The sequence below is a fragment of the Myxocyprinus asiaticus genome, chromosome 16 (genome assembly GCF_019703515.2).
Source record: "Myxocyprinus asiaticus isolate MX2 ecotype Aquarium Trade chromosome 16, UBuf_Myxa_2, whole genome shotgun sequence".
In the NCBI taxonomy this organism is placed as follows: Eukaryota; Metazoa; Chordata; class Actinopteri; order Cypriniformes; family Catostomidae; genus Myxocyprinus; species Myxocyprinus asiaticus.
In genome coordinates, this window is record NC_059359.1 from 37,374,068 (window position 1) to 37,446,156 (window position 72,089).

Consider the following 72,089-nt stretch of genomic DNA (forward strand, 5'->3'; position numbering starts at 1 on the left):
AAACAAATCAATATGAGAAGAATTCTTGTGACTGTCCGCCAACTGAATCTGTTAGAGGGAATGCTAACGCAGACTGAGCCAAAAGCTTTTTGTCATGTTTTCCGAGCCAACAAGCGGTTTGATGGAGATTTACTCTACTGAAAAGATTTTCAAATATAAATAAAGAAAATAAAGAAAGAAATGATATGGGTTCAATGTGGAAACACCATCAGTCTTGATTTAGTAATCCATTTCTCTTTTTTTTCCAGGGCTTTTGGGTTCGGTATGAGAACACTGAATAATAGTATCCCAAAGATGTGTTACCATGGCTACTGTCTTGTATGGGAATGCCATTGCTGATAAACAATCTTGGAGAAAGCCATCCCAAATTATGGCTTAATCGAGGTGCAGTATACTAGGAGGCATAATTGTGCTGCCTACCTTGTAGAACAGTCCTCATGTTGGAAATGCACCCACTGTATGATGCTTTAAAATGCTGTTTCCTAAGGTAGCTCACTAGATTTGGAGCAGAGCTTCTGTGACCTTCCTGAAGTGATTTCTTTCTGAAGGAGTTGCTTACTGAGGGGTTGACATGCCACAGAGGAAGGCTTATTTTGGTAGGTCTCCACTTGTAGATTGGTCTCTATAGCGAGAGCACTGCTTGACCACAGTCTCGTTTTGGACTGCAAACACCATGTACAAAACATATATTCATTTAGACGCCCATGAAATGGAATAAAACAAACAGAAAACAAGAACTTCCCTTCATTTGTTTACTTTCTTCAACCATGAGTCTTTTACTCTTGGCGGTGAACTGTTAAACACATAAAATGACTGCTGTGATGTGACTTGGAGTTTATTTGAAATGCATATTTGTGAATTCCGGGCAAGAATCGCCCGGAAGCCATTTTGTTTAGGTGTCATTGATGATAGGACCTGCTACAACATTACTGTGTAAAGGAACTGATATTGACATAATCCTCATTTGAGATCATATGAATCATATGATCATATTAAGCTGGTATACAAGAAAGAATTTTGTCAGAATGTCAGCTTTAACAGACAGTGTTTTTGTATGAAGGTACCTTCTTAAGAAATTGGAGGAAATGTCATTCAAATGGGCTTTAGAGATAACCAAATAAATATATAATGACTACCGTGGTTATTTCCAATGTGATCTCAGTATGATGTCCTACATAATGTGTGGTTTGAGCACATACATTTGAGTACATTTGCATAGACACTGAAACGTACAATTGACGTATGGACAAATTTAAAGACTTACAAATGCTTAGTAATCCTTATATTGAATTCATGCAATTAACAGGTGGATTATATTGTATTATAATCAATAAGATTAATTAAATATATTAGATTCATCACACGTATTTAACACAGTTAACACATTTTCCTAATTTGAAATTATAACGGTTTCTGTTCTCTGTTATTTCTGGTGCCGTATTGAATTAGTTTAGAAGGATTCTATCACTTTAGCCAAGGCTTAACCTTTGCATTTTAAAATGAATGTAGGGGTCTTCCGGTTTGATTTTGCATGGAATAAACGTGTTTTCAAGGCTCTGCTCAAATCTCTACAAAATATTGTAACAACATCAGTTTAATTCATGTCACCTATTTATTGCAAAGGAATCACAGCTCACCATGACGAAACCAAACAAAGCCAAGAAAACGGAAGAAGGAGCAGAGGAAAATGAAAGTACTGCCAATGCTACGGATGAAGCCGAGGCTAAGTCTGTGCTGACAACAAACGAAGACATTATGTCTGTGATAAACACCTTAAACAAAACGGTGGAACAAAAACGTCATGGTTCCCGTTCCCTGATGGAGGGAATGAGACGTTGTGTCGATGTAGTGACACTAGGGGTCACTCTTGGGAGCCCCAAACACCTCTGATCTTTTGAAAAAAGGCCAATGGGAATTGGCGAGTGGAATTTTCATGCCACTCCCCCCCCCGGACATACGGGTATAAAAGGAGTTCAGCGTTGTGGCAAGAGGGACACAAATTCTCGTTCCCTGGTTACGAAAGTAACCATGACATTCCCTATCTGTCACTCACTCAACTTTGTGTCGATGTAGTGACACTAGGGGTCCCTATACAAAACGCCACAACTACCTCAACTGTGTTACGTGGACTGGCAGTGCGGGACGGGCAGAACACTGTGTGCCTCGTAGACAGCGCACCAGGCCGTCACGTAACCTCCCCCAACGCTCTTATGGGCATCAAATGGTCCTTCAGGAACAAGTCATCTGCCCAACAAATAGGGACAGGCTAGCCCAGCCCAGGCCTCTTTTCCTCTTTTTTATCCCAAAAGAGTGGAATTTGTTAACTGACTGGGAGCCATAAGTGTCCATGTCAGGGGGTGTCTCTCCCAAGGGGAAGACCGTGAGTGCCTTATCTACCTGGGGAATCACCGAATACCCCCTGGCCGCTCCACCATCGAGGGTAGTGAGCGTGGGGGAGCTGAAAGACCGGGACCGGGCAGTAAAAGGTACCTCCCATGATCTTGTCAGCTCCTCATGCACTTCCGGAAAGAAAGGAACCGGGGCGGGGCGTGGCCGTGGGCGGCGCCCTGAGCCCAGGAACCAATCGTCGAGCCGCGAGGGTTCAGGGAAAGTGGAGGGTTCCACTCTAGCCCAACGCTCGCGGCCGCCCGGGAAAGCATGTCCATCATTTCCGCATCGGCCTGAGACTGGGCGACCATTCCCGAAGGAGGAAGCCCAGCTGAAGCCTCTGCATCCGACTGGATGAGCCCGCTCTCCGATGCTGCGCTCGATAACTCATCGTCTTCCCGGGCTCCGAACAAGAGGTCGAACTCGCCCTGAGACGAGCCGGCGGTCTTGTCCGAGTGCCCGACCGGGGCAAGTGAGTGTGCTGGGGAATGGGAGGTCCGTGGCGTGATACCCGGCGGAGGTGGTCCATTGATGTCCCCAAATCGCCCCCAGTGCTAACCGATGCGGCCTCAAACCCGTAGGTAGAAGGACCGGTGCGGGGAGCTACTGGGGTGGTTCGCTTTCTTACGAAAGCAAGCCATGACCATAACATTGCCATGGTCATGTTCTCGCAATGAGGACATGACCCATCGTCTCCGTCAGAAGCGGAGAGATAACGACCGCAACCAGGAATAACACACAAATGGAAAGTCATCTTTAAAAAGATGTTCCATGTGTGCCGCTCTTTTTATGAATGAAAATATACTCTATAGAGGTGTTTGGGGCTCCCAAGAGTGACCCCTAGTGTCACTACATCGACACAACGTCGAGTGAGTGACAGATAGGGAACTCAATGAGCTCTCTTCTACACTTTCTAATTTGTCAATGGCACTGTCTGACATGACAACTCGAGTCAAGGAAACTGAAGAAGCAGTGCAGGTGACGAAAGCCATATCAAAGCGCTGGAGAGGCAAAATGCTAAATTGGCAGCCGAGGTGACTATAGTGCAGGCAAAGTTGGAGGATGTGGAAATACACTCTCACAGACATAATATTCACATCATGGGGATCAAAGAGAAGATGGAAGGTGGTAAGCCCTCAGAATTTGTTAGTAAGCTGCTCACAAAACTACTAGGGCATGATTGCTTCAAGAAGCCCATCCAAATTGACATTGCCAACAGGAGTGCGAAACCGGCTGTCGGCAACAGACCCAGGCCTATCATTGCCAGATTACATCATCTCCCTGTGAAAGAACTTGTGTTATGACTGGCAAGGCAAATGGCTCCACTTCGCTATGATGGAGACGTTGTACAGATATTTCCATATCTGACATCCAGAATGATGAAGAGGAGACAGGACTTTAACACCATCAGAAGTAAATGCAAGGCAAGGAATATAAGGTGCGGCTTCAAGTTTCCTGCGAAATTCAGCGTGACAGTTGGTGAAGAGATTAAGACATTTGAAAAGTCTACTGAAGCAGATAAGTACCTGGCAGCCAAAATTCCAGGCTGTAAGTCTACAGCAGAAGATCGCAGTAGAGACCAAGGAGACACTTCCCATGAGCCAGAATGAAAAGCAGCAGACTTAAAGGGGTGAAAAGCAGCAGATTTAATGTATGTATGAGGACTTAATTTGCTAAGGACTATATGTATGATAAGAGGGATCCATGTATAGAGACCCTTTGGGAAGCTTTGAGGTAAAGGGGAGGGGGGAGGGGGTTGTATGTTGTGGGGTACCGGTTGGTTGTGTTGAAGTTTACTAGTTCGGTGAAAGGTCCAAACGTTCATGTTCCTTAAACGGTACGGATATATATAATACATTTAATTTTTTTTTATTATATAAGATGTCAACAGATATCTGTTCCTGTGTTTTTCCCATCGGGGATGTTTCTTTTGTTCCTGTGTTTACCCTGTTAATCTGTACTTTGTTTATTTTATTAAATACTGTTTCGCTGCACTTAGATCCAGCTCTCGTGACTTCCTTCCAGACTTTACAGAACAACTGACCACAAAATGGATCTAGTGGCATACTTCACTGAACTAAGCCAGGCGGACTTGTCTATAAGGGAGTTTTCCCACTTTTTTCCCCCGTTGGTGTCCACACTGGATTTGATGATGCCACTCTCGAATACATTTACAAGATTGGACTCACTACACGCCAGTGGAGGGAACTGCCAGACTCCGGAGATTACACGTGGGAGGAATATGTGAGGCTAATACTCGACACACTCGCTACAGAGGATCCTCCTCTCTCAATCCCAGTTCCAGCTTCCAAGTCAACCACTTCTGAGTCTGCTCCACGCCATGTCACAGCCACGTCTGAGTCCGTTCCACGTCATGTCACATTAAAATCTGAGTCCGCTCCACACCATGTCACAGCCATGTCTGAGTCCGCTCCACGCCATGTCACAGCCATGTCTGAGTCCGCTCCACGCCATGTCACAGCCATGTCTGAGTCCGCTCCACGCCATGTCACAGTCATGTCTGAGTCCGCTCCATGCCATGTCACAGCCATGTCTGAGTCTGTTCCACGTCATGTCACAGTAAAATCTGAGTCCGCTCCATGCCATGTCACAGCCATGTCTGAGTCCTCTCCACGCCATGTCACAGCCATGTCTGAGTCCGCTCCATGCCATGTCACAGCCATGTCTGAGTCCGCTCCATGCCATGTCACAGCCATGTCTGAGTCCGCTCCACGCCATGTCACAGCCATGTCTGAGTCCGCTCCATGCCATGTCACAGCCATGTCTGAGTCCGCTCAATGCCATGTCACAGCCACTTCTGAGTCCGCTCCACACCATGTCACAGCCATGTCTGAGTCCGCTCCATGCCATGTCACAGCCACGTCTGAGTCCGCTCCACGCCATGTCACAGCCACGTCTGAGTCTGCTCCACGCCATGTCACAGCCACGTCTGAGTCTGCTCCACGCCATGTCACAGCCACGTCTGAGTCCGCTCCACGCCATGTCACAGCCACGTCTGAGTCCGCTCCACGCCATGTCACAGCCACGTCTGAGTCTGCTCCATGCCATGTCACAGCCACGTCTGAGTCTGCTCCACGCCATGTCACAGCCACGTCTGAGTCTGTCCCAGAGCCTGCGTTGCCAGCCTTGTCCGTCCCAGAGCCTGCGTTGCCAGCCTCGTCCGTCCCAAAGCCAGCATTGCCAGCCTCGTCTGTCCCAGAGCCAGCATTGCCAGCCTTGTCTGTCCCAGAGCCAGCATTGCCAGCCTTGTTCGTCCCAGAGCCCACGTTACCTACGTCGGCCTCCCGAAGGAGGAGGAGGAGAAAGGCTTCCATTTCCAAGTCTCTGCCCATGTACACGACCACAGAGGTCGTCTCCGAGTCTCTGCCCATGTACACGACCACAGAGGTCATTTCCGAGTCTCTGCCCATGTTCACAACCACAGAGGTCATCTCCGAGTCTCTGTCTATGCCCACGACCACAGAGGTCGTTCCTGAGTCTCTGCCCATGCCCATGACCATGGAGGTCGTTTCCAAGTCTCTGCACATGTTTACTACCATGGAGGTCATTCCTGAGTCTCTGCCAATGCCCACAACCACAGAGGTTGTCCCCGAGTCTCTGCCAGTGTTCACGACCACCGAGGTCATTCCCAAGTCGCTGCCCATTTTCCTGACAACAGAGGTCGTCCCCGAGTTTCTGCTAGTGTTCACGACCACGGAGGTCGTTCCCGAGTCTCTGCACGTTGCCTACGACCACAAAGGTCATTCCTGAGTCTCTGCCCATGTTCATGACCACAGAGGTCATTTCCCGTCATCCAGGACTCTTTCCCTCGAGCCTGCCACAGCTCCGCCTTCCATGGCTCTGTCCCTCAAGCCTCCTATGGCTCCACCTTCCACGGCTCCACCCCTCGAAACTCTCAAGGCTCCACCTGTCATGGCTCTGCCTTCCATGGCTTCGCCCCTCAAGCCTCCTATGGCTCCGCCTTCCACGGCTTCACCCCTCAAGCCTCTCAAGGCTCTGCCTGCCACGGCTCTGCCTTCCATGGCTTCGCCACTCGAGCCTCCCATGGCTCCGCCTGCCATGGCTCCACCCCTCGAGTCTTCCACGGCTCCAGTCTCTAGTCTGGGGTCACCACCCAGGCCTCCTGACCCTGTTTCAGCCCTGTGGCCATCTGCTTGATCTGCTCTGGTCTTCTGAGTCTCCTGGCCGTCCGCCTGATCTGCTCTGGTCTTCTGGGTCTCCTGGCCATCCGCCTAATATACTCTGGTCTCCTGGGTCTTTTGGCTGTCCACCTGATCTGCTTTGGTCTTCTGAGTCTCCTGGCCATCCGCCTGATCTGCTCTGGTCTGCCTGGTCTCAAGGCTTTCCGCCTGATCTGCCCTGGTCCCCTTGGTCTCTTGGCCATCTGCCTGATCTGCTCTGGTCTTCTGAGTCTCCTGGTCATCCGCCTGATTTGCTCTGGTCTCCTTGGTCTCCTGGCCGTCTGCCTAATCTGCTCTTGTCTCCTTGGTCTCCGGCTTCATCTTGGCCCTGCCTCCCTTACCAGCCTTCCTTGGGCATCAGGAGCCACCCATTAGAGGGGGTGTAAGTATATCAGTTTACATTTACTACTAAGGCCAGTGGGGTGGCTATTCTGATACGGTTCTATAAATTCAAAACAAATTACTTTAGTTAATTTGTATGCTCCTAATTTTGATGACTCAACCTTCTTTCAGAAAGTCTAAATTAATCCCTGACTGTCATGATTCACTGTTGTTTGCCTTGTGTTTCTCCCCTGTCAACTGTTCCTCCTGGACTACACTTCCCATAATTCCCTACCCTCATCACTGCCAGCTGTCCTTGATTGTCCTCACCTGTGTTTCATTAACTTATGAAGTCTTTGTGTATATAATGCCATGGTTTCTGTTCAGTCCTTGTCAGTTGTTATGTGTTTTGTCCTCCTGTGTAATCCAGTTGCAATCGTAGATGTTTTCTCTGTTCCTGTGTTTTTCCCATTGGGGATGTTTCTTTTGTTCCTGTGTTTACCCCGTTAATCTGTACTTCGTTTATTTTATTAAATACTGTTTCGCTGTACTTAGATCCAGCTCTCGTGACTTCCTTCCAGACGTTACACTGACATATCAGAAACAAGTATAATTTTTGGAGGGGATTTTAATTGTGTCTTGGATAACACTTTATATAGACAGCCAAGTCAATTAGCCAGTGCTGCATCCAAGTCGAGCACTATGATAAGACATTATATGCAGTCTTTAAACATTGTAGACATATGGAGAGTTCTTAACCTTTCTGGGAAAGATTTTTCGTTTTTCTCTCCGGTATATAACTCTTATTCACAGATTAATTTTTTTGTCTGTTGGACTCAAAGTTGTTATCATTTGTCAGTGAATCAAAATGTCACAATATAATAATATCGGACCATGCACTTCACTCATTAGATCTTAGACTAGACAATTCAAAAAGAGAATTTTTGTGCCGATTAGATAATGCGGTTTTAAAAGACAAGGTTTTTGTGATTGGCTGTTGGTGTCTTCATATAGACCAATATCCTTGTTGCCCACCGAAACAAAAATAATTGGGAAAATTCTTGCAAATAGGCTGAGGAAGCACATTTGTGACATTATCCACCCAGATCAAACAGGCATTATGCCTGGCAGGCAAATGTTTTTTAACCTGCGTCACCTGTGCAATATCTTATATTCAGAACACAAATCAGAAGTGGTGGTTAACTCTTTAGATGCTCAGCGCACATTCAACCAAGTCGAATAGGATTATATGATGTCAGCATTAAAGAAATTTGGATTTGGCCCTATATTCAGAGATTGGATCAAAGTGATATGTTAATTTCCAAAAGCCTTGGTTGTGACAAATCAAAATATCTCAGCCCCTTTCTCGATCCATAAGGGACACGACAAGGCTGTCCGCTTTCCCCATTCCTATTTGCAGTTACAGGTGAGCCTTTGGCATCATTTATCCAACAACAGATAGATATTCAGCCCATTGTGGTAGGAGACACACCACAGCATGTTTCTTTGTATGCAGATGATATACTGCTATTTGTTAAACATCCTAGCAAATCTATTCCACTGCTTCTTACATCTGTTAAAAGATTTAGCAATATATCTGGTTTTACCATTAATTGGGAGAAGTGTATATTAATGCCAATTACATCTAATATCTGCAAGCAGAATTTAAAGTCCACCCCATGCAAAACAGCAGATAACTCCTTTATGTACCTAGGCGTCACAATAACTAAAAACACAAAAGATCTGCTTATAGTTAATTGGCAGAAGAAGGTTAGTCAACTAAAAAGTAATATAGAATACTGGAGGACACTGCCATTGTCATTAGTAGGTAAAATTAATGCGTTCAAGATGGTAATATTACCAAGGTTCCTCCATTTATTTCAAAAGCCTTCATGTATACCACAGTTGCTATTTACACAACTAGATAAGATAATAACTCAATATTTGTGGAACTGTAAAACAGCGAGAATTAATAAAAAGCACCTAATTAAACCTAAAGAAGAAGGGGGATTTGGTTTACCTTTTTTTAAAGCATACTACTGGTCCACTCATTTAAGATGCTGGTCCAGAGGTATTATTCAGGTAACTCTAAGTAAAGTCCTTGAAATTAATTTTCAGGAAACTTTGAAGTGTTGTCCCACTTCAAAGTTTCTCATGTGCCAGGAAATGATAAAAAAGACATAATGAGAGGTCTGGAAGACCACAAGTTTTTGAGAGAGAGAGAGAGAACACGAGAAGGTCACATACATCATCAAAGATCTCTTAAGGCCTGGCCAACTAAAGTCTGGCAGACCATAGTATCTGCTAGAGCTTTTTTTTTTATCAATTCCACTCTGACTTAACTCTGGCCAACCCCATCCTTCCAGCAGACTGGACAATCATTCCAGCATTGCTCTTCATTGTCACTAAACCTGCAATTAACAGCAAGTTGCATCTGTGTCACAATACCCCAGGACTTTTGAGACGCTGGCTTAGATCACTGCTGACAACTTAAAGGGATTGTTCACCAAAAATGAAAATTATCTTTTCATGTACTCACCCTCATGCCATCCCAGATGAGCATGATTTTCTTTTTTCTGCGGAACACAAACAAAGATTTTTAGAAGAATATTTCAGCACTGTAGATTCAAACAATGCAAGTGAATGGTGATCAGACTTCGAATCTTCAAAAATCACATAAAGTTAGCATGAAAGTAATACATAAGACTCCAGTGGTTAAATCCATATCTTCAGAAGCGATATGATAGGTGTGTGTATGAGAAACAGATCAATATTTAGGTCATTTTTTTTTGTTTTTATTTTTTTACTATAAATTTCATCTTTCACTTTCATTTCCATTCTTTTTTTCTTTTTCTTTTTTTTTTTTTGGTGATACGCATTCTTTGTGAATATCGCCACCCACTGGGCAGAGAGAAGAATTTAGAGTAAAAAGGGAACTAAAAATTATTCTGTTTCTCACCCACACCTATCATATCTCTTTTGAAGATATGGATTAAACCACTGGAGTGTGATATTTGCAGCTGGCCACCATTCAATTGCATTGTATGGACCTACAGAGCTGAGATATTCTTCTAAAAATCTTTGTTTACGTTCAGCAGAAGAAAGAAAGTCATACACATCTGGGATGGCATGACTTTTCATTTTTGGGTGAACTATCCCTTTAAAATTTGTTTTCATTAGCTTTGAATTAAATCTGCTCAGATTTTGTTCTGTTTGGCATAAATGCCCTCAGAACATCCAACACTATCAATACAACTTGTAATTATGTTTTTACATAAAATACACTGTCCTCCTTAGGTCCAACTTTGATGGAGTTCAATTACAGAGATATAACTGCATGTACATGAAAGGTTGATATTACCATTAGATTGATGGTATTATGCTTACGTTTGGGAATTCATTCCAGTAAGTCTGACAAAGAAGTGTGTTGTTGTCAGCCAAATTTCAGTTAAAGTTCCTGTTCTTTTCATTTATGGGATCAGTTATGGAAATCAATTGTTTTGAAGGCCACATTGTTATCAGTTGTATCAGGTGCATTCAATACAGGGGGACCTCTATTATAATTCTACTATGTATGGAAATGAACTGGCTTTATGGACTCACAGCTTCCCCTGGTAAATCAGTTTATGTGTGACAAATTTGAAAAATGGGGATACTTTAAGGCTGACAACAGAAAGCTCTGAGTGTTTTGCATGTAAATGGTAGAACACATTTGGGTGTTTTCACCTTCACCACAAGGAACATGTTTTAGTCATTCAATAGATGCTATTCTCTTAAAAGGGGAATAGATCAGTCATCCAGAAGCATTTTTGGAAAACTGTTTGCAGTTGCAATTTAGGAATCAAACTGCCATCATAGAAACAACCACATAATGCCTAAGGATGGTCCACACATACTTTTCTGTACATTTGGATAGCTTTTAAAACGTAAACTCTTTTCACATATGAATAACTTAAGAGATGTACAAATGTCCTTTGTATGAGTCCTTTGAAGTTCATTTAATTTTTAATGTATTCATAATAAATGAGATTATTTCAATATGCTTAACATACAACATAGTCTATATTCCCAAAATATGATGAAATAGCAAAAAGGTACGACTTCTATTCTCATAGAGACCAACAAATCAACAAGTTGATTTTCAAATCGATTCAATAAAGACATCAAATTTAGCATCCTCGTTTATTTTTATTTTCCAACACCTTATTTAAAAGAGGAAACGTCTGCGAATACATTTTGTTACTCATTCCATATTTATTTATACAATTCAAATGACTGATGAATGTCAATAACCTGTGATAAGGTTCAAAACCATAAAAAAAATTCATTTCAAAACCATAATTCTTCCGTGGTACACATCAGTGATTTTCCTTTTACAGTCATGAATAGGTCTAGGGGTTGATGTTACAAATTGTGAAAAATATGAATATTAATTAGGTTATGTGCAGATAATGTAAAAAAATATTTTAATGTTCTAAGAAATAGTCATTCTTAATGACAAATTCAAGCGCTCCTATAAATATTTAACATAATTAATTTGATAACTTGATCTGTAAATCTTACACTGTCTGTACTATGATTTTGTTTGTCCTTGGATAAAAACATGGCTCAGCTAAGGCTTCAAACAGAATTACTTATTGGTTTCATTGAAAGTTTTAGCCTCTAGTACAAGGAGTTCCAGGATCTAAACCGCCCTAATATAACTTTATAATTTAATATACAAAGATATGAAGAAGCATCTGTATGCATTTTGCTTTGCGATTTAACTGAAAAGGAGCATGAGCTGCGGAACAGCAGAGTGAGCAGAATTCGTGTCTGGATACGAGAGATCATCGCCGCCCGCTGTCCCTCAGCATCACTGCCACAAAGAGCACTCATAACATTAAAAATAACACATTTCAGTGCCCAATCACCACTTATAACACACACAAACTAAATGGAATCTCCTGCTTAAGAACTAGTGATGTTTCTTGTGCATTAGACACTTACCTAATGAAAGCTATTTCAAAAAGTCATGAGGACAAAATTAATAAGGTAATAAGTGATAAGGAGATGTCCCATCCATACCACCCATAAATGACACCAGTGCATTTAACACATTTACTTAATTTGACATTAAAACTATGTCATTCTGTTGTGTAATTTATTAAAAAAAAAAGTAGTTGGATCCATTGTGGGAGCTCGCATACGTTCATATTACTTTGTAACATCAATGGTGTTTCATCTATTTTTTTACATTGGTTAAATCGTAAATTGATAAATAGTTAAATCCATTGATACAAGAGGGAAAATGTATTTACTTGTATTAGTCCTATCTGGGTTACATTAAAAATATTATTTTTTTCATTGATGAATTATGCATGTGCTGAATCAATAAATAAATTTGCCATTCAAATAATTTTTTTTTTTTTAAATTATTATTTATTGATAAATTAGATTCCTGCTATGGGGTTTTGTCATCTCTGATTTAGGTCATCTGTGGCCATACTCTCGCAAATGTTCCAACAATTACAAATCTGAACAGTCATCAGAGAATTTGTAAAGATATTGAATGTCACAGAAGTTGTACATATGTAAAAGCCTATTTATAATAACGCAATTTATCATGCACATGGACCATAATAGGGGTTGTTCACCATGTTTTTACGAGTCTCAATCAGCAAGGGTCAGTAAGCACAACTCCAGCAAGCAACATGCAGCTGTACAGGCAACAAACCACACTGTATGACAAGATAAGACCACGTTCTTGCATTCAAACACAGCTAGACTCTCGAGACATGTTTTTCACTGCTTATGACGCAACACAACCAAAGTGAGATGCTCCAGTAGCGTCTGTCTGACGCATGTGTGCAAAGAAGCGTCCTTAGAAAAGCCCTTATAATAAGTGTATCAGACACATTCAATTGAAAAATGGATTGCTGTTGACTGTGGGCCAATGATAGGCTAATATTCGATGATATGGAAATAAACAATGTTGCCTTCTTAAGTCACTTTTTGTATTGTTAATCAATGCATTACTTGTCTGCATGACTGTGTATTTTAATTATATGAATTATTATCTGTGTTATATTTTTAACTATTTTAATATAAATATTTAGCATTATTTTATCATTATTTATTAAATTATTTTTATTTGGGAGCGTCTCTTGCCAAATATTGATATATGCGATACATTTTCATTAATGCAATTAACTAATCAGCACATCATACAATTAATTAAAAAAAATTTTTTTAATGGATTGACAGCTCTAATTCGAACATTAACAAATGTACAAGAACACTTTACATATAAATAACAAGAATACAAATGGGATCACTCTGAACCATCAATTTATTTCTGTTGCATTTTTAATCAAACATTTTAGCTTTTGTGTCCTTGTCCTTTGTTTCACTGGCCTTTTTAATTTGTGTTGAGAGTAGTACAAAGAAAGAAAATACAGTAGCCTCCAATCATTCCAAAGTATTGTCATTTTATGATGAGTGTGTGGGTTAGGGCTTTGAGTTGGTTTGTAGACTAGCCACATGGCAACCCTGATGGTTGACCTCTTAACACCCACATCATGTCTGCACGTACATCAGTGAAAAAATCCACAATGCTTCACCACAGGTCGGCCAGCCGATCCACGCGTCACTGATGGCGTTGAGAGCTGCGTCTGTCTAAGACTTCCTAAATGTGCTGTGGTGTGTCTTCTCCCACAGCCTAACGAGAATTGGACTGTGTTGCTCCCACTGTTGAAGAAATGAAGCACCCAGTACGTCAGTAAAATTTGCAAAAAGACAGACAAGACTTCTTAGGGTCTTTTATGAGTCAAGGTCTGATGCAGCATTTGTCAGCAGATAAAGTGGGGTGATACGTGTTTTCTGGAAATGCTCTTAAAATTCAAAGACAATGTAACCCCATAAACCCTGAAACCCTAAAATGGCCTTAAAAACTACAATTTAAACAGATTAACAGCTCAAATAACACAGGTTTTGAAAGAATTAATGTAAGTGCTTTTATAAACTTATAAGGTTCACATTTCTTTAAACCCTTCAAAAATTGGTCCCATTCACTTCCATTGTAAGAGCTTCTTTCATGTCATTCTTATGTTTTCCCCCAAGAACTCTTATTTTGAAAGTTTTTTGTAATCATTGTCATGTCTGTTTTCCTGGTTTCCCTCCTGATTGTATCCCAAGTGTTCCTCATCTACTTGTTACTCCATGTGTATATATATGCTCTCGGATCCTCACGCCTATTCCCTTCACAGAACCCTGACAGAAGAACTGACCTTGTATTATGGATCCAGCAGAAAAGATCGAGCAACTTTTCCAAGGGTCCACTCCTGCAGCGGAGTACTGCTTGATTTTTTTGGAATGAGAGATCCCTCAAGACCATTTTTTGGATGGGACTTAATGACCCTGTGAGGGTTCTGGTCCCTTTAGACTGTGATCGTCTGCCTCTTAAGGATTTTATCGATAACATCATAAGGGCTGACCTTCTGCTCTCTATTCCAGTAGTCCCTTCCTCGGTGGTCCAAACCATGATGGTCCCAACCTCGGTGGTCCCGGTGGTCCCTACCTCTCTGTCATCAGAGACCCCATCCTCTTCAGGTATGCCTATTATGGAGCACAAACTTGTGTCTATGTCATCCTCATCCTTCAGGACTCCGTAACTTGAGTCTTCCGTGGCTCCGCCCTTCGAGTCTTACGTGGCTCCTCCCTCTGAGCCCTCTATGGCTCCACCCCTAAAGTCTCCCTCGGCTCTGCCCGCTCCACCTCCTGAGACTCCTGCGGCTCTGCACGCTCTGCATCCTGAGACTCCCGCAGCTCCGCCTGCTTCTCCTACTGTGGCTCCACCTGCTCCTTCTCCTGAGACTCCTACTGTGGCTCCACCCGCTCCGCCTCCTGACAATGCTGTGTCTCCGCCCGCTCCTCCTCCTGAGCCTCCTGTGGCTCCACCTCCTGCGACTTCATTCCCTAAGACTCCTGTGGCTTCGCCCACTCCTCCTCTTGAGCCTTCTGTGGCTCCTGAGCCTCCTGTGGCTCCGCCTCCTGCGGCTTCACCCCCTGAGCCCTTGCCTCCTGCAGCTCTGTCTCCTGATCCTCCATCCCTGGCAGCTCTGCCCTCAGAGTCTCTATCTTCAGCGGATCCGCCTATGGAGTTACTACCCGAGTCTCTGCCTCTAGTGGCTTTTCCCTGGTCTCCTGACCTTCTGCCAGTTCCGTCCTGGCCTCCTGACCCTCAGCCAGTTCCATCCTGGCCACCTGACCCTCTGCCAGTTCCATCCTGGCCTCCTGATCCTCCGTCATTTCCATCCTGATTCTCAGCCAGCTCCGCCCTGGCCTATGGATATTCCACCAACTCTGCCCAGACCTCCAGACGTCCACCAACTCCGCCTTGCCCTCTGGACCATCTGCCAGCTCCACTCTGGGCTGTGAATAGTCCGTCAGCTCCGCTATGGCCTCTGAATCAACCATCAGCTCCACCTTGGCCTCCAAACCATCCGTCGGCTCCCTTCCTGGAGCCGCTTCCCAGGCCGCCGGACCCCACTCCCTTGCTGGAGTGGCCACCCAAACCAGCAGACCCTGCTCCCTTGCTGGAGCCATTTCCCTGGCCACTGGCTCCGCCCTGGTCCCCTGGTCTATGCCAGACTCCGGGCCCTGCTACATTGTCTACTGTGTCTCCTACCATAACCCCCTATAGTTAATGTTTTCTTTCATTTAGACTGTTATTCCGGCTTCAGGAGATGCTCTTTTGGAGGGAGGATTGTGTCAAGTGTTTTGTAATCATTGTCATGTCTGTTTTCCTGGTTTCCCTCCTGATTGTATCCCAGGTGTTCTTCTTCATCTTTTTAGCCCATGTCTATATATACCTTCTTGTTCTTTGTTCCTGGTCAGTTCTTGTTTATAGTGCGTGATTAGTTAGCACACTGCTGTAGAGTTTTGTTACCTTCTTCGAATATTTTCCTTCATCGTTGTATCCCCTTCTTTTTTTCATAATTAAAGTTCTGCATTTGAATCCTCACTCTCTCGCCTCATCTCTTCACAGAACACTGACAGCTTCACTGTAACCTCGATTTTTGCTTTAAAATAAAAAAGTTCAAGAGTTGAAATAATTTTTCGTAGTAATCAACATTATGCTACAAATGCTGTCAATTGAGCTTAACTTGAATTGAACCTGGAATATTCCTTTAAATAGAGAAAGACAGATCATTGGTTTGATCAGTATTTTTAAATGACATTTACTCTTGGATATTAGTTATCGTTTCTTTAATATCCAAAAAAAATTAGACATAGTCCAAAACAAAGATGAACTCACATAGTGGAAGACAAATTTTGCCAACTCTGAGTTTTGTTACACAATTTTATAATAAAAAAATTAAGTGAAAACCCCAGAACAAGTGTACATTATGTTGCCAATAAATACAATAATAAATTAATTATTGATACATTGTTACATGTTACATAGTTTAAGTGAAGAGCAATGGACAACTGTATATTGCCAATAAAAGGTTAAATGAGTTCTTGTGGACTTGAGTCTTGAAGGCTGTTCACCTCTTATGGTTAGTGAGGAATTGATTATGAAAAAAAATATCTGTTGATACTAGATCTCTAAACTTATACATTTAGGAATGTGTAGGTAGGGTTGGGCTGTTTAAGCAAAAATGTATATTGTGTCATGGATTGCATCATCCATTGCTAAATTTTTAGTTGATGATACACTATATACAATTTTATAATGGAAAGTGATTCAAAAACACATTTTAATGCAACATAATACAAAACAAAAGTAGCTAATGAGTGATAAAAAAATATATATATATACAGGTAATGATTATAATATATAATGATTATATGTAGCACAAACTCTGATTGGAACACATTCCCTTTATACCATATGGCATCATTTTGCTTAACCGAGATAAAAGATGCATTTATTTAATCTGTATATCGGCCACCCCAGTTTGTATGCATACATTATTAAAGTTTAAATGCAGAGCCAATCAGATGAAGGCGTTTATAATCTGTGAAAGGGATGTGACACTGAAGACATCATGGGTGTGCTACATCTTCGGGTAAAATCTCTACGGACACTCTGGAATGATCGTGCAACCACACAAAATCGCAAACATGCTTTGTGGCTATGTCATAAAACCAGGACTGTTGAAGTACTTTACATGCAGCTGGTGTCCCTGCTGTCCCCCGTGACCTGGAGCATGTCACTTGGCAGGGCTCTTTAATCTCAGAGCTGGTTTAGACAAGCTAAAGTCATACTGTGACTTTGTATCGAGGGTCCAGCTTTAAGCCAAAAACCACAGTGAAAAAGGATCCTGGCACTAGTACCCTAAAAAAATAGAAAAGTGTATAATTGTGAAGTGCTTGTCAAAGTAAATTTACAACTGGTTTATTTCTTTTCCTCAAGTTAAGCCACCAGAGCAGTCTACTGTTATGGTTAGCATTTAAATATATTATACAGATTTTAAGGTCAGCACTATTTATTAATTATACGCATAATAAAACAATCTTTCTTGATTATGACTGTGACAATCAATCCTTCCTGATCAGTAGATGATAATGTTAGTATCAAGGAAATGTGTTATTGTTGCAATTTGGAAATGGCATGTCTTGTTACTGACTTAGTCTGAAATATCCACGTCATAGTTTGATTCATGAAGCCAGTCATCAAATTTCCGAATAATCTAAAAATACTCACTTATTTCATGCCTGCTCAAGAGAGCACTTGCCACAGGTATGATTTTCCCCTCAAGAGTCCAGACAGCAAGAGGATGGACAGCAGTGCCATAAAGTGGGTGGGCACATTCTGACTTTATCCCTTAAACTATAAGTGTGGAAACGAACTGATCCACTTTTTGCGAGACTTGTGCGTGTGCTGAATATGCCTCCACCGACAGCAGTGAAATTACAGATGTTGAGTATGATGATGGTGAGCGATTCTTCACTAGACCGGCTGGTCCATTTGTGTCTTTCTTGTCATTTTATGATGATGATTTACATATGAAAACGTTTGAAAACAGAGGATTGTAGCGGAATACTCAATTCAAACCTATGTTTTAAAAGTTTGTGACATAACGGACAGTTTCTGTGCAGTCGAGAAGCGCAGGTGAATGAAGCGGCTAATCGATTGATATTTTCATTCAAACTCATTAAAACGTTCGGATGTTTGAAAGACGGGCATTATAGGTGCGTTCGTAGTCAGAACGCGCCAAAAATCAAACATAAAAATGTTGTCTAGTTTGGTAACTCACTTGGTTTTGAGACGCAGCTTATTTATGATTTATATTGCCTTATTTTACTCAGAATAAGCCTAGGTAGCACAGTGAAGTTATTGTTGATTTGAGTGTGCAGTACCAAAAGCATTTGCATAGCTCCGGTTTCATTGGAAAAAAAAATCTTATTAACAGGACACGCTGTTACAAGGTTTAAATTAACAGTAATATTATAAAGCTTACCAAAAACAGACAGGTAAATCTCTACAGACATGTTCTTTTCATTACAGCCCATGTACATCCATTAGCCTACATGTATAATTAATAAGTGTGGCATAACAAAGTTATTACATAATAAGTACATGAAGCTCTGTGAACACTGTGACGCAAATGAGAATGATTACGTTTTAATTTTAAATATTAAATATATTTTTTTCTAAAGTTGGTTTAAATGAGTAGAAAAGATGAGGCTCTTATACAAATGAATGAACCGACTGATGAACCTCAATTTTCTATTGACCAAATTGGATTTCATTGTCTTGTAATATGTGTATGGTTGATGGTTTTGGTCTTTTTATCATGTACAGCTCTGTACTGCCCTTTGATGTGCTTTGCATATGTGACTACATGTGGTTCTGTAAATGTGTTTGCATGAATCCATGTTTTGGAGAATGGTCAAAGTTATCAAACACGATTCAGTCGACTTTCTATGTTTTTGTCTTTTTTCAGAAGACATTTGTTTATGTGGAGATGTGGATTCCCTTGGAAGTGCTCTTTAGAATAATGTAGGTTGAGCTATTTTAATATGGAAACAGTGGAGCTGTTATCTTACCGTTATCTGCAGAGGGCGAAAATGTCTGAACTTCCCTAAATTGTGTACTGTCTGTTTGGCTGTTGCTATTACCTTCAGAGGGCAGAAAGAGGTAGTCCTTCAAACCAGCATGATTTGTTTTCACCCATCTGCAATATTGCAGAGGTCATGGCTACATTAAACAAGATATGCACCCACAATGTTTATTCAGTCAGGAGCAAAATATCATGAAAGGAACTACAAAATATTAACTTCCTCTTTTATACCAGCGCTAGTTGTGCCAATTCCGAGGCAAAAAGCCAATTCTTTTTATTTTTTATTTTTTTTTATTGTCCCTCTCAAGTGGCATAAATGATGTCAGATCTCAAAGTGACATGTTTTTGTTTTTATATTGTTCAGACTATATTAGAAAATATAACCTTCACAGATAAAGATTATAATGGAGGAACTGTTTGTGCATTTCTGATGGCTTTAAATTATGGCTTTAAAGTTTATTGATTGTCCAGCCAAATGTGGATTACAAAGTAATCTCACTGTTTTTTTCTGAATCTGAGCTAAACTGAGCCAAACATGTCTGTTACAGGACAGAACTTGCCTTAAAGACTTGTTTTTGATTATAACTACATTTTAACAAAATGTGTAGTTACTGCATTTTGCCTCTGCAGGGCAGTATACTCCCATGCATTTTATGATAATAAATGGATGTCTGAATTATTCCATGAAATATACCATCAAATAAAGACTTTGGGAAATCATCAATTTATGCCGCAACTATACTGCTCTAAAGCCTCTCAATACAAAAAATACAGAAACCCAAGATGTGCTTTAAACCAGTGGCTCTCAACTTGTTTTGCTTCAAAACCAAGACTTTATATTGGACATAGAGTGGCGATCAACACAGTACCAAAATTGTTTATTGTAGAAAAGTAAGAACATTTTTTACCAGCTCTTCCATAGATTGACTGTATATCTGCGACATTCATAGTGCTAAATTGTTAATGAATGGAATAGTCCATTTACGGGAGTGTCTGGACAATCGCATACAAATTTGGGAAATTATCGTAATTTATGAGACAAATCTAATACTGCTCTAAAGAAACTCAATACAGCAAATACATGACTCAGTATGTGCTTTTCAAGTGGTTCACTACTGGTTTTAAAATGACAAAAGCTGAATAGGAAAATGGTTTGGTTTCTAAATGTTTCTTGAATTTTGCCGCAAAAATTCACAGCAGAAAACCAATTATGGTTGGTATACAAATCATGTTTATTCTTGCTGCAAGCAAACCAAGTCTAATGTAGTCAGGGTCATACTTACTTTTACCTTAGTTCTGTTCATGTTTTTTTTTTTTTTTTTTTAACTTTAATTTGTCTAGCTAGCTTCTACCAAGTGACAGATTAATTTGCAGCAAAATACTGCAGAGTTTGATTGGGTGTACAGCCTTTGACATCAACAACTAAAGATATGGAAGGTGTGTTCTCTTTCCTTTAAAGTGTTGATCAGCCTATTCACATCATATGCATCTATGTATTATGTGGATAGGCTTATTTTATTTCCGCAACCTTGTCTGAACAGACTGTAACCCATTTTTGGGTTGCAACCCACCAGTTCAAAACCACTGATGTAGATTAATTTGCCTTGAATTGAACATTTTCTGAGATATATGCATCACAAATACTGTAAGCAGAATAATTTTATTGGAAAAACTAATATGGTGCTGCCATCAATGAAGTTCCTCTTACTATTCCTCTTAACACTCTGGCTATTCATGAAATGTTTATTGTCTGCTTTTTTTGTCTGGTATAGTTCCTTTCTCTTAAATGCCAAACTGGACCACAGAGAGAGAGAGAGAGATTGTTGGTGGGCTAGGTAACTTGTGCTGTCCTGTCTCCAGTGTTGGGGCTCATTTGCATTAAATCCAGTATCTCTCTCATCTGTGCATTGTGTGCGAGGCTGATGGCTTTATGATGAGGATGTAAGGAGAACCACAGCCTTATTTGATGCCAGGCCTCCCAGACAGAGAACCGATAGCCCACAGGGGCCAGAGAGAGAGAGAGAGAGAGAACTAGGGAGCTTTACAGTCAGAGTTCAACAGTGATGTAGGTCTACAGTATATGATGTAACCCTGTAACCGTAATTAGTAAAGCCTTGCAGTATCCTTCTGCACTTTTCAGTTTAACTAAGTAACTTTTAACAAGCTTGTTACTCAGGAATTGGTAGTGATGATTTGAGAAATAGTCATTTTGTGGTTAAAATAGTGTATACACACTTTCTCATCCTTTAGGTATGTAGACGTTCCATGGTCTTCCATCATAGTGTTAGCCAATATTACTCCTGGTTCCTCTGGGATCCAAATGATCAATTCCAGTCTCATGTTTTAAGGTTCCATGACTGCTTTCTTAAAACACTGGGATGTCTTCCTAAATGTAGTATACCTTGAAATCAAGCATTTGAATTCACAGCTGGATCTGGGCCACTGGATTCATCTTTGTGAGTTTCTTTCAGATCATTTGAATGGTGTAATTACAACTGTCAGAGACTCTACAGTTGTATGTAATTTTGGGTTCGAATACTGTACACATCTGTCAAATGGCAACCTTGTTCACAGTGCCAAAAGGCTAAAAGTTCACCGGCTCTTCCACGGTTTGACTGTAAATCTGCAGCACTGACCATGGTAATTTTCATTTTACACTGTGCTTTTTATGGTAAAAACAGAATAGTCCATTTGATGGAATGTCTGGTTTAGTCTTAAAAATTGCATAAAGGTTTGGAAAAATTATTGTAATTTATGCTGCAGGTAAAGATACTGCTGTAAAGGAACTCAACGTGTGCTCTTAGAGGTTCACAACTGGTTTTACTTAAGGACACTGGTCATACGGTGAATTCAGCAACAGGAGGTTGAAAGTTCTGCTGCTGAAATCGATCTGTGCTTAGCGAAATTCGAACCACTGCCCCCAGTGGTTGAAGCTGGAAGTGTTGTAAATTTTGTTGTAAATTATTTATTACAGTCAATAGGAGTGCATATTTTATTAACCCTACTCCCTAACCCAAATCCCAACCCTGAACCTAACCGTCAATAGAGTAAAAATGTAATTTTACAGGGACAATGTAACCTCTGAATCACACTCATTATTGTTTGTGTCAAGGTGATTACTTCCTAGTTTCCACTGGACCAGAACCCGGATCTCAGGGCAAGGTGAACACATTTTAATTAATGCATAAAATGTCTGATTGGGAATGCTAATGTTAATAATTCAGCAGAATAGGTTCGATTTTAAAGTACATGACCATTTGGAAGCAGCATGTTGATTTGCTGTGTGAACATGTTTTTCAGGACCCAAATTACAATGGACCAATTGCTGAGTGGAACAGTACCAAAATTAATTTTCATACAAAAGTAAACAAAAATGTCCTTAAAATCAAACAGTGAAATGTGTTAATATTAACATGTACTTAATTGATCCAACAATATGCAAAATTATTAATATGACATAGGCTAAATATGAAAATTAAAAATTTTGGTTTCTAAATGTCTATTGAACTTTGCTGCAATAATTCACTGCACAAAACAAATTGTGATTGGCACAAACCTGGTTTATCCGCACTGTACGTGAACCCATATTTTAAGCTGAAGTTTATAATTTCTGCGCCAATAACCATCAAACGGAATTGCAAAAATAATTATTGTTTTCCAATACTCCCATCTGCCATTGAACCAACATAGTCTCATGACAACCTGTAATAATTTATACAAGGTGGCGAAATCATAGGGTATCGTACAGCTTGACTCTTTTGAGAAGGTATGACTTTTATTCCCATATGACCAACCAATAAAAAAACTGAATTTCAAATCGATACAATACAGGTACATCCAACACTTTATTTTAAGAAAGGAAATGTCAGTAAACAAATTAGGTTACTCATTCCATAATTATTTATACAATTCAAATGACTGATGAAAGTCAATAACCTGTAATATGCTTCACTTATCTCTTTTAAAACCCTGATGTTTTCTTTCTTCCATGGAACAAAACAGAGATTTTTCCTATTAAAATTATGGTTTAGGTTTAGGGTTTGGGTAAGATGTTAGACTTAATGGTAAGGTTTAGGTTTGGGTTAGGTGTTAAACTTGAAAAATAACATAGTTCGTTGGTTTGTCTATATTTTTCGATGGGAGCAAAAGTTGTACGTTTTTGTATGAGCCAGTCTCGTTCTAATTGTTACAACTTGTCATGCGACCTGGTTGGTTGAATGAAGAAATAAAGAGTCCTGCCCCAAACTCACACCATTGATTGAGTCAGTGTTGCTGTGTCAGGCGGGCCAGGATTCTTAAACAAACAGAGAAATTGTTATGGCGGCACAGAGATTTAATGTTTACAGTTTTTGAGGAAATCAACCTACAAATGGTTTACTTACAGTTGTCTCTGCATATTAAGCTGGGACAAGAGAAAGTATTTTAACATTGAGTTACAAACTTCAAACTATGAAATTACAAACTTAGGCTTCTATATACTCTGGGTCATATTTATTTTATCTTGCATAGTTTAGTTTATGTTTTTCGAGTGCCAAAAGGCTAAAAGTTCACTGGCCTTTCAACAGCTTGACTGTATATCTGTGGCATTCAACGTGCTAAAAAACGAGTTAAAGGACTTAATGATTTCCTTACCGAGTTCCACCACCTGCTGTGGAGAACACAATGTTTGGTCTGGAGACTCAGCCGAGAGGGATTTATGGGTATCTTGGTATCCTTCCTCTCTCTCACTCCGTCTCTTTCAGAGCTTGTGAATCCTGCTTATTTGACAAGAGCCAAGAGCAGTCACACCATGGCCTGTGCGATATCCGGAGTGTATTGTTTGTCATGGCAGCAGTGTGAGGGGGAAGTCCCCAGGGAAAATTACTCTCCACTGATGCTTTGCGGTGGAGATCTGAGCCTCATATGAGCTTCTACTGGCTGTCTGTCAATACATTGCTTAGCATAGCTTGAAAAACAAAGATTTTGGCATTTTGATGTTTCTGTATAGGACACACGACAGAAAAAAAGAGGTGTACATTTGTATAAGAAATGTATAAAAGTTTCAGTTTTGTTAAAAAATATGTTTGTTAAAAAAAAGTAAGACAACAGTTTGCATATATATATATATATATATATATATATATTAATTTACTTAATTCATTATATGCCAAGTTGCCAGGACTTGGGATTGTTCACCCAAAAAGGAACATTTTGTCATCATTTATTCTTCCTCCTGTTGCTCCAAACCCGTACAGCTTTCTTTCTTTGGAGTTTGGACCAATATGAGTGAGTAAATGATGACAACATTTTGAGTGAACTATCCCTTTACAATCCAGCCTGTTTTCATTAAAAATATGTGACTGTGGCAACATTTTTGCTAAATTAAATTACGTGGTTCATTACATGCATCACAGCAGTTCTGAGGTGAAAAGTCCTTTGAGTAGCGCTAAAAGCTTATTAAATGTTCTCCCAAAGGTGTCTAAACTCAGTTCCTGGAGGGCCACAGTCCAGCAAAGTTTAGCTCTAACCCTAATTAAACACACCTGAAGCAGCTAATTAAAGTCTTCAGGAGTGCTTGAAGATTACAAGGAGGCATGTTAGTACAAGGCTGGAGCTAAACTCTGCAGGGCTGTGGCCCACCAGGAACTGAGTTTGACACTCCTGTACCAAACAGATGAGGTTTAAGTTTAATGCTTTATTGGGGGCCTGGATAGCTCAGCAAGTAAAGACGCTGACAACCACACCTGGAGTCGCAAGTTCGAATCCAGGGTGTGCTGAGTGACTCCAATCAGGCTTCCTAAACACCCAATTGGCCCAGTTGCTATGGTGGGTAGATTCACATTGGGTTAACCTCCTCGTGGTCACTATAATGTGGTTCTCGCTCTCAGTGGGGTGCGTGGTGAGTTGTGCATGGATGCTGCGGAGAATAGCGTGAGCCTCCACACGCGATAGGTCTCCACAGTAACACGCTTAACAAGCCATGTGATAAGATGTGTGGATTGATGGTCTCAGACATGGAGGCAACTGAGATTTGTCCTCCAGATTGAGGCAAGTCACTATGCCATCACAAGGACCTAGAGTGCTATGGGAACTGGGCATGCCCCCCCCCCCAAAAAACAAACAAACAAACAAAAAAAACAAGCTTAATGCTCTATCAAGTTTTAAACCAACCAAACCCAGTTCCCTACCCTAAACCTTAAACCTAAACTTAACCAATAGTGCCATAAAAAGCAAATACCTGAAGCAACCACATAATTTTGTGGTACTTGTGTGCTCTTCAAGACTCATACCCTTGTCCTTTACATCGCAAGTAGGGTTGCTCTGATACCAAATTTTTAGCTTCGGTACGATCCCAGCCCTGGTACCTCGGTATCTATACTAAACTGATACTGTAATCAACAAATAAAAAGCCTCAGATTTTTTATTAAATTACACAGAAAATGACTTGATTCAAAGAACTGCATAAAGTCTTACAGATACAAATTTTGCATTTTCCGTTAAAAGCTTTCTGGATTCCATGTTAAATTTTTAATTAAATTTTATGATCAAATGGTGTTTAATCAAATTGATACATACAGTTTTAATCAAATAAAAATAGAATTATTTATTTATTTACAAACAAATTCAATTTTATTTTTGGTAAAATAAAATGCTGCATAACAGAGCTTCACAGTATTATTGAAAAAAAAATCTGATTACCTGTGGCACAAGGCTGCTTGCATTTGTGATATTGCTTACAGATAATATTATTATTATTATTATTATTATTTATATTATTATTATTAATAATAATACAACAGTTTAATACTACATAATTGTTATTATGAGTATTATTGCCACTTTGAATCCATTTGAATAGAGCTTTCACGGTAGCAGGACTTTTATTTTGACAGACCTTTGAGTTCTTCCTGTTTTTGACGGGTTAGTTATATCAAGCTTCCCATTAATGCTGGGGTACTCCTAGGGGTGTTTGATTTTAAGTTTTTTGGAGTCGACTCTGATTCCCGACTCCAGCTGTTGGAATCGATTGAATCGACTCCTTTTATTTTCAATCAGGATAGTTTCAAAATTCAGGGCCATCACCAGGGATGGCCATTAGTGGGTAGTGCAAAAATGTTCATTGAATAGTCGTTTGATCTCATTTAAAGTAACACAAGATCACATTCAACTCTAATGATGACGCACGAGAACAGAACAGCAGCTCGTGCTCACAGTCCAGATGCACTCTAAACCTACACAGCTTCAGGTGATGTAGATCGCAAAGTATGAGGGAATTATAAAAAAAAAAAAAAAAAAAATAAGTAAATACAGAAGCACTCTCGTTGTGGAATAAGCGGAGCCGGAGCTCTTTAAAGGAAACACCCCGGCGTTACATCTTAAATGCAGATATATTTAATGCATTATAGCTTTATTAAAGTTCAAATAATATGGAAGCAGATCAAGTAAATAACTACAAACTCTGAAACTGGCATTTCTGCCATTCTCTGTGTGGTCAGCGCCTCTTTTATGAGTTGTGCAAAGTGTCCTGATCTAAGAGGGAGAGATTGAAACTGCATCCGACTGATGTACACTCTGTCGCGATGACGCTCATCCCTTGAGCACGCACGCTTAATGCAGCTAGATTATAACGTGATGGCTCGCGACTTATTGAATCGTAATCTGTGTCACTGCGCATTTATTATCGTGAAGAAAATTGGCAATACGCAGTTTTATTAATAAGAGAGTTTATTTTTTTTGTGAGCTAAAGATGGATTGAAGTGAACAGAAAGGTGAGAGAGTGTAGTCTTCGCCCCTTTATACACTGCAAAAAAAAAAAAAAAATTGATTTCACGCCACTTTTTGCAACATAGTTTAGTGTGAAGAAAGTGAGGGTCATTATGATTAACATTGTTAATATTATTATTTGTGTTGTATTTTTTATTTTATTTATTTTTTACATTTTGATGTGTAGAAGGAGATCTAACAACGCAACAGTAATGGCAGCATTAAAGTTTAGCTTAGTAATGAATTTACCATTTGCATATAGAAGAAAATGCTAAAATAGCAGCCTTTTTCAATAAATGGAAACTGTTGCTTCATAGATATTGGTTATTTAATCATCTTCCTAAAAATCGAACGAAAATTCATTGTGAAAATTCATAATTGTATTTGTTAATGCATTTAATTAATGCTGTTATTATTGACCCAGCTAGTTAGTAGTGGTAGACTAACATAGAGTGGTTCAATTGAAACCCTACTTATAAACGTAATAAAATGTAAATGTGCTTATTTTGTTATTGTTATATGAGTCGTAAAAGTTCTTTGTTGACACTTGTGGACCGATAGCCTTGGGGCCGTGTGCTCAGCTCTGATACAACATGTCGCAGTTTTGAAATTTGCTATAACTTATATCTTTGTCTGTTTGGACATGTGTTTTAAAGGTAAAATCATAGGCGGTACAGTCGTGTAGGGTGGCAGCGTTCACGATTACTTAATAAAGTTTATGATTTAACTTAATTACATCATACAGTACAATAGCATGAGTGTAGTTCACAATAGTGTGAAACATTATTGCTTTTTGTCACATAATTGTAATGCGCAATGTGACCAGCAATGCATGTAAATAACGAACATGACACTGTAAAAATCTTAGGAAGATTTTGTTCTCCATTGCTTAACTTTAATTCCAAATGTTCCACAGTTGCTGCTGTGCTTGTTTCCTTAACTTTCCATTGTGCCAGCATTGCACTGCGATAGTGGGGTTTCCCTCTACGTCATTCTCCGGGTTTCCCCCAGTGCACTTGAGCGCACACGCGGACATGAGGGATAGTAGTCCATTTTTAAAATGATGTGTTCTGGTGATTTGTTTGGACATTTCATATAAATTAATCAGTTCAAATAAAAAATCACAGATTCACAAGTCCATTGAACCTTAATTCTTTTTTAATAAAAATATTTTGGTAATTGCAGCTGTTCATCAGTACGTTTTTGATTCAGTTATATACAGTTGTGTTTTATTACTTTTATTTATTATAAATTATTATTATAATTATTTTTTCAATTTAATGTTGCTACTCTAATCTATCATGTTTGATCTTGACAAAATGTGAGTTACCGCCACCACAATTAAATACGAATCCACTGACACAAGATGCAGGGCAGTCTGGTCTAAATAGATAGTGTGTACATTTATTTCGAGTTTTAATTTGTGTAAAAATTCCAGGTTTGTCCTGATCCAAAGATCCGGGTGAAAATCTAAACAAGTCTTCTACAATCTTTTGGAAACGGAATGCCACAACCCCCCCAACACAGCAGCTTTTTCACCTTAAAATTTTTTTAAAGTCCAAAATAATGCACTGAAATGTGTTGTTTAACAAGTGTCTCCACAAAACCCTTTAATATATTTGTTAATGTTTATTAAAAGAAAGTGTCTGTCTTTGCACGGGGGATGGGAAGAACATTGTGACCAATAGTAGATATTAGCCCTCATTTACAAGGCATTAGTTGGCCGTGTTTATTTATTTATTTGTAATTCATTTGGAAAAGTAAAATGTACCCAACAGACATGTCTTTATTGCATATATACAGATTTCTTCACATAAATATGATTTTATCTTATATTTCTATGTGTTAAAACAAGTTTCACACTTTTATCCACAAAACCCTTTAAAATATTTTATGCTAGTGTTTATTAAAAGAAAGAGTATGTCTTCACTGCTGACACGAAATGGGAAGAAAAGGAGGGTCAGGGAAATCCACATCACATGCAAAATCAACACCACAGACCGATACTCTACTGTTCACGGCATTTTTGTTAACAATACAGTGATTTTCCAGAACTGATCAAGACTACCACCCTCCCAGCCCTTACTTGAATCAAAGCCTTCTTTGTGTGACCTGATTTTCACTAAGCGCCTCCGATCACCATAAGAACAAAGTTTACTTTCCGTTATAACTCATTCCCTTTTTAGAAATTTTTTATTCCACATTTAAAATACATTGTTAATGTTTATTAAAATAAAGTGTATGTCTTCAGTGACATGAAATGGGGATGAACGAGTGGGATCGGAATAGAACGACTGAAATGGATCACTTGCAACTAAAGCCTGTCCTGACAGATCAAATAACAAATATTTTCCCCTCAAACAAATATTGTGATAGCCTATGATTTTATGCACCAAACACTATATTGATATTAAAGAAAACAAAATTGCTTAGTGGTTTAGAGCTGCTAATGACTAATCCATGCTGTGATTGCTGCAGTACTAAACCTATTCTGGTTGAGTACCTACTGTGGTTAGGTTAAATAACTCTTAAGATTTCTTAACTTTGGTAAATTGTAGTAAAACTACAATAAACAAGTAAATCTTAGGTTATTTTTTCATCATTATTTACCTGATCTAAGAATATTTTTTTGCAGTGCTGGCTTTCTCTAAACTGCTTATCCTATATGTTTCCTCAGCTCTTTGTCGTGTCTTTCGCCTGGGCCTACCACGAAATACCCAAGTATCAGCACCGAGACCCGGTGACATCTAAGGTGCTTCTTTGTGACCAGTGTCCACCCGGCACGGCTGTGGAGCGCCACTGCAGCGCAGAGGAACCTACTGTTTGTGCCCCCTGTCCAGAGAAACGCTTTGCAGAACAGTGGCACTGGGGAGACAGCTGTCAGCATTGTATGTCTGTCTGCAAGGAAAGACAGATTGTACAGAGGGAGTGTAACAGCACTCATGACAGGCTCTGCGAGTGTATTCACGGGTATCACCTGGTTGTGGAATTTTGCGTCCGACACACCACCTGCCCGCCTGGCTCTGGAGTCGTAGTACAGGGTAAGTACACTCATCACGTGTCAACTATACTACCTTGCCAATAGTATGTGGACACCCCCTTTTAATTAACAGGTTTTTCTAGGCCCCTTAAAGGGATAATTGTCCCAAAACTGAAAATTCTGCCATCATTTACTTAGCCTCAAAGAAGCCAGGCGCCATTTCCCAACATCAGTGCCTGACCTCACTGATGCTTCTGTGTCTGAATGGGAGCAAATACCCACAGCCATGTTTCAACATACTGTATAGTGAAAAGCCTTCCCAAAGGAGTGGAAGCTTTTATAGCAGCAAAGGAAGGACCAACTCCCTATTAATGCCCATGGTTTTGAAATTAAATGCTCAACAAGCCCAGTTGGGTGTGGTGTTTGGGTGTCCACATAGTTTGGGCCATATAGTGAATGTGCTTAAAGCTTATTCATGAATTTAAGAGCACCACTGTTCCAACCACTGTGTCTAAACACATCACTCAGCCATCTCACAGATTTGCCAGACATCTCAGTCATTTCTCACGGATCAATTTCAAACATCTCATTCACCAGTTTCACACATTGTGAGAATACCTCACTTCCTCAGATCACTTCATTCCATTTCAATTATAGTTATTGGGGAGCCACAGAGGTTTGAAACTCAAGCTGGTTTTCTGTGTCATTCAGCTGACCCTGAATTAAACCCACAATTTACTCATATTCCTTGTTTTTACCATTTTAAATCTGTTTCAAGGTTAAGATAACACTCTCATTTCGAAGGACCATACACTTGCAGTCGGCCAATATCTCCCCTAAGCTTTCCCTGGCAGTCGGAACATTTGGATGCATGTACGTGTTGCCAGAGCGCTTGTTAATCATGCTATTTGTTGTGTCAGTTGAGAAAGATTGACGTGGCTGAATTCCAAGAGAGCAAGTGGAAGTAATAACTTCTGCCGTTAGTAATGGAGTATTTAAGTGACAGTGCTATTCATTAAACGGATAACACTGCGGGTTGTTATCACATTGGCCACCCCACCCAAACGTTAGCTATAGAAGCTAACTGGGTTGATCTGTCACATTCTTAAATTTGTGCATAATCCCAGATGTTTTTTCTTTACCTTTTGTCACTCTTTTTAATTCTTTCTTTCTCTGTGAATTACTGGTTTCCTAGCCCACATATACCACATCTTTAAAGGGAATTAACAGACCAAAACCTCACAATATTAAGAAATCTGAGAATCACCAGTGAAGATGGCAAGGTTTCGTATCTGTTTGGGTGATGTTACATTAATTGCAGAATTCTCATGAAAAAATAAACATCTCATATTTATACATATGCATTGTGGGGTATAGTCACATATATTTTGTCAATATATGCTTTTGTTTTGTAAAATATGAACCACAAATATAAGTTGAGCAGAAAAACTTTGGTTCCACCATAAGATGGCGACAGAGCTCCTTGTGTGCATACAGTTTATTGAGGACCTGTGCAGCCCTCTTCTGGCTGATTTGATTCTGTGAAATAACTAATATGCAGACAGACAGACAGACAGACAGCCAGATGGACTGTGCTTGTTTTGCACAGGCAAGCACCTCTTACATAATCAAAAATATAGTTACTCTTTAAAATTGCCAAATTTACTTATTAAACTCCTACCCGATCACTTTATGCAAAGTCATTCAGAGATATGACTCATTTTTTACCTAAACACGTAAGTGACTGGTTCCTTGTAGTCATGTGTGACATTTGGGTGAATTACATTTAGTGACTGATCCTAAAAACATCTCGTCATTATAACTGTCATTTCCTTTGTGTTGCACACCAAACCGTGTGGGTGTTCAGATTGAATTAGATGATATGTCACGATGTCTGAATTCTTACAGCGCTTTTACAAGGGATAATTGTATTCAAACAATTTTACATCTTCAAAGATATGGGTGTTTAAAAGATGTTATATTCGATTAAAAAGTGGGAAATAACCTACCTGTGACTTGTTGAAAGTTCATGCTCATGCTTTGTCCTGTTTGCATTTGATCTTTTAATGTTAGTGATGGACCAGTAGGTCTGTTCCACTGAATAGATCTTTAGTCATATGCAAGAAAACTAGCATTTCCTAATTTGACTATATAAATATGACCTTTTATGCAGTTGGACACCATTAATAGATTTTGATAATAAATTATAATGTATAGGGGTGGGTTACTCCCTTTAGGAAGTTAAGTGTCCTATGGTGTGTCATACTATACTTCATCTTCAGCTGTTTTTTTTATAGCATTTTGACAATTATTTTATAATTATCATATATGCAGCTTTGATGCTCAATTGACTGTAATTGAGACATTACATGTAATGTACTGTGTTTCTTTAAAAATGCATTTCTCTCACCGCATCCATTTACAATGAATTAGTTAAGTCAAAATGTGATTAAAAAGGGGGAAGAAAGGACCTAAGATATACATTTACATTATATAAATATACATTTTAACCTAATTGACGTTAAAATATAAAAGTCCTTGGACATGTTAAGTCAACTACCCATGTACCTGCTTTGCATAAGAAGTAGAACTAGATTTTGCTATTAATTTGTATTATAATGTTACATATTGTAATTGTGCATTTTGATTGTGTGTTTTGTAGGCACACCAGAGAGGGACACGGTGTGTGAGAAGTGTCCTCAGGGTTATTTCTCCAGCACATCCTCATCTATAGAGCCCTGCTTGCCCCACAGGGACTGCACTCGAATGGGTCTGAAGACCCTCAGAGCAGGCACAGCAACCCAGGACACACTGTGTGAGACTGAGAGTAAAGACTTCACCTTTGACTGCTCCCATCAGCACACAGAGTGTCAAACTGGTAAGATAGATCGACAGAGTCAAGTCAAATCATTTTTATTTGTAGAGCGCCTTTCACAACACACATTGTTTCAAAGCAGCTGTACAGAAGATCAGGCATTAACAGAAGATAAAACTGTAATATCTATAATGTTTTAGAGTCATCATTGTTTAAGATAGATAGATAGATGCAAGGCATTAATACCTGTTGATACACATTGTACCCTCCCATGGGCCTGACGTCAGTGCTTATATTTACGATACAATTTACCATCCATAAATATTATTAATTGACAAATTAGCTATCTTTTAAAAGGTCTAAGGGTTCAACATCAATATCCGGTCTCTGTTTCACGATAGAAATGCTCCAGCAACAATAATATTGTTATTTGTGTCAGGAGTACAAATCAAAACATCTATTTTGTGAAGTGCACCAGTCCCTCCTACAGCAAAGCACCCCCACAACATGATGATGCCACCCCCATGTTTCACAGTTGGGATGATGTTCTTCGGCTTGCAAGTCTAACCCTTTTTCCTCTAAACATAACAATGGTCATTGTAGGCAAAATGTTCAAGTTTTGTTTCATCAGACCAGAGGAAATTTCTCCAAAAAGTAAGATCTTTGTCTCCATGTGCACTTGCAAACTGTAGTCTGGCTTTTTTATGGCGGTCTTGGAGCAGTGGCTTCTTTCTTGCTGAGCAGACTTTCAGGTGTATGAACAGTATGTGAGCTAGGAATATATTTAAACTGTCCTTATTCTACATGATTATTATGTAAGGAAATGTTGGGTAATTTGCAATCGGATTACCCAAAGTATTTAACTAATACACCAGCACTTTGAGCAAAAGTCTGGAGATGTACTTGCGTGTCGTTGCGTTTCCTTGTGTTGCTTGGTTCTTTGGCATTTGAAGAAAGTTCGTTCTGTCGATATCGTGGACTCTGTAATGATCATGGATAGTTATTGTCTGGATGGATGATGACTCCCGTTGGGTGTGTGAACAGTAGAGCAGAGAGAGAGAGGGTTTTCCTTGGATTCTACATGGCACGGAGGCTGTGGCGCTCAAGAGAGCCGAAGAAGAGTGGAAACCAAGAGATAGGACCAAGAGACGAGTTCAAAAAAGAGGATTCCTAAGAGACAGTTTTCCTTGGTAGGAAAGTTTTGAACTGAAATTGGCCGCACCCCAAAGGTGTCCTGAGCCAATCAGAAGTGGCTTTTCAGGGTCACATGGTGGACTGGTCTGTCCTTTTCAAAGTTGATTAAGATCCTTTGTGTGGAGGATTCTTACAATTTCCCACTCAAAATATTGCATGTTTAATCATGAACTTTTATATCTTGAAAACGGTGCAAGAGACATGACATTCGTTGTCATCAACATTCTCTACGTAAACAAGCAAGCATTTACATACTAAATGTGACATACTTTTTTATGACTATTATACATGTAAGTAACAAAACATGAAAATCCCTGATTACAAATCATACTGGATAATTCATTGGTTTTACAACATGGATAAAACTTTACACGTTATGAGAAACCTGATTGTCAGGGTATATTATCAGGTTAAGCCTTGAATAGTTATCATTCTTAGTAGAATGAGCTGAATAATACAAGATTAAAGATTATAATCATTGATTTGTCAGTTATAAGTGATTACAAATCACTACAAATATTTTAAAAGGTATATCGGCTATAATCATTAATTTGTCAGTTATAAAATTGATCACAGGTCATAGAGTCATTTTCAGAATTATCTAGCAAGTCTAGGTATGGTGTATATTTTGGATCCAAATGCATTTTGTATTTTGCATATTTTATAGGGTTAACTCAGCAAAGCACTGTGACTTTGTGTGAAATGTTCCTGGATTAAGATGAAATGTCCTAGTATTAGAATCGTGCAACCCTGAGGGTCTTTACAAGGAAACCTTTCAAACAGAACCTGCTTTAGCTCTGTGTGGAAGTTCAGAAGGTCATGCTGAGGGGCCTCTCTGACCAATGACCTGTTTTGCTTTAAATCATGCCGTTTCAGTCTCTTTGACCATTTTATTGTTCAGAGGCAGGCCTCCGCTAGATTTCTTGGTGCCTTAGTTAAACAGAGTCTTTTAATTTATGACGTTGAGGAATTCCAGGGTTAAAAGGTTGGCTTTTTCTAGATTCAAGTCATATTGCTGCAATTCTTCTGCATTTAATATCCTACACAGGTTATGTCAATATAGGACTTGTTTTACTGTGGATATAGATACTTGTCTACCTGATTCCTCCAGCATCTTCACAAGGTCCTTTGCTGTTGTTCTAGGATTGATTTGCACTTTTTGCACCAAACTATGTTCATCTATAGGAGACAGAATGCATCTCCTTCCTCAGCGGTATGATGGCTGCGTGGGCCCATGGTGTTTATATTTGCATACTATTGTTTGTACAGATGAACGTGGTACCTTCAGGCATTTGGAAATTGCTCCCAAGGATGAACCAGACATGTTGAGGACCACAATTTTTTTTTCTGAGGTTTTGGCTGATTTCTTTTGATTTTCCCATGATGTCAAGAAAAGAGGCACTGAGTTTGAAGGTAGGCCATAAAATACATCCACAGGTACACCTCCAATTCAGTACACTTCCAATTAGAAGCTAATTGGCTAATTGCCTAAAGGCTTGACCTAATTTTCTGGAATTTTACAAGCTGCTTAAAGGCACAGTTAACTTAGTGATTGTAAACTTCTGACCCACTGAAATTGTGATATAGTCAATTAAAAGTGAAACAATCTGTAAACAATTGTTGGCAAAATGACTCGTGTCATGCACAAAGTAGATGTCTTAAACGACTTGCCAAAACAATAGTTTGCCAATCTGAAAACTTTGGAGTGGTTAAAAAAAATGAGTTTTTATGACTTCAAGCTAAATGTATGTAAACTTCTGTCTTCAACTGTTTGTTGTAAAACCATATATGATCTATACATTTGAGTCTCACAAACAAAACGAGCTTGACTCTAAAGTCCAATTTATTTTTTTATCCCCTTTTCTCCCCTATTTGGAATGCCCAATTTCCACTACTTAGTAGGTCCTCGTGGTGGCGCAGTTACTCACCTCAATCCGGGTGGCGGAGGACAAGTCTCAGTTGCCTCCGCTTCTGAGACTGTCAATCCGCACATCCACTCGTTGTGCATGACACCGCTGAGACTCCGCACATGGAGGCTCATGCTATTCTCCGTGATCCACACACAACTTACCACGCGCCCCATTGAGAGCGAGAACCACTAATCGCGACCAAGAGGAGGTTACCCCATGTGTCTCTATCCTCCCTAGCAACAGGGCCAATTTGGTTGCTTAGGAGACCTGGCTGGAGTCACTCAGCACACCCTGGATTCAAACTTGCGACTCCAGGGGTGGTATCCAAAGTCTGTTTTTAAAAATGTAGTTTTATTCATTATAGCAAACAGTGCAGTTGGATTTTGTAATATCTTGTGAGGCACAGCCGATCATTTTCTCTGTACGCCGCCAGCCATTGGCCTTGTGGTAAATTGTTGACGGACAGAACGTTTAGCCAATGAGAAGACAATTCCAACGATGTGCATGATGTAAATATTGTGCCGGTAGGCTTGAGTTTATTTCTGTTCTGCAATGAGCTATCCTGTGATGCATTTTGTGACAACACGGAAGTTGCTTCTGTATCCCGCAGTATTGCTGTAGTATTATTATAAGAACTTATAACTATTATAAGTAACATTGTAAGATACAGGCAGTACAGGATGTAATCAAAATAATCTGTATGGCCTAAAGATTGTTTTTGGACGCTGATTGTTGTCTGTATGGCCAGCCATCAGTGTAATGTCTGTGTATGCATGGAGACAAAAGATTGTTTTTGGAGAAAAACTTGTGTGCACTATTTGATATTTACCCACAGTTTTAAAATAATAAAACAAATTTTTTACATCATGAAATTGTGGGGAGTCATGTGACGCCATGTGAGGAGCGGATGTGTGAGCGACGAGCTCTGCACACTTTGCTGTTTTTTTTGGGGGGGGTTTCCCAATTTGGAATGTCCAATTCCCAATGTGCTTTAAGTCCTCGTGGTGGCGTAGTGACCTCAATCTGGGTGGCGGAGGACGAATCTCAGTTGCCTCCGCGTCTGAGACCATCAACCCGCGCATCTTATCACATGGCTTGTTGAGCGTGTTACCGCGGAGACATAGCGTGTGTGGAGGCTTCACGCCATCCACCGCGGCATCCGCGCGCAACTCACCACACGCCCCACCGAGAGCGCACCACATTATAGCGGTCACGAGGAGGTTACCCCGTGTGACTCTACCCTCCCTAGCAACCAGGCCAATTTGGTTGCTTAGGAGACCCGGCTGGAGTCACTCAGCACACCCTGGGATTTGAACTTGCAAACTCCAGGTGTGGTAGCCAGCGTCTTTTCCACTGAGCTACCCAGGCCCTTTGAAGTCAATATGTCAAAAAATTCAAAATCCTTGGGCTCTGGAGATATTAAAAGACACTTTTTAAAAAGACACAGCTGAAACCACTGACAAGCCTGCAGACCGGGGACTCGATTTGCACGGTGCAGTGGGAGAAATTCAGCGTCAACTGTCCAACATGTTTGTGATGCTGACAAAAGTTGTTGCTGACTTTTAAGATCTCGCTGTAATATGTCGATCGATTATTGCGATGGAAACAAAATTCTCTGAGTTGGTTACAAGAGTGACAGATGTTGAGAAGTGGATCAATTATCTGGAGTTATCAGAGAGGGAATTATCTGATAATACGCCAGCGACCAAAATTGGTTTGGAACATGTTCTTGAAAAGCTTGAAGATCTTGAGAATAGGAGCTGCAGGAATAACATCTGAATTGTTGGAATTCCTGAGCATGAGGAGGGCAGATATATGGTGAAATTCCTAGATGAGCTCTCTCCGAGTCTGCTCGACATAACAGGCCATAAGCTGGAAAACGAGCGAGCTCACAGAGTCCCGGCTCACAGATCGGCTTAGGGAGACAGACCTCGCTCAATCCTGGACAAATTCCTGAGATCATCCAATAAAGATCTTGTGTTACGTGAGGCGAGGAGCAAAGGAAAGCTTTCTTGGAAGAATCACAACATTTTCTTGTTCCCAGAATTTGTGAGTTCGACAAGAGAGAAATGTGATCTAAGGAATTCAAGAAACTCTTACATCAACGGAAGATCGCTTTTGCACTGATGTTCCCGGCCAAACTGAGAATAGAGACTAAGGTTGGCTGCAAAGTATTTTTATGCCTCAAGCAAGCACTGTCCTTCATAAAAACATTGGAGTGAGTAAGCCATTTGGTGTTTCTCATGTGAGTGGATTGACTCGCTGTACATTGACTTGACTGTCTAAGGAAGCTGGGCTCCATTTTTGTTTCTTTTTGTGTTGGTTCCGACTAGCGGCTGGAGTTTGTTTTGTGGCATGACACTCCTTCAAGAAACTTTTGCACTGACGGAAGATCGCTTTTACACTGAAGCTCCCGGCCAATGATAAGGATGACCGCAAAATATCTACATGCCTACAACAAGCGATGTCTTTTATAGAGTTGATGGACTGAGGAAATCATGGTGTGTTTCTTATGTGGCCTCTGAGTCAACTTGACTCATTAAATATACAATTGACCATCCGAGGAACCGGGACGCCTGTTTTGTTTGTTTTTGTGCTGGTTCTGCCTAGCAGCTGGAGTTTGTTTTGTGGAGGAACATTCCTTGGGGACAGTTGTGGATGAATCTGCTTGTTCTTTGTGCTTATGCCTTCTATTGGCTGGAGTTTGTTTTATAGATTTTCTTCTGTTATGTAATTTTGCCTCACAAAATTTTTATAGAAGCACCAGGCTTGTGCAATCCAACGGAAAGTTGTCGCAGGGACACTCGTAGGTGTGCATGGACTCTGAGTTTTGAGGGGTCGACGCCGGATGGTGCTGTTATGTGCGGGGTTGATGCGCACGTTTTTTCTTTTTTCTGTTTGTTTTGTTCGGGGGGAAGTTCGGGGTTTTACTGTTGCACTAATGTTGAAATGTGGTCTTTATAATTTTGTTTTGACACAATTTATACTTCATATTATATCAAAATGTCAAATGTTAATATGAGTGGATTGTCTCTCTCCACATGGAATGTGAATGGGTTGGGGCACCCCATAAAAAGTGCCAAGGCAGAGCTGAAGTGCCAAATGTCGTCTAATGGCCTCAGAGAATTGACCCGATTGAAATACAGATATAATACAATTTTGTCGCGGAAGGTGGAGTTTTGGTTATTCAGGGCAAGACAGTCATACTTTAAATCGGGGGACAAAGGAAAACTTTTGACTAGCTATATAAAACAGAGAGTCTTTTTCTACCATTCCCTCAGTGAAATCTGCTGGTGGTGAAATATTTACCTCGGCCACTGATATTTACATTTATGCATTTGGCAGACGCTTTTATCCAAAGTGACTTACAGTGCACTTATTACAGGGACAATCCCCCTGGAGCAACCTGGAGTTAAGTGCCTTGCTCAAGGACACAATGGTGATGGCTGTGGGGATTGAACCAGCAACCTTTTATTACCAGTTATGTGCTTTAGCCCACTACACCACCACCACTCCTATAAAATATTATATAATGCCTTTAAAGATATTAATAATGCCTTTAAAGAGTTCTATCTTGATCTTTATAGTTCCACGTCTTCGTCTACTGATGAAGATATTAGAAACTTTGTGGAACCATTAGAACTCACTAAACTGACAACTGAGCAAAAATATTCTCTTTTTTCTGAGATAACCTTGGAGGAGCTTGGTGCGGCAAGGCTACAGGCAAGGCTCCGAGCCGGATGGCTTTGCCGCTGAATTTTTTAGATCTTATGCTGCAGAATTGGCTCCACTTTTGTTAGAAGTTTATATGGAATCATTAAAGAATGGAAAGCTTCCCCCAACCATGACACAAGTCCGGATCAGTCTGATTCTTAAAAAGGACAAAGAAACAAATGAGTGTAAAAGTTACCATCCAATTTCCTTGATCCAGCTAGATGTAAACATTTTGTCAAAAATTCTGGCTAACCGATTAAGTAAAGTTATGACATCTCTTATACATATAGATCAGGTGGGGTTTATTCGGGGCCATAGCTCTTCTGATAACTTTAGGCATTTCATCAATATAATGTGGTCAGTGGCGAATGGTCAGACTCCGGTTACTGCATCTCACTTGATGCCGAAAAGGCATTTGATATGGTAGAATGGGATTATCTTTTTAAGATTTTGGAAATATATGGGTTCAGAAATACTTTTATTGGATGGATTAAGCTACTTTATAGACACCCTGTAGCGGCGGTACAAACAAATGTATTATTTTTAGATTATTTTACTCTGGATAGGGGCACCCATCAGGGTTGCCCTCTTTCCCCATTATTGTTCTGTCTTGCCCTGGAACCACCAGCAGCCGCGATAAGAAAGGAGGATGATTTTCCAGGGCTGGTGGTGGGAGGTGTGGCGCATAAGCTTCTGCTTTATGCAGATGATATTTTATTATTCATCTCCGACCCTTCTAGATCTATGCATTGCCTCCACAGAATTATCTATTCCTTTTCTAATTTTTCGGGATACATAGTTCATTGGTCTAAATATGAAGCTTTGGCTCTGACAGCATACTGCCCAGTAACGGCTTTTCAGCAGGACACCTTTCAATGGCCCAAACAGGGCATGAAGTATTTGGGTATTTTATTACCAGCAAATGTATGTGAATTAGTTAGTTAATTTTGACCCTTTAATAAAAAGGTTTTCGAGCAATTTGGGCAGGTGGGCCTCATTACATTTATCTATGATTGGGAAGGTTAATGTTATAAAAATGAATTGTATTCCAAAATTTAACTACCTATTACAGTCTCTCCCCATTGAAGTTCCCCTCTTTTATTTTAAACAATTTGATAGTATAGCTAAATCCTTTATCTGGAATGGTAAACGCCCTTGAATGCATTCTAACAAGTTACACAGGCCAATTGACAAAGGTGGGTTGGGTCTCCCCAAGATTTTGTTTTACTATTATGCTTTTTCAGACATTTGGCACATTGGTCGGTTCCGCCTGAAAGAGCTCCTTCCTGGCTCTTTATTGAACAGGAGGTCCTTGCCCCTATCTTGCCATTGCAATGTATTTCTACCAAGCTGCCTGGAGAAGTAAAGACACATCCCGTTAACTCACATGCAGTTAGTGTGGACAGAAGTTTCCCAAGTGCTCAGTTCGGACATTTACCTGATCGTTGCCGCAAGTATTTGGTTAAACCCTAAATTGTGTATTAACAAGTCCCCCTTTTGCTTGACAGAATGGATTGAGAAGGGAGTTGCTACGCTGGGTGACCTGTATGAAAATGGAGCAAAAAATAAATACAAATTCTTACTGACCCCAAACTTTTCAACGGTAGCGTATAATGTTACAAAAGCTTTCTGTTTCAGATAAATGCTGTTATTTTGAACTTTCTATTGATCAAAGAATCCTGAAAAAAATTGTACACAACTGTTTTCAACATTGATAATCATAATAAATGTTTCTTGAGCAGCAAATCAGCATATTAGAATGATTTCTAAAGGATCATGTGACAGTGAAGACTGGAGTAATGATGCTGAAAATTCAGCTTTACATCACAGGAATAAATTGCATTAAAAAAATACATTATATTAATATAAATAAAACTTGCCTCTAGGGCGTTTATCATTTGCATTAATTGCCTCAGCACATTACTGTATCTTCTGCTGGTGGGTGTGATCACATTAGAGATAATTAGCTGAGCCAGGAGAAACTGTACATCGCTTTGTTTCATACAGATTACATTGCAGGAAAATATTTGTTTTAAATTTGAATTGTTTTATTTAAAAGTAGACATTTTAAGCTTTCTTTAGACATATGTTTCATGTTTGTCTGATAAGTATTCGCTGAGTTTGTTCATTTTTGTGACGTGTTTCAAAAAGGCATATTTTTATGAAAGTTGATTCCGTGTTTTCATGTGCTGATTGTGTTGATTTGAGTTTGGAATCAATAAAAATTGTTAATGACAAAAAAACATCATGAAATTGTGTGATATTAAAAAAAAAAAAAAAAAAAAAAAAAAAGATTGGTTTAGTAGATGTGGCATATGTAAAATTAACTATAATAGCTTCCTCTAGCTCTCAGATCATTTTGTTACCAAGTGGCCCAATGGAAACTCCAAGTGGCCATTTTAGGTTTTGTACCTAGTCAGATAAAAAAGCTTGCAGGAACCTAATTGTTCGTTAGATCATCCTCAAATTTGAAACATAATTCTTTAGACTTGTGGCTTTGAGTACATTGTATTTCTGGGTTGCTCTGGCACATTTATTATTATTTTGTTTAATGATAAAAAATGTTCTGCACAAAACATTTCCATTTCTATATAATTCAACTTCTCTGACTTTTTGTTTTTTAAACTTATATTAATTCTGAAACTTGGGAAATAAAGCCCCAAGTGTCTTCTTTCATGTGTTACCACAACTGTGCCCATACTCCAAAGGGTTCAGGAATGACAGCCATTGAAGTTCGGATATGTCATTTTCATGGTTTGTGCTCAGAAACGGAAGGTGTATCAACAGGATTTAAAAGGAATGTTTTGCAATGTAAAATACCCTCATACAAATCATGATATTTCATGGGAATAGGCTGTGTAAGAGTAAGTGGTTTAAACTTGTTTTAACACGTGTATTAAATAGTGTGTTTAAAGTTTAAGTTTAAAGTAAATATCTTTGGTGCTATTTTCACAAGTGGTACATTTTAAAAAAACTCATCTACCATATCATCAAAAAGGGACAGCACTGAAAATTACTGTGCAGTAAATAGCATTACAGTATTCAATAGTGCTTGTTTTACCATTCTTACCAAATAAATTACAGTACTGACAGAATGGCAGTGTCATATTCACTAGCAAATTATTTGATTACACACTGGACAGGTATTACTGGCATTTTGGATTTTGTTGATTGGGCAGGGTAATGTAAGTATATTGCCTTTTGTGACAACTTTATGGTAATATAAGATTTTCATCAGCACCTTTGGGCAATTTGTTAATGACATGTATCAAAACATTTATCTTGCATTTATTGGCATTGAATGAACTAGTAAAATGAATAAATTGTAATTTTAGGTGTTTATGTTGATGTTTTGGTGATTAACATAAATGTTCTCATTAGGGGCCTGGGTAGTTCAGCGAGTACTGACGCTGACTACCACCCCTGGAGTGCCGAGTGACTCCAGCCAGGTCACCTAAGCAACCAAAGTCACATGGGGTAACCTCCTCGTGGTCATGATTAGTGGTTCTCACTCTCAATGGGGCGCGTGATAAGTTGTGCGTGGATCGCGGAGTGTAGCATGAGTCTCCACCTGCTGTGAGTCTCCGCGGTGTCATGCACAGCAGCCACGTGATAAGATGCGCGGATTGACTGTCTCAGAAGCGGAGGCAACTGAGACTTGTCCTCCACCACCCAGATTGGGGTGAGTAACCACACCACCATGAGGACCTACTAAGTAGTGGGAATTGGGCATTCCAAATTGAGAGAAAAGGGGATAAAAAACATATATATATAAAAAAAACAATAAATGTTCTCATTGCCAGTGTTGGGTAAGTTACTTAAAATAACTATAACATTGTAATCATATTACTTTACAGATTACTTCATCAAAAGTAAACACATTACTAACTATTTCACTTTTAAGTTTAAGTTAACACTTAGGGTTAAAAAGGTTTTTGTTTTTTTGCTCATCGAATTTAAAATATTTTCTCCTTGTTCATTGTCACACACTCCGCATACATTCAGCACCACACGTTTCTCCCTTACAATGACTTATCAGGGGGCGTACGCCCTTCAGTTGTGTTTATACTGTGATTTTATATTATTGTCATTTATTTTGTCCCCAGTGTAACCACAAGTAATGTGCATGTTCTGACTCAGAAGGGGGATTGTATAATCATCATCAGTTTTGTTGGAAAAGCTAAGTCAAAATATTCTGAATTTCCTGAATTCTTAAGAAAAAAGAAATCACAGAGGATTTTAAACATGAAAGATGGTGTACATGTCTGGCAATCAGGCTATGTGGGAATGCTTGCAGGCATTCACTGATATGGAGAAAAAAAAAAAAAAAAAAAAACAAATGCAGGTATTTTGACTCATGGGAATCAAGTTTCTTGTTTTTCCAGTTTAACTACTAATCTTGTTAATAAAATTAACAGTTACTGTCAGCAGTTGTATTGACCCCATAAGTCTTTACTCCTATATTATGTTGACATAAATGTAAATGTAAACATTCATTCTTTTTATGTGATTTAATTGTTTCAGATATTGAATTTGTATAATTTGCCAAATTTGTCAAAAATAAAAAAAATTAATAACTGTCGTTATTTTTAATCTTCATCAGTATAGAAAGGGCTTGCTTCTGTCAACTTGTAACTTGTTTATTTAGGGCTTATGTAACAAAGCAGTTGTTATTGTAACATTATGTATACATCATTATACATCATGATGGCGCTGCAGATGGCCACCTCGGTGTGGAGCGCTTCTATTGTTTTGTTATTTTTGTTTGTTTGTCCTGTATTTAGTAATCTTTTTCAGTCAGTTTTAACATTCGACAGCATACACCAGTCAATATTTTCCCGGATTTTGAATATTTGGACGTTTTGTTTGACATTCTAGTCGGAGGCGCGGCTGTGTTGTTTAAACGCGCTATGAGACGCAGGCGAGGGAGACGAGCAGGCATGCTGGTCAGGCTCCGTTGGCGCGGCTTTCAAACAACACTGCCGAGCATTCATCTAGCAAATCTCCGATCTCCCTAACAAAACGGACGGACTACATCTCCTCACACGCACAAACAAGGACTTTTCAAACTCTGCTGCCTTGTGCTTCACAGAAACCTGGCTGAGTGAATCCATTCCGGACAGCGCGTTACATCTGCCGGGCTTTCAGCTGTTCAGAGTGGATTGCATCGTGGAGTTAACGGGGAAAACGAGAAGTGGTGGAACATGCTTTTACATCAGTGAAAGTTGGTGTACAGATGTAACAACATTAAAGAGGATGTGCTGTCCTAATTTGGAAGCGCTCTTTATTAATTGTAAGCCTTTCTACTCGTCGCGGGAGTTTTCCTCGTTTATTCTGGTGAGTGTGTATATCGCACCAAACGCATGTTTGAACACAGTGCTGCAACAGCTGGCTGATCAAATCACAGACATGGAACAACAATACCCGGACTCAGTTATTATTATTCTTGGGGATTTTAACAAAGCAAACCTCACAGGTGAACTGCCCAAATACAAACAGCATATCAGATGCCCAACCAGAGACAGAAATATACTGGATCACTGCTACACAACAATAAAGGATGCATATCGCTCTGTTCCTAGAGCAGCTTTGGGACTATCTGATCACTGTCTGGTTCATCTTCTTCCAACCTACAGACAGAAATTAAAATCTGCTAAACCTGTATTAAGGACTGTAAAGAGATGGATTAACAAAGCAGAGCTGGAACTACGAGCCTGCTTTGACTGCACTGATTGGAGTGTTTTTGAGGCTGCAGACACCAATCTGGACGAGCTCACGGATACTGTTACATCATATATCAGTTTTTGTGTGGATATGTGCATTCCTACTAGGACTAATTTAACATTTAACAACGACAAGCCATGGTTTACAGCAGAACTCAGGCAGCTTCGTCAGGCCAAAGAGGATGCTTACAGAGTTGGGGATAAAGTCTTGTACAATCAGGCCAGGAACACACTGAATAAGGGAATCAGAGTGGCTAAAAAAGATACTCTGAGAAGCTGAAAAACAAGTTTTCAGCTAACGACCCTGCATCAGTGTGGAGTGGCATGAAACAACTTACGAATTACAGGACTCCTGCCCCCAATCCTGTGGTGGACCAACAACTGGCTGACGACCTGAATGTGTTCTACTGTAGATTTGAAAGGCCCAATCTAACACCCCACACCCACTCTGACCTTCACTTCACACAAACACCAACACCTCCTGCAACCCCCCTCCTGCTACTCAACCTGCACTTGAGATCTGTGAAGATGATGTGAGCCACGTCTTTCGACTACAAAGGATAAGGAAAGCACAGGGCCCAGATGGCGTTTCACCTGCATGTCTTAGATCCTGTGCTAACCAGTTGGCCCCCATCTTCACACAGATCTTCAATAGATCACTGGAGCAGTGTGAAGTCCCATGCTGCTTCAAACATTCCACTATCATCCCCATCCCAAAGAAACCAAAAATCACAGGACTTAATGACTACAGACCTGTCGCCCTGACATCTGTGGTCATGAAATCATTTGAGAGACTGGTGTTGGCCCACCTGAAGAACATCACTGGACCCTTTCTAGATCCCCTTCAATTTGCTTATCGAGCAAACAGGTCTGTGGATGATGCAGTCAACATGGGATTGCATCATATCCTGCAACATCTGGACAGACCAGGGAGAACCCTTTTTGTGGACTTCAGTTCAGCTTTCAACACCATCATCCCAGCTATACTCCAGAATAAATTACACCAACTCTCTGTTCCCCCCAGGGATGTGTGCTCTCCCCACTACTGTTCTCCCTCTACACCAATGACTGCATTGCCAAGGACCCCTCTGTCAAGCTCCTGAAGTTTGCAGATGACACCACTGTCATCGGCCTCATCCAAGATAACGATGAGTCTGCATACTGAAGGGAGGTTGAACAGTTGGCTGTCTGGTGCAGTCAAAACAAACTTGAGCTGAATATGCTTAAAACGGTGGAGATGATTGTGGACTTTAGGAGGAACACCCCAACACTGACCCCCCTCACCATTCTAAACAGCACTGTGGTAGCAGTGGAGTCATTCAGGTTCCTGGGCACTACCATCTCACAGGACCTGAAGTGGGAGACACACATTGACTCCACTTTGAAAAAGGCCCAGCAAAGGTTGTACTTCCTTCGCCAGTTGAGGAAATTCAACCTGCCACAGGAGCTGCTGATACAGTTCTACTCAGCAGTCACTGAGTCTGTCCTCTGCACTTCAATAACTGTCTGGTTTGGTTCAGCTGCGAAATCAGATATCAGGAGACTACAAAGGACAGCTCGGACTGCTGAGAGGATTATTGGTTGCCCCCCCACTTCAAGAACTCTACACTTCCAGAGTGAGGAAAAAGGCTGGAAAAATCACTCTGGACCCCACTCACCCTGCCCACTACCTTTTTGAACTGTTGCCTTCTGGCCGACGCTTCAGAGCTCTGAGCACCAGAAACGTTCGGCACAGGAACAGTTTTTTCCCTCGGGCTATCCGTCTCATGAACAGTCAAATTGCCACATTGAGCAATAACTATGTGCAATACACAGTTTATTCTTTCTTATATTTATCCAACACATCCAATCTCCTCTGCCATTTCATTCCTCTGAGAAAAACAAAAAACATTTGCACTGTACATAACAGATTTGTATTTACACTGTACATAACAGATTGTACTAGATTTACACTACCCATGTGTATATGTGTATGTATGTATGTGTGTCTGTAAGTATGTGTATAATTATTATTTTTTATTATTATCTATGTCTTGTTGCTGTTTTTGTATTGTTTTTGTATGGTTGTACACTGGAAGCTCCTGTCGCCAAGACAAATTCCTTGTATGTGTAAGCATACTTGGCAATAAAGCTCATTCTGATTCTGATTCTGATGTGATATTTCATTTGGTAACAAAATACAACATTATAAATGTAAAAATATAGTACATACCTTTTAACCTAAATCTTAATCTAAACCTAACCCTAAAGCTTCTAAACAACACACCTGACAAGTTCTACAATCTTTGAGTATCCACATTTAGGATGGAAAAGTTAAACCCCTTTTTAAATCTTTACAAAGTCTCAACTGCTTTCAACATGTGGAGACATGTTACTTTTTCATATTAAAACTTGAGAACCTATGGACATAAAAACTAGAAAGCAGCTAAACCGTTAGCAGATATACTGATGTAGTATGTGTCATTGGAGTGTAGCTGTCTGGTTGGTATCTATTTTATTAAATTTTTTTTCATTTGTGCATAAACATGTGATGAGTATTTATGTGCTTAACATGCTTCCATTTTAATAACACTTCCCTGCACCTCTCTTTTATCTCTACAGACATCACTCTATGTGAGGAAGCCATTTTTCATTTCCTTGCATCTCCTCCTTTGGCCTCGGTCCCTGTGGAGCATCTGTCTGAGAGTCTTCCAGGACGCAAGGTGGACTGGAAGAGTGTAGAGAAGCTGAAGAAGAGCTGCAGCCCTCAGCAGCAGATGCTACACCTGCTCCGCCTTTGGAGAGAACAAAATAAAGACCAAGACAAATTCTTCAGCATCATTCAAGGTCAGCGAGTCACTGCGGCCCATACAGCGGGGCCGGATACTAAGAGAAAAACGGACTAAAGAAAACCTAAATTTAGCAACACAAAAGTCTTTTTCACATTTTAAAAACATTACATTGCCAACAGTATACTGGAGTTAAAAAAAAAAGGCCATATTGGTGGGGCAGATTCTTGCTCTGAGCACTATCTGTTATTTACAGTGCATTCAGAAAGTATTCAGACCCCTTAATTTTTTCAGATTTTATGTTGCAGCCTTATACTAAAATGCTTTAAATTATTAATATTTTTTTCACATCAATCTACACTCCATACCCCATAAAAAACTGATTTTTGATAACTTTGCAAAGTTATTAAAAAGAAAAAACTGAAATTTCACATTGACATAAGTATTCAGACCCTTTGCTGTGACACTTGAAATTTAGCTCAGGTGCATCCAATTTCTCTGGATCATCTTTGAGATGTTTCTACACTTTGACTGGAGTCCACCGGTGGAAAATTCAGTTGATTGGACATGATTTGGAAAGGCACACACCTGTCTATAAAAGATCTCACAGCTGAAAATGCATATCAGAGCAAAAACCAAGCCATGAGGTCAAATGAACTGCCTGCAGAGCTCAGAGACAGGATTGTGTCGAGGCACAGATCTGGGGAAGGCTACAAAAAAAATTCAGCTGCATTGAAGGTCCCCAAGAGAGCACACTGGCCTCCATAATTTTTTTTTTTTTTTTTTTTTCTCAATTTGGAATGCCCAATTCCCAATGTGCTTTTTTTTAAGTCCTCGTGGTCGCGTAGTGATTCGCCTCAATCCGGGTAGCGGAGGATGAATCCCAGTTGCCTCTGCGTCTGAGACCATCAACCCACGCATCTTACCATGTGGCTTGTTGAGCGCGTTGCCACGGAGACATAGTGCGTGTGGAGGCTTCACGCCATCCACCGCGGCATCCGCGCTCAACTCACCACGCGCCCCACCGAGAACGAACCACATTATAGCGACCACAAGGAGGTTACCCCATGTGAGTCTTCCCTCCCTAGCAACCGGGCCAATTTGGTTGCTTAGGAGACCTGGCTGGAGTCACTCAGCACGCCCTGGGATTCGAACTAGCGAACTCCAGGGGTGATAGCCAGCGTCTTTTACCACTGTGCTACCCAGGCCCCCTGAGATATTATTATTAAGTAAATTGTAGCATTTGGCTACATTATGTTTTGTGATTTCTCATACCTTCTTTAAATCCAACTCTTGCGCACTTTTGGCCTCTAGCAGGTGAGACAGAGCAGGTAAGTACAGTACAGCACCATGAGCGAGTGTGTTACCCGCCTAGGACAGTTTATTGTAAACAAGAGGGGTGAACGGTTATGGAATTTAATGCGGGAGAACAATACCAAACTGATGCGGATAGATAGAAGTAGAGAGCCCGTCTGTGCACACGATGGTGTGAGGAACCGGATGGTGGGGAAAAAATTATGTTCAGTGAAAAGACAAAAGAAGATTGCAATGTATGTAATTGTAACTATATCAGATATTATTAATAAAACACGGGAACTCGTTGTGTGGGCATTTTTTGCCTCCATATATTTAATTTCGGGTTTATTTTTGTCAGTTTCTGTGGCATTTTTCCCCATTCATTTCTGACACTATTGGCATTTAATCTTTCTAAGGTGTTTAAAAGATTCATATAGTAGCAAGCAAACAAAATATCCCCACATATATGTCAAACTACATTGTGTTAATGTTTGACAGTTAAAACTTTGCCTACCTTAAAAACAAGTGAAGTTTGATCAGTAGTTAAATGTGTATAACTTTCTTCTTCTCAAAAATTCAGAAATATTATGTATTTTTTTGTACTTTGTAATTGTGGTAAAAAAATAACTGTAGCGAAGTTGAATATTTTCAAACAACTCAAGTAAAAGTACTATTATTTATTTATACTTAAAGTAGAAAATCTTGAAAAATATACTGAAGTACCGTAACAAGAGTAGTTGTAATTTGTTACTTTCCACCTCTGGTAGTTACTGTGTTTTGCCTTTGTAGGGCATTTTAGTTGAAAGCCTTCCCCAGAAGAGTGGAATTTGTTATAGCAGCAAAGAGAGGACCAACTCCCTATTAAATGATAATTTAATGTTAATTAACCAGCACATATGGCTGTTGGTGTTGAGTTGTCAACATATTAGTGTATCTAATTTACTTAAAAGCAGTGTTGGGTAACATTACTTTTAAAAGTAAATCGTTAGAATGTTGCGTTACTCAAAGTAACTTAATAAATTAAAAAGTAAATTTTATGGAATGTAAAGCGTTACTTTACTTTTGCATTACTTTTACGTAACTTTTTTCTCACTGCCACTTTCTCTTCTGCTATGCTATGCATTCCATACAAGGGACATTACAGGTCATGCTAGCTTCTGTACAACACTCATGTCAAAACAACATTTATAATAAAGAGTCAATAACATGAATATGCACTATTTGTTTTTCCATCAACATGGCAGCCAATATGAATAATGAAGGATAACGACTGTCTTACCTAAAGCAGTAAAGTCCAACACTTGAACCTGCATCATAAATGTCATTATGTGCTGTGCCCATCGACAATGTTAGTCAACTTAAGATGTTTTTCAAAAGTCAGGATAAAATTCAGTGGGGAATGCCAGCCTAACATGTTCAAAGAATAAGTCTGATGAATAAATGAATATTTTTCACTTGTCATCTCAGTGCACGCTTGTTTTGAGTTGATCCACGGTGCACACAGACGCCACAACTTCAAAGGCGCATGTTGATACAACTTGAATGGAATCGTTTTTAACGCTACCAAAATGCCATAAAAATGATTTGTTTCATGAATCAAACTACTTGTTTATTATAAAACAAAAATGTAGAATATTTTTAGAAACTAAGACATTTTCTCTGCATACACAAACCATGTAGAACATTGCTTGGAATCACTGAGCCAGAGTCAGCTTTTCTCATCCCATTCTCCCAGTTAAGGGGAGCTTTAACACGGAGAAGTTTGGCTTCATAAGTCTGTGAATTGAGCGAGTATTTCACCCTGTTTATCATGTCGTGGCCAGTGGAAGACTAGTCTTATAATCTCTCTGTCTAAACGCATTTACTGATTTTTGAATGCAGTGTGTATTAACACATGAATCAATAGCACTTCACTCAACCGAATGTTGTTGACTTCCTGTCACGTTAAAAACACAAAATGCACATGCATGTTAGCGAGTTGATTGACAGGTGATGTCTGTATCTAAAAGGTGATTGGCTCTTTTACCTGCAAGGCGGGACTTCCTTTCTACATACATTGACTGTTGGGTGCTAGAGCTTCTTGGCTGGGTGTTCCAGTTTCTCCCATTCATTTAAATAGCAGTGACTCGTCTCTATATGCTAAATAGTCTCTGGCCTTACACTCTATAGAACTACAATGCCAATCATGTACTCCTCCCCGAAGTTTGCACACTTTACTCCTGATTTCTTGCAATACAGGGACAGTAGAGGTGTACAAAAGCAACACGTTACTTTATTTAAAAAGTAACTCCGATACTATGGTCTAAAATAAAAAATATTGCATTACTTTACTCGTTACTCGAATAAATTAATCTGATTACTTTTATCGCATTACCCCAACCCTGCTTATAACCCTATTTTATTGAAAGCCTTTTAATGTTAGACTGTAAGTGGTGACTAGTATGAAAAAAATCAAAGTGTAGTGAAGGAAGTGCAACCAATTAGTGATCATAAAAGGCTATTTTGGTCTTATATTGTGAGTACAGGCCTAAAAAGGTAAAGGGATTTGAAACCTATAAAATTATAGAAAAAGTGACATCAGCAGCTAGCCTTTTTTAGGAAGTATTTAATAATAATAATTTTCTTTATTTATCACACATTATACATTTGCACATATACAGTGAAATTCTTCTTTTTTTTCACATATCCCAGCTAGGCTGGGGTCAGAGTGCAGGGTCAGCCATGATACAGCACCCCTGGAACAGATAGGGTCAAGGGCCTTGCTCAAGGGCCCAACAGTGGCATCTTGGCGGTGCTGGGGCTTGAACCCCTGAACTTCTAATCAGTAACCCAGAGCCTTAACCACTGAGCTACCACTGCCCCATTTCAACAACTAGATATTATTATGCCATATATATATATAAACTTGTTTTTAAGATCTTTAAAGCTCTTGATCAACACTAACCAAAGTGTTTTGTATGCGCAAATAGCCTATCAGTTATATGCATGGTTACACTATTAAAGGTTCTACATTAGAATTTCAGCTATTATATAATGCCATATATATTATATAAGTTGGTTTCAAGTATATTTTCTACACAACTGTTTCAGAACTAACTAATGTACATATCTTTAAACCCCCTTATCAACACTAATAGTGTTTTGTGTTCAGATCCCATTTACATGCACGGTAAGACTATTAAGGCTTCCACATCAGAATGTCAGCATAAATATGACATCAAATTGATGGTCTTTAAAAGTTTAAATTGGGTCTTTTAAAAAATGTTGGATGCTTGAGACCAAAAAATAAATAAATTACTTAAGATGTTTACGATAACTATTAGCTCTTTCAATCTCTCAATGCTATTAAGTGTATAATAAGTTAAATACACCATTTAAAATGTTACATTTGAAAGGTGTTCTCAGTATTTTGTCCTCATTTAAAAAAAAGTTTAACTCCTAAAGACTTGAATAGTAATTTTGCAATATATGTAGGAAATCATGACCATTCACATTAAAATGAAAACTCCAGTCATATCAGCAACATTATAAAAGCTGTTTTATTCTACATGGAGAGGGTCCGCACATGAGGTCTTCCATGTTAGAATCACATGACAAGCTGAATACTACTCACTTAATCTCAGTAACCGTCCTGTAATTTGACACTTTCACTCATTGATTCAAGTAATCATGGCTGACTGTGAATACTACATTTCTACAATGGCATCTTTAACTGAAAACTATTGATGCTGTATCCAAGCCGCTAGGTGTCAGTGTAAGTCCAAGATGAGACAAAGACAAAAGTTACTGAGTGTAGCTTTAAGTTGGACAAAAAACTACCAAAAATGTGACAGTAAATTAAAATAAGGATGCCTTGATGTAGAGGTGCAATCTAGATGAGGAACCTGAATTGCACATATGCAGTGGTTTGTTTTGATGCCTTTGCATTTGGAAATCAAATGTAGCTTTTAGTGGATTATCCATACCGATGTATGAAAAATAATAAATGTATTGATAGTTTTATAGTTTTGAAAGAGGCTTTAAAAGAAATTGATTGAAAGCTAAGAATATAAAGAAGAAAGGCTTGATAAATTATTGAGTATTGTTTTTAAAGGGGTGGTTTAACATTTTTATCATTTATTGTTTTTAAATGATTAAAGTTTTTTTAATGCTAAAACAGTCATATTTTAGTATTTTTTTAATGTACATGTTTCATCCTCTTTCTAACATTTAGAATTAAACAGGCCTTTTTTCTGCTGCACCTTTAGAACTCCAATGTTTTGACTTCCTTTTAGAATATCTGTTTTTTTTATTTATCTTTAATACATATTGATGATTAAATTCTACTTTGTAGTACTAACAAACTCCTCCCTCTTTCACCTAGGTGTGAACCATTGTGAGCGGAAAGTATCGCGCTGTGCCAGCGTGAAGAACCTCACCCTGGGAGACCTGTTGGTCTTGATGGAGAGTTTACCTGGTGAGAAGGTGAGCGAGGAGGACATACGAGCCATGGTCCGCTCCTGCCCCTCAGAACGATACATCCTGCAGCTCCTCCACTTGTGGAAAATTCAGAATGGAAGTCACGACCTGTCCAAAGCATTAGCCCACAGCATCCGCAAACTACGCTTGAAAGGTGCCCGTCGACCCCTCCTCAAAACTCTGAAGAGGATCAGTCGAATTATTAGTGCGTCGTCTATACACCGAATGTATGAAAAGATGATTGTCAACATGCTCCAGGACAGCATGTGCTTCAAAACCAAACTGTACAATGATTAATTAAACAGTATATGGCCAAAAGTATGTGGACACCCAAACACCACAACCATTTGTGCAGCCATATGTGTTGAACATTCCATTTCGAATCCATGGCCATTAATAGAGAGTTTGTGTTCTCTAAAAGCTTCCACTCTTCTGTGTAGGCTTGACACTAGATGTTGAAACATAAATGCAGGGATTTAATCCCATTCAGACACAATAGCTCTAGGTGTAAAATCTTTCAGCGGTCAGTGTGACCTGCACATTGGACCTGTCACAGCCACAGGCAGCTACCAGAAACAATTTAAAACCGGTGCCGCTGTATTCTTGCTTCAAATTAGCGTGAGTAGTGCATCACTTCAAAAGCAAATAGATCCCATAAATAATCAATGACGTCTAAACTGGAAGAGTCTGTTGCGGCACACTGACAAAAAAATTAAAATAATGGCAGAAGATTATGGTATTACCGTGGAAAGTGACTGAAGGCCACCCCTGTCATGGAAAGATTTTAACTCCTCACAACAAGAGCATGGGGTGATAGGGTCTGACTTGCAATCAGCATTGCAATCAGTTGCGTAACTACAGGCAGTGCGGGGTGTGCAGCCGCACTTGGTCCAGGGGTAAAAGGGTGGGCCCGTGACAGACGCGGAAGAGATTGTTAAAACGGCCATGGGCCAGATTGGCAATGAAAACAGCCGAAGGGGGAAAAGTTCTATTGAATACAATCATAACACTGTACAATTAGGTGCAACAGTGAGGAAAAACGTTATGAAAATGAAGAGGAGAAGAAGCTGCACCACTGTGTAGCAAGCAAGCTAATTGGAGCGATGGCAGGCTTCTCAGTCTTACAGCCTCTATATGGTTAGGATTAGGGAGGAGGGCAGGTTTAGGGCCTCTGCTGTCTGCCAGGAACAATTCCAGGCATATTTGTACAATGGGCGGTAATTGGCTGTATGCTAAGCTAATAGGCTAACCATTTAGATTGTGAGCTAACTAGAGAAAACAGAACAGATGCATTTTTATTTTCCCCATATATATCTTCAATTTTAATATGATGTATGACATATAATTTAAAAGTTGTTGTTTTTCATATTTACAGTTGAAGTCAGAAGTTTATATACACTAAGGTTGAAGTCATTAAAATGTTTTTTTTTTTTTTTTAACCACTCCACATATGAAATATTACCTAACTATTGTTTTGAAAAGTAATTTAGGACATCTACTTTGTGCATGACACAAGTAATTTTTACAACAATTGTTTACAGACAGATTGTTTCACTTTTATTTGACTATATCACAATTCAAGTTTACATATGCTAAGTTAACTGTGCCTTTAAGCAGCTTGGAAAATTCCAAAAAGTGATGTCAAGCCTTTAGACTATTAGCCAATTAGCTTCTGATAGGAGGTGTACCTGTGGATTTATTTTAAGTCCTACCTTCAAAATCAGTGCCTCTTTGCTTGACATCACGGGAAAATCAAAAGTAATCAGCCAAGACCTCAGAAAGAATTGTGGACCTCCACAAGTCTGGTTCATTCTTGGGAGCAATTTCCAAACACCTGAAGGTACCACGTTCATCTGAACAAACAATAGTATGCAAGTATAAACACCATGGGACCATGCAGTCACTATACCACTCAGGATGGAGATGCATTCTGTCTCCTAGAGATGAACGTAGTTTGGTGCAAAAAGTGCAAATCTATGCCAGAACAACAGCAAAGGACCTTGGAAGATGCTGGACGAAACAAGTAGACAACTATCTATATTCACAGTAAAACGAGACCTATATCGACATAACCTGAAAGGCTGCTCAGCAAGGAAGAATCCACTGCTCCAAACTCGCCATGAAAAAGCCAGACTATAGTTTGCAGATGCACATGGGGACAAAGATCTTACATTTTGGAGAAATTTCTTCTGGTCTGATGAGACAAAAATTGAACATAATGACCATCGTTATGTTTGGAGGAAAAAGGGTGAGGCTTGCAAGCCGAAGAACACCATACCAGCTGTGAAGCATGGGGGTGGCAGCATCATTTTGTGATGGTGCTTTGCTGCAGGACTGGTGCACTTAACAAAATAGATGGCATCATGAGGAAGGAAAATTATGAGGATATATTGAAGCAACATCTCAAGACATCAGCCATGAAGTTAAAGCTCGGTCGCAAATGGGTCTTCCAAATGGACAATGACTCCAAGCATACCTCCAAAGTTGTGGCAAAATGGCTTAAGGACAACAAAGTCAAGGTTTTGGAGTAGCCATCACAAAGCCCTGACCTCAATCTGATAAAAATTTTGTGGGCAGAACTAAAAAAGCATGTGCAAGGCGGCCTACAAACCTGACTCAGTTACACCAGTTCTGTCTGGAGGAATGGGCCAAAATTCCAGCAGCTTATTGTGAGAAGCTTGTGGAAGGCTACCCAAAACGTTTGACCCAAGTTAAACAATTTAAAGGCAATGATACCAAATGCTAACCAAGTGTATGTAAACTTCTGACCCACTGGGAATGTGATGATAGAAATAAAAGCTGAAATAAATAATTCTCTCTACTATTATTCTGATATTTCACATTCTTAAAATACAGTAGTGATCCTAACTTACCTAAGACAGGGGATGTTTTCTACGATTAAATGTCACGAATTTTCAAAAACTGAGTTTATATGTATTTGGCTAAGGTGTATGTAAAGTTCTGACTTCAACTGTACATAGTTAAGACAACATGAATTATACAGTGATTGCATAGGATTTTAAAAGTTATTTCAGCCAATAGAATCGCTTTGTGATCTGAGGCGGTGTTACTTGGAGTGGGTGTATTGTGTTGTGAATATTCCTTGTCGTCTTGCAGGACACAAACAGATACACTTGCAAAGTTGAAAGCACACAATTCTCTAGAATGTCATTATATGCTGTAGCAAGCATTAAGATTTGTCTTCACTGAAATTAAAGGACCTAGCAAAACTCGTTAATTAGATGGGGGAGTCCACATACTTTTGGCTATATAAACATATTAAAGGATGACTGAAAGAAGAGTTATTTAAATTAAAAGAAGTTGTAAATAGTATTGTTTTTGGACTAATAATGAGCTGAAGGGGGGGGGGGGTTATTGGGGTTACTGATTTTGTTGTGAAGTTGCTTTGTGTGTGTGTGTGTGTGTGTGTGTGTGTGTGTGTGTGTGTGTGAGTGTGTGTGTGTGTGTGTGTGTGTGTGTGTGTGTTTGTGTGTGTGTGTGTGTGTGTGTGTGTGTGTGTGTGTGTGTTTTCTTTCTTTTTTTTTTTTTTTTGCCTTTTTCATTTTTTTCTAATTATTTTTACTACAGACTACAATACTAAGAGTTAGATTCTGAAATGGAGATTTAAGCCAAGTCCTGAACATTCAGAGGACAATGAGCCTGTTTACATACACAGCAATACACTGATAACTCCTAAAAATCTGCTTATTTAAAAAATCAGACAATGCAAGAAAACCATGTTTACATGATATTTGAAATATTCAAGTTATTCTCTGATATTATAAAGGTGTTTACATGCAATGGGAAATCTACTGTAGGTAATGAGCAAAAATCTAACCGTGTCGATCGGTTTATTCTCAAGCCGTTTTTGACCTTACACCCCTTATAGCGATAAAAGAAAGCTGTTTATTGCATTTACATGACTACACACGTTGTCGGCTTAAGCATAATAAGGCCAATAATCGTGTAAGTAAACATGCTCAATGACCTTTTTAGTCCAGGCTTTTGCTTGACCTGCTATGTCTCTTAAACTAAACTTTAAGCTGTAAATAAAGGATGTTGGATGTTTTTATGTTTTATTTTTACTGTAATTATATGTTGTCAGGTTTTGTTTTTTTATCAAAATTTTAAAAAGAAAAAAATATTATTTATCAATTTGTCAGGAAACTGGACTCTAGAACTGCAGTACATCATTTGTTTTTAATTTAAGGATATGTGTAAATGTAATGAAAGTGATGGGGAAAAAAAATTAAAGTTTTAAACTCTTTGAGATTGTATCTTAAAGAGACATCATTTAAAAATGATATATATTATACTGTATGGCAATCTTAACTCTCATGTTCTGTTGAGATTGACTTTGCTGTTTTTGTGTTTGGGGTCCTAGAGACTGCATGTAAAATTAATAATAGCTGCTAATTTAGAATTTTTTTTAATCTTCAAATTCTACAATATACACCAGTGAGAGAATCATATAATTTGAAAATTCATAGCATTTATTCATGTTTTATATCTGAGGTTTCTAAGAACCCAAACAGAAGTAATGTAACATGTAGTATGGAGGATGGCATATTTTCAAGATGAAATGCTGTTTATAATTAGTTCTCATAAGATTAAGAAAAATCATGAGGTATCCTTCAGAAGAATATTTTTTGAGCTGTTAAAATGGCCTCAAACAGAACATGAGGGTTACTAGAAGTATCACATTGTAACAGAAAGTGTGTTAGGATGTTATGAAATATTTAAATTTGCTGACTTTCATATATTGATGTACTGTATTTCAGAGGCTTTTTTTAAATGTTGTGAACATGTCAGGCTTACTAAATCTTTAACACTACGCTGAATCCTAAAGTCAAAATGGTTTTCTCCCAAATGTACTTATTGTATGATGATCTTGTTTTCCCCTCTAATACACATATGACATTTGAACATATCTTTGTACTGAGTTTTGTATTACTCACTCTTCCTAACTTAATCACTCTTACGATTTCTGACTAGGTATTCACTCACTTTGGTTCATTGATAATATGTATCAATTACATGACACTTATTTTTTTGTATGGATCTATTAATTTATTCAAATATACATTAAAATTAAATCCTTACAATGACTTGGATACACCTTTTATATGAAAAGTATATTTTAAATTTCTGAATTAAATTTTATTTTGATATATTTTGGAGGGCATAAAGTAAAAAATGTCAGGGTGGTACAACCATCCGGAGATCATAATTAAGAAAAAAAAGCCTCAACAGAATGTAAATCTTGCATAGAAAACTTCATTAATTTGTTCAATATAATCGTATTATTATTATTACTACAGAAAAGAGAGCAGTGAAGTAGTTTTAACAGTTTTAAAATATGATTAATATTTGAAACATTTTGTCTGACAAATCAAAGTCAGGTGGTGCAACCAACATGCAGAAAGTCATTAAAACAGGAAAAATTTTATCACAGAAAAGGGCCCTTGTAGACCCTCATGTCAAGGTCAGTAACAGATAATTTTAGATTACATTTTTCTGAAATGGCAAGGTAAGCCCATGTTGTAAAATGTCAAAGGGTACTTCAACTCCACTCAAAAAAACATAATATTTACTAATTAAAAATTTTACCTTAAAAACTATTTTTTTAAACTGGTGTGTACTCACATATACTGAATTCAAGGTGTAAGAAAATGTTGGGCAGAGGCTATTTGCACTAAGTGTAACTAGCAACCAAAAGTTTGCATACCCTGGCAGAAATTGTGAAATTTTGGCATTGATTTTGAAAATATCATGCCCAAAAAACTGTCTTATATTTAAGGATAGTGATCATATGAAGTCATTTATCATCACAGTTGTTTGGCTCCTTTTTAAATCATAATGATAACAGAAATTACCCAAATGGCCCTGATCAAAAGTTTACATACCCTTGAATGTTTGGCCTTGTTACAGACACACAAGGTGACACACACAGGTTTAAATGGCAATTAAAGGTTCATTTCCCACACCTGTGGCTTTTTAAATTGCAATTAGTGTCTGTGTATAAATAGTCAATGAGTTTGTTAGCTCTCACGTGGATGCACTGAGCAGGCTAGATACTGAGCCATGAGGAGCAGAAAAGAACTGTCAAAAGACCTGCGTAACAAGGTAATGGAACTTTATAAAGATGGAAAAGGATATAAAAAGATATCCAAAACTTTGAAAATGCCAGTCAGTACTGTTCAATCACTTATGAAGAAGTGGAAAATTCGGGGATCTCTTGATACCAAGCCAAGGTCAGGTAGACCAAGAAAGATTTCAGCCACAACTGCCAGAAGAATTGTTCGGGTTACAAAGAAAAACCCACAGGTAACCTCAGGAGAAATACAGGCTGCTCTGGAAAAAGACAGTGTGGTTGTTTCAAGGAGCACAATACGACGATACTTGAACAAAAATGAGCTGCATGGTCAAGTTGCCAGAAAGAAGCCTTTACTGCGCCAATGCCACAAAAAAGCCTGGTTACAATATGCCCGACAACACCTTGACACGCCTCACAGCTTCTGGCACACTGTAATTTGGAGTGACGAGACCAAAATAGAGCTTTATGGTCACAACCATAAGCGCTATGTTTGGAGAGGGGTCAACAAGGCCTATAGTGAAAAGAATACCATCCCCATTGTGAAGCATGGTGGTGGCTCACTGATGTTTTGGGGTTGTGTGAGCTCTAAAGACACTGGGAATCTTGTGAAAATTGATGGCAAGATGAATGCACCATGTTATCAGAAAATACTGGCAGACAATTTGCATTCTTCTGCACGAAAGCTGCGCATGGGACGCTCTTGGACTTTCCAGCACGACAATGACCCTAAGCACAAGGCCAAGTTCACCCTCCAATGGTTACAGCAGAAAAAGGTGAAGGTTCTGGATTGGCCATCACAGTCTCCTGACCTTAATATCATCAAGCCACTCTGGGGAGATCTCAAACGTGCGTTCATGCAAGATGACCAAAGACTCTGCATGACCTGGAGGCATTTTGCCAAGACGAATGGGCAGCTATACCACCTGCAAGAATTTGGGGCCTCATAGACAACTATTACAAAAGACTGCATGCTGTCATTGATGCTAAAGGGGGCAATACACAGTATTAAGAACTAAGGGTATGCAGACTTTTGAACAGGGGTCATTTCATTTTTTTCATTGTTGCCATGTTTTGTTTTATGATTGTGCCATTCTGTTATAACCTACAGTTGAATATGAATCCCATAAGAAATAAAATAAATGTGTTTTGCCTGCTCACTCATGTTTTCTTTAAAAATGGTACATATATTACCAATTCCCCAAGGGTATGCAAACTTTTGAGCACAACTGTACTGTTCAAAAAGTGTTAGATACTACTTGCACCTTTAATTAAATACTAACATACAGTAAAGTGGCATCACTGCAGTGCTATTATTGTGTTTATTTAGAGTCTCTAAACCTAACCCTAACCTTCCCTTACAAAAAATAACTATGGTTTTACTACAGTAACCACAGTATCATCCTGATATTTTGTAGTAAAATCATAGTACCCACAAAATTAAACATGGTTACTAGATTAACACCATATTACTATAGTTACACCATTGTTAAATGCATTAAAACCATTACTTCCACCAAAAAACATGGTTACAACAATATTACCATAATAAAACCATGGTTAAATTTACCTGGATTAAACCTTTATCTCAACTCCCCTACAGTCACCATGACCAAATCAAACCTTTATATTCATGTTTATTTATTATTTTAAGTAGTAGTAAAGGAAATATTAAGAGTGAAAACAGGAAACAGGATTGGAAATAAACCTTTATATTCATGTTTATTTATTATTTTAAGTAGTAGTAAAGGAAATATTAAGAGTGAAAACAGGAAACAGGATTGGAAAAAATGGGACAAAAGGTGAAATCAAACCCCCGTTGCCTGCACAACAAAAGCACATCTATACCATCTTGACACGGTCATGTCTAGAAGGTAACCCACTCACGTCAAGATTTCCACACCTGCGCATTCTGCTATGTTGCTTTCACCACTCGCCTTTTCTGCTCGCCTTTCAGCTTTTTAATGACGGTGAGCATGAAATACTTTTAAGTCTCTTAAAGTATCAAGTCGCACTGAGTTCACGAATGCAAGGAAGCATTTCTGTGTGTTGCACGTAAGTCTTTTTTGAAGTGTTATTTGTACAACTATTAATGTTAATCCTGTTCAGTTGCAGTAATGTTAGAATGGTAAAGTTGTATGTCTTACTTGCGTGCATGGTCTTTGTTACTGTTACTGTTTTTGCTACATGTTTTAAATTTTCTAGATGATAACATTATTTTTATTTTTATTATTATAATTATTATTAAAACTATTATTATTATGAATTAGGGGCCAAGCACAGAAGGTGCATAGCCCCTATTGTATCCGTCAGTATTAATAGGGGCCAAGCACCGAAGGTTCTGTGGCACCTACTGTTTTTGTTAGTATTATTAGGGGCCAAGCACCGAAGGTTAAATTATAATAGTTATTATTATTCCTTCCCAGTGGGTGTCTCTGGCAGCCCATAGAACCGTACATAGGAATATGATGGAATTTGGCACACTGATAGGGGTGGTCATGAATAGCCCCCATACCAAATTTGGGGTCTTTAGGACATACAGTGCATCCGGAAAGTATTCACAGTGCTTCACTTTTTCCACATTTTGTTATGTTACAGCCTTATTCAGATTAAATTCATTATTTTCCTCAAAATTCTACAAACAATACCCCATAATGACAACATGAAAGAAGTTTGTTTGAAATCTTTGCAAATTTATTAAAAATAAAAACGAAAAAAAAAATGAAAAAAAAAATCACATGTACTTTTGCTCAATACTTTGTTGAAGCACCTTTGGCACCAATTACAGCCTCAAGTCTTTTTGAGTATGATGCTACAAGCTTGGCACACCTATTTTTGGGCAGTTTCTCCCATTCTTCTTTGCAGAACCTCTCAAGCTCCAACAGGTTGGATGGGGAGCGTCGTTGCACAGCCATTTTCAGATCTCTCCAGAGATGTTCGATCGGGTCAAAGTCTGGGCTCTGGCTGGGCCACTCAAGGTCATTCACAGAGTTGTCCCGGAGCCACTCCTTTGTTATCTTGGCTGTGTGCTTAGGGTCGTTGTCCTGTTGGAAGATAAACCTTCGCCCCAGTCTGAGGTCCAGAGCGCTCTGGAGCAGGTTTTCATCAAGGATGTCTCTGTACATTGCTGCATTCATCTTTCCCTTGATCCTGACTAGTCTCCCAGTTCCTGCCGCTGAAAAACATCCCCACAGCATGATGCTGCCACCACCATGCTTCACTGTAGGGATGGTATTGGCCAGGTGATGAGCGATGCCTGGTTTCCTCCAGACATGACACTTGCCATTCAGGCCAAAGAGTTCAATCTTTGTTTCTCATGGTCTGAGAGTCCTTCAGGTGCCTTTTGGCAAACTCCAGGTGGGCTGTCATGTGCCTTTTACTGAAGAGTGGCTTCCGTCTGGCCACTCTATCATACAGGTCTGATTGTTGGAGTGCTGCAGAGATGGTTGTTCTTCTGGAATGTTCTCCTCTCTCCACAGAGAAATGCTGGAGCTCTGTCAGAGTGACCATCGGGTTCTTGGTCACCTCCCGGACTAAGGCCCTTCTCCCCCAATCGCTCAGTTTGGCAAGGCGGCCAGCTCTAGGAAGAGTCCTGGTGGTTCCAAACTTCTTCCATTTATGGATGATGGAGGCCACTGTGCTCATTGGGACCTTCAATGCTGCAGAAATTTTTCTGTACCCTTCCCCAGATCTGTGCCTCGATACAATCCTGTCTCGGAGGTCTACAGACAATTCCTTGGACTTCATGGCTTGGTTTGTGCTCTGACATGCACTGTTAACTGTGGGACCTTATATAGACAGGTGTGTGCCTTTCCAAATCATGTCCAGTCAACTGAATTTACCACAGGTGGACTCCAATCAAGTTGTAGAAACATCTCAAGGATGATCAGTGGAAACAGGATGCACCTGAGCTCAATTTTGAGTGTCATGGCAAAGTCTGTGAATACTTATGTACATGTGATTTTTTTTTTTTTTTTTTTTTTGTACATGTGAATGGAGCTGTTGGGAAAAGGCAAATGGGCAGCCGTGTCTCCTGAACCTCAGGGATTGGAACCGCTGGCGATTTTGCTCCGGATTACGGCCGACCCACTGCAGGATGGTTTTCTTGAGGTCGGGATTATTGAGGAGGCTGGTGATGAGAAGTTGTTGGGCTGCTAGCTGTGCCTCCCTGGAGAGTAACGGCAACAAGCGGGCCGCCCACTGGTCGGGTGGCCACTTCCACACCTCAGTGTTTTTTTCAAACAAGTCGAGGTAGGTCTCTGGATCGTCATTTGGCCCCAACTTCATGAGGGTCACGGTGGGAGTGGCCTCCAGGGGGGTCGCAGTGCCTGTTGATTAGGCTCCGGAACACCTGCTGGTCCTCTGCTTGGACCTGGAGCAGGAGTTGGAACTGCTGTTCCTGCTCCAGGCATAACTCCATGAGGGCTTGATGCTGGGTTTGCTGGAAGCTTGCTTTGATAACTTCGCCCAGCGGTGAAGACTCCATAACGGTGTTGTCCTCCAAAGTCCTGGGTTTTGACACCAGCTTAACAAGTTCGGTTCTCTTGGGCAATGGAGGAGTCAGGAGGCAACGAAGCAGTGCAGGCAAGACTTTTAATTTTCTGTCTCAGGTTCTGGGGTGACTTAATGCAGTCTATTCGTATAGATTCAAACACTCAATCAGATAAGAAAATAAACTTTTTAAACACTCAGTCAGATAATGAATACACTCAGCAAGTGTCTAATTCATGCTCTCCAGGCTCTCTCTCTCTCTCCCCAGCTGGTGTGCTGGTGCGGCTTTTAAGTCTCCCTCTGCCATCATTATAACAAGAGACAGGTGTTAGAGTTAATTACAACCCAGGTAACGAGCCTAACCGCTCTCTCTCTCTCTCTTGTGCAGACAGACACATGACCACGCCCCCATCACCACAGTCGACTAATCGTTTCAGCCCTAGTTGCCATGCTGGTGCTTGGCCCCGTAATTGCTGCTTGCAGCTATAGTTATCATTATTCTGGCTGGGAGTCTATGGCAGCCCTATGACTGTACATAGGAAAATTATGAAATTTGGCACACTAATAAGGGTGGGCATGAATAGACCCTATACCAAATTTGGGGTCTTTAGATCATACTCTATAGCGCCACCACCAGTTCAAATCTTCAAATTTTTTTGCGTGTATCTTTTGAACCATTTGTTCTGGAGATACCAGTCTTTTTTGTCTGATTACTCTCCTCTTGATGTTTCAAATCGACCCCTAACATTAAAGCTCCACCCATTACAGTGGCCGCCATCTTGGATTATGTCATTCATTGTTTTTTCACTACTATTCCTTAAAACATTACCAAATTCTGCCAAGCAAGGTTTCAAAATAATCTCCAGACTGAGCACACAGATTGAATTATTTTTTTATTTTTTTTGTATTTATTTATTTATTTATTTATTTATTTGCTTTTGTTGAAAAGTTACGCATAATCATAGTTAATAAGGTGGCTGTGAAAACAGATTTGAGGCTGTATCTCAGCAACACTTTGTCCTGTTGAAATAAAACATTATCTTAGGGCACATGCAGAGTTTCACTGGTTTATAGTCCAAGGTCCTGGGTTTGAATCCCACTTGGACCAGTATTAGAGTTTATGTTATATTGTACTGGAGGTATTTGTATTTGTTTACTGAATAGTTGCAGGGCTTATCACAGATCATTTCTGTTTGCAGGTATACTTCTTGTTCTTCTTTGTCTTAGTGTTGTTCTTCTGACATATAAGGGAGTGATATATGTATTTTGAAAGGACTGAGAAGTTTGGAGACAGCAACACCTGTAGTTCAAAAGAACATGGTCTGTTTAGCATTCTTGTTATATTACATGCTATGATAGCTTAGCATGATAATTGGTTAGCATGCTTTTCAGTTAGCATTTTTCAGTTAGACTTTTTTTATTTAAAGTCACCATTATGGTGATTAGTATTCTCTTTGGTTAGGCACTTGAACCTTCTTTGATAAGAATATTCTCTTCTAGTTGCTGCAATAATGTTTTATCAAAACATGTTTAGTTGCACGGCGATGGGCGAGAAAGAAAAATTTGCAGAAAGCAAGTTTTCTCCTTGTGAGAAGCGCTTAAAAGAAGTGTGATGCTTTAAACACATTGGATGTAAGTTCAATTGTACAAAACAATGATACATTGTTAATGGCAATAAGTGCAGTTCATATGGAAGAGTTAATGCAATAGTTATTTGACAAGTTGAGCAGATACTGCCACTTAAGGATTCAACAACTTCTTATAAGAAAAAACTTTTGCATAGTTATTCACACAGACTCATGGCTCAAAGGGGGGCCATGTAAAAACAAAGTAAAACATTTTCTCCCTTTGTGACCATGTGCTGCATGGATTACTTCCGCTGTTGCTCACTGTCCTCATGTGTGACTGCAGTGACCTTTCACAGAAAAGAATATTCTGAAAACTTTTCCCACTTCTCTACAGTCCAAGCTACCAGCACTTTTGTCCTGATAAGCTTGCATGTCAATGCAGATCTGCAGGCAATACATTCAACAAAGGACATACAAATAACTCCAACCAGGTTCACAATTAGCTCATGGGAACACAAATCTCACCCACTGTAATTAAAACGAAACCTTTGTCATAACATAAAACGACATTATTAAGATTAAATGGAACTTGAAACATATCTATAACCTGCAATTACTTCTAAATGTTAATTAACACCTCCAAACAGTCTCCAAAACCTCCACAGACCTACATAATTAATTATGCAAAACAACAGCCAAAAACAAGCTCCCAAGCAAAAACTACAATATAAGATACAATATTTTTTCTTTGAGGTTCAGTTTCACTTTCCTGACAGAATTTATAACCTGTGTTGTTTGTCACTGATTTGCAAGGAAACAAAATAGCTAAGTAATTCCATAGTCACAGTGACAAAAAAATAAATAATGCAAAATTCAGCTGCATGGCTTGTAAGAATTTGTTTTTTATAAATAATTTGATAATAAATTATAAATATTATAATTAGTTTAATAATATTTTAATTTTGGGCCCTATGTAAATTTGAATTAGCAAGTTGTGATTTGCTAAAACTACATGAGAGCAGAAAAGGCTCAGGATAGACTGAACAACCTGGCACCGCTCTCATTACAGAGATCTCATTGTGACTTTGCCAGCGCAAGAACTTTTAAAATTATAAATGTATGAATCTTTTTTTTTTTTTTTTTTTTTACGCATTTTTTATTATTAATTTATTGCTTGATTCAAATAATGTTTTTTTGAAAAAAAAAAAAAGTGAATTACTTATTAATAATATAGCATGGTTAAATATCCATCTAAAACCATTTATATATACCCCTCACCACAAACTCAAATTATTTAGGGGGTCTTAAAACAGTTCTGTGCCCGGGGTCCAACATTTGGTGCTACACCCCTGTCACTAAATTATACTTCCATTGTAATTCTGATTTTTACGAAATCTCGATTAGATATACCAGAAATCACCCCAGTGGACCCTTTACATCACAGTGTGTTGTGCTTGTTCTATTAAACAATGCATTTCCCAGAAGATGATCGTATTAATTTGAAGCAAGGTTTAAAACAATAATCACCATAATGATGACTTCTATGAATGAAACTACATAATGACATCAGCAACACTAAGTCCAAGTAAATATATTTTGCACACATGAAACACAAACATCCTCACAACATATTGAAACATTGCTGTCTACGAACATAGTTTTTGCAGTTTATGTACATCTAAGACTGTGTGACAGTAGACAAATTCAATTGTTGTGGTGTCTGCTGGTTTGTTCTCTTGTTTTCATGTTCTTGTTGTCCCTTTTTCTTTCCTTCAGTAGACTCTGCTTGTTAACACCAGGTGTTATCCCTAATTATTAACCATCACTCAAAGAGTGTACCTACTTTATTTATTTTATTAATTGTTTGGCCAAATCAACATTAGGTGGGTTTCCATCCAACTATTTTGTACTATGTGCATTTTGAAATTGTGCATAAGAAATCCAGAATGGAAATGGTTGATATGCGAATACACTTTCTAAATTCGCTTAAAATTTAATGCGCTAGGATGAGGTGGATTTTCTAGAGTTTTGCATGAGTTAAAATGCATATTAAGGTGATGGAAACTGTCTATTCGCAAAAAGATTATGTGTTTTGACCATTCGAGTGTGCGATAGCTTGATGTGACCAGCCCACCGAAAGGTCCGACCTTGGCACACAATTCTTTAGCATAATTCTTTCGGAAGTGTTTAATCCACAGCTGGTCGATAAAGTGGGTCCTCACAATCTGCCAGTACAGTTTTGAGAGCGGGTACTCCCAGGAATGCAGAGACTGGCGGTGTGTGGTCATTGCAGCTATTTCAGCCCACATTATCAGATATTACACTTATTCTGCGTTGTCTCATGGATGCATTTATTAAAATGAGATACTTGCTCCAATCTTGCAAATAAAACTGTCCCCAAAACAGGGAGAGGTCATTCAGCTGGTTCATCATGACGAGGCGGCTCCCTAATGATAATGCGCATTATGCAGTGGATGGAAATGTGCAACAATTCATATTTTCTTAAGTCTAATTTTTAGAAATGCGCTTAAAAATGCTAAATATTTTGGATGGAAACCCAGTAACTGAACACTTCAATTTCCCCTTTTTCACCCAATTTGGAATGCCCAATTCCCAGCGTAGTGATTTGCCTCAATCCAGGTGGTGGAGGACGAATCCCAGTTGCCTCCGTGTCTGAGACCATCAACCCGTGCATCTTATCACGTGGCTTGTTGAGCGTGTTGCCACGGAGACATGGCGCGTGTGGAGGCTTCACACCACCCACTGTGGCATCTGTGCTCAACTCACCACACGCCCCACTGGGAATGAACCACATTATAGTGACCACGTGGAGGTTACCCCATGTGACTCTACCCACCCTAGCAACCAGGTCAATTTGGTTGCTTGGGAGACCTGGCTGAAGTCACTCAGCACACCCTGGGATTCAAACTAGCAAACTCCAGGGGTGGTAGCCAGCGTCTTTTACCACTGAGCTACCCAGGCCCCTCAGTGTTAGTTTTTAACACCATCGTGTGGGACCGAAATGAACACTAATGAGTGTATATTTAACACCAGGGATGTAGCTGTGTACTCTCAACCTAGAATGTCTCTTTGATGTCAGTGAGACTTGTCGATTGTGTGGTGCAGTGGTTAGAGCTATGGGCTTTAGTTCAAAAGACAGGCTGAACCCTGGTTTAATACCCATATCAGCTGGTGTAAACATTGTGCTTCTGTTGTGCTGGAGCTCTTTGCATTGTGATTGGTGTATGGCTTTAGGGCTCAGACCCCAATCATTGCTGCTTGCAGCTATATTATTACTATTATTATTAGTGTCATGCATAACCTAAAAAAATCTCATATTGCATCCCATGTTGACATTAATATTAAATTATGAACTTAAAACAAAACAAAAACAAAACTAGCTTCTGTTTAAAGACATCTATCTCTTTCAAAACTAGAATCTAAACTAGAACTAAAATCTTTTTGTGGAGATTTTGTTGTTTAAGATTGAAAATGATGATTATTATTATTATTATTATTAATGCATATCATTTTACTGATTGATTATTGCTTGATTGATTACTTACATTTATTATTGATTATTGTAGGCCAACCTCATCACTGCCATTACCAGTGCTTGAAATAAGTATTTATTTCTGTTAACAGGCCTGTTTATTGGTAGAAGGTCAAGTAGTGTGTAATAGAACAAAGGCTACGTACAGTATGTCTTACTACGTTCATCAGTTGACTATATCAAAATAACTACATTTAAACATACTGTAGGTGTAAGTTATCCATTATCCATTAACTACAAATATCCCAGCTACGACTGAAAGTAGCAGGTGTAGAGCTGAAGTGATCAAATTAAATATGTGAAAGTTGAGTGCTTGAATTGGTTTGTCAAGTATGACTTTTTATCAAAACAGTCTATTTAAAATAATCTTTTACGAGCGCTCCTCGTTGCTGTGCGACTCCAAATTAATGCAGTGTATGAGTCTTGCGAGATTGAGGTAGGAGGGTTCCACCACTCCACTGCAGCGACACTAGGGGTTTATATTGTCTTTGACTTCTGTGTTTCCACCAGACAATTGGAGTGCAAATAGACGCGCTGTGTGGCAGGTGACATTTACACCTAGTGCAAATAGTCACTCTGCATATATTATTACTTTGTACTTGATTGTTGTACCACCTGACATTTAGAGTCACTAAATCAAAACGTTTGTTAATAATATAAAAGTTTTTATTTTTATTTAAACCATATGAAAGTTGAAACCAGCATGAATACAAATATCACAAGAACCTGGCACATTCTTTTTAAACTAGATTTTGCAGGTATGTAATTGACCTACTGTATATGCAAGTATCACATAGGAGGCATGACACTTTGTAACACAGCAAATGTCCAAATACGGCAGATAGCATGGTCACAGAAAAAGAATGCATTGTGGATGCATCACTGTATAAACTCCTGATCCATTAAAAGAGGACCTAATTGAACAAAAACAACATAATGACATTGGTATGTATGACAGAAGAAGCGTGATGACTATCCAAACATCTTGTTTCTGTTTCCTGGTTTTGGTGTTTACTTTAGATCTTACGTAATCTGTCACTCTTCAAAGGGGGTAACAAATGATTCCAACCTAGTTTCAATATCACATGTGTGAGGTGTGATATAGTTATGCAGCTGTTTTTCCAGTTATGCCCAAAGCAGTTCACTGAAACTGTTTTTCCTCTCCTTCTGTTTCATAAATGTTTTACACAAGTTAAGTTAATTGCAATTTAAGAGATTTTACTAAAGGTTTAATTAATGTCAGTAAGATTAGAGATTAGAAAAGCTCTCACATGATACACACTTGTGATGACTCATTCTCATTCCAGTTTCAATGATATTTACCACTGGGAAGTAAAATGACCTTTAGCTTATCAAAGTGTTGCATTTGTATTTCTATGTCAGATAATAGGTTAGACAACATAAAGTGGAACATGTGAACTCAATCACAACTTAATCATCAATCACATGCTATGCCGAGAAAAGTCAACAACATTACATTTCATGAAATTGCTCTGCTAAAGATACAATGATTCATACATTACAATGCATACAATGATTCAAAACATAACATAACATAACATATCACATCACATCACATTGTATAATATAATTATATAATTTAGTTGTGTGCTAATTTATTACCACAACTCTAGTATACTCTAATCTAGATTCTCTATAATACAGATATATTTATATTATTTGTATATATTTGTAAAATACATATACACACATACGTATGTAATGTAGCCAAAACATTTGCCAAAACATTATGACCACTCACAAGTGAAGTAAATAACGTTTGTACGTGTGCGCCGTTTACCTGGGCAAGTGATGGCACCATGATACACTGTGGGAAGACGACAAGCCAGTAGAGGGAGTGTGATGCTCTGGGCAATGTTCTGCTGGGAAACCCTGGGTCCGACTATTCATGTGGACGTCAATTTGACACGTGCCACCTACCTAAACATTGTTGCAGACCAGGTACACCCCTTCATGGCAACGGTATTCCCTGATGGCAGTGGCCTCTTTCAGCAGGATAATGCGCCCTGCCACACTGCACACATTGTTCGGGAATTGTTTGAGTAACATGATGAAGTGTTGAAGGTGTAGACTTGGCCTCCAAATTCCCTAGATCTCAATCTGATTGAGCATCTGTGGGATGTGCTGGACCAACAAGTTCAATCCATGACAGCTCCACCTCGCAACTTACAGGACTTGAAGGATCTGCTGATAATGTCTTGGTGCCAGATACCACAGGACACCTTCAGGGGTCTTGTAGAGTCCATGCCTCGGTAGGTCGGCACTGCTTTGGCGGCACGCGGAGGACCAACAGCATATTAGGCAGGTGATCATAATGTTTTGGCTCATCTGTGTTTGTAATATGAATGCTATATAATGTATTCATAGTGGAACATAACCATATATTATCATTACACTTACATTTGTTGGAGAATGTCAGAGAAATAAATTAGCAGCATGTCATTACTTGTATCCTGGGATTTTGAGATTCATAATTTTTAATACTACGATTTTTCCTATATTTAAACGTTGTGCTTCTCCACTCCTACATTCTCATAATTCGTTATTGTAAGTACATCCATAAAATGATGAAGATAATGTATCTTAAATGCCTTAACATTTGTGAATAATATGTGATTGTATTTACTGCGCAAAGAATTTGGTAATTGTCACTGAGGCATGAGATACAATAAGACAGTCCACCCACACAGAATGAAAACATAACTAATGCAACTTTTAATATGGGTGTAAAGCATTATAATGTTTCAGCTTACAGAAGTTGAAACATGTAATTTAAACTAAAACTACAAATAAATAA

The 72,089-nt window shown here is 39.2% G+C and overlaps 1 protein-coding gene across 1 annotated transcript; it reads left to right on the plus strand.

Annotated features, from left to right (window-relative positions):
* The first annotated feature begins 17,723 nt into the window (after window positions 1–17,723).
* On the plus strand, window positions 17,724–56,920 carry LOC127454402 (tumor necrosis factor receptor superfamily member 11B-like). Its single transcript, XM_051721589.1, has 5 exons — window positions 17,724–17,835; window positions 29,385–29,748; window positions 32,350–32,565; window positions 47,645–47,869; window positions 53,471–56,920. Exons 1-5 carry the CDS (start codon window positions 17,788–17,790, stop codon window positions 53,860–53,862), a joined length of 1,245 nt encoding a protein of 414 aa, XP_051577549.1. The 5' UTR covers window positions 17,724–17,787; the 3' UTR covers window positions 53,863–56,920.
* The last annotated feature ends 15,169 nt before the right edge of the window (window positions 56,921–72,089 follow it).

Excerpts from the sequence above, each read along its gene's own strand:
- LOC127454402 (XM_051721589.1), top strand. The coding sequence starts at position 17,788 with ATGCCTCCACCGACAGCAGTGAAATTACAGATGTTGAGTATGATGATG. Across the intron at positions 17,836-29,384 it reads AGATGTTGAGTATGATGATG|CTCTTTGTCGTGTCTTTCGC; the intron begins GTGAGCGATTCT and ends ATGTTTCCTCAG. Across the intron at positions 32,566-47,644 it reads GCACACAGAGTGTCAAACTG|ACATCACTCTATGTGAGGAA; the intron begins GTAAGATAGATC and ends TTATCTCTACAG.